Source organism: Nesoenas mayeri (assembly GCF_963082525.1).
Source record: "Nesoenas mayeri genome assembly, chromosome: 5".
Classification (NCBI taxonomy): Eukaryota; Metazoa; Chordata; class Aves; order Columbiformes; family Columbidae; genus Nesoenas; species Nesoenas mayeri.
In genome coordinates this window covers 27353649-27425737 of record NC_137548.1, presented here as the reverse complement: position 1 = coordinate 27425737, position 72089 = coordinate 27353649, and the positions used below count along the sequence as shown (strand labels likewise).

Sequence of the window (72089 nt, the reverse complement as noted above, 5' to 3'; positions counted from 1 at the left end):
AATAAGGACTGTGTTGAAGACAAATTCAGGTCAGCCATGCCTATGCTGGAGAGTGGGGATGGAGGACAGATTAATCTAGAAAAGGCTAGAACATGGCTGGGGCTGAATCATGGTTACAGCAAGCTACCGTGCTTGTCCTGGCACCCTGTTGCTCTTGAATTTGTCCTCTTCTCTTACACCCGGCCTGTTGTTGCTGTACCTGGCTTTCTCCTGCTAGTCTAATGAGTGCTGAACATTAGAAGACCTGGGGTTTTTCTTTTTTTTTTTTTTTTTCTTTTCACAGAAGACCATGCCCCTTTGCTCTATTCAGGCTAAATGTGAGTAAGAATTTTTTTACAATGAGGGTGGTAAAATACTGAAACAGGTTGGCCAGAGAGGTGGTAGATGCCCCATCCCTGAAAACACTCAAGGCCAGGCTGGATGGGGCTCTGAGCAACCTGATCTAGTTGAAGATGTCCTTCTCATTGCAGAGGGGTTGGACTAGATGACCTTTGAAGGTCCTTTCCAATGCAAACTATACTATGATTCTATGATTTTATGATTTTATGATTTTTTGATTCTACTTCCAGTTCTCCACCTCTTTAAATACCCTCAGACATCCATGAAGGGAGGCACAGAAAGAAGATACAACACATAGGAAAGCAGGCCTTCTTTCTACTACAAATGGGGTAGCAAAGCCTATGAGTGCCCTGTGGGATACTTTCAACAGGCTCATATATACTTGAGACAATCTATTTTCTTTAAAAATCTATCACTGTAAGAGAACTGCGACAGTAGAAGCAGGTGTCTGCTCAGAAGATGAGGAGACTCTGGAGAAGAAGTCCACAAGGCATGTAGCATTGTTACAATATCTCAGGAGAACAAGACAACATGTGCTGGTACATCAAATCAAAAGAATAAGGCATATCTTGCAAATGTAAGACTTGGAGGCAAACAGAAATACAAAATTACAAGGGAACAAGACCTATAGTCCTCTTACAAATCTCTGAGAAACCACTGAGGAAGGAGACGGTGGGCTGTGCAGTGTGCCGTGCTGCTTTGGTGTGCCACTTATGCCAAAAATTGTCTTTATTAGCTCTGTAGGGCATGACTGACACTTTGGACTTTTCACATGACTAATGGAAAGATTAAATGCAATCATTCAAATTAGAATATTTCTGGAGGGATTCTGTCAAGACCTTGCAGCCAGCCAGCTTTTTGAATAATCCAGTTTCATCTTTCCTCTATCCAGTTCTTTACTCAACTTTCAGTTCTTGGGTTATACCTCAGTTTGTCCTAATAAACTAACAATTTCTTTTGCTTTACCACATCAAAGGCTTTTGTAAAACCTTAGGTCTACCATGTCTATTTTATACAGGAGAAAATTCTTAATTAGGAAAGGCACTACCTATTTTTGAAAAAGTAAGGCAAATGTTGCATTTTCAAATGTTTTTAAACTTCATACATCTAATAATAGTTTTTAACAGGTAGAACACATATATCAGATAACCATCAATCTTTAAAGTTATTGTATTGGAAAGGTAGCTGTCCGGGCAACCCAATCCCATTAAGTAATGTATCAGTTAATATATGTGAAAATACAGTATCAGCTACTTTTGTGAACAAAAGGGAAGAGAGAAGAGAGGAGAGGGCACAGCACTAGAATAAGGTCCTGGGTAGAAGACATCAATATGGCAAGGGGGATTCAGAGCATGGAAAAGACAGGAATAGGAACTGGGAAAGAATATCCCCACAAGGGTCTAAAGACTGTGTTTCCTCCAGAAGCCTCTCTTCTGCATCTGAGCTGCCCGTTTACTTCAAGTAAACAAGCACTTTTATTCCTTGCACATGTACACAACCAACTACATAGAAAAAAAATAGTGTGTATCATTCATACACCTTGAAATGTGGTGTTTGCTTCCCCTAAAGTGCACAAGAAAGCTTTACATGCTACTGAGCTCAGGCTACCACTGGTATGTACTAGCCCAAGCCATTTTTTTTGCTGTTTTAAATACAGATACTGTGTTTGCTCTTTTTCAGTCAGACAATACCAGTCCAACTTGATAGATTTTTACTTTTGCTCCTTTCTATAGGGCTCAAAATTTCATTGTCACTGCTTTCAGTAGTCTGAGATCAAGGTTATCTGGAGTACCTTCCTTGAGCACATTGAACTCTTCGAATTCTTCTTCCACCTAAGAGAGAAAATTCTATTCTTACCATTTCTAGATGTTTTTCCCGTTAGCCAAGCTACTTTTGTTCCCAGCTTCTACTTTGTTATGCTAAATGAAACCTAATGTAAAATGATAATTTAGTCTTGGGTCCATACAGGTGTTATTTTTAACCTCATTCTGTTTTCTTTGTTCTTTCTTCTCTCTTTATTGTTGAGAGCAAAGAACATTTTGATGGCTAATTTCCACTTCCTTTGGAAAAACATTTTGGGTAAAACTCTAACCCTTGTTTTCCTGATACTTCAACATTATAAAAATATTTGTTTTTTCTTTAATATATAGTAAATTAAAGATGGTCAAAATATGTTTCTTGATCATGCCTGATTTTACTAAGCATGAAGCACTTTCTGTGTAAAGGATCCATTAGAAAAAGTCAAATCTTTCTCTATGCTCAGGAGATGTCTTAGTAATACAAATTAAAGTATTATTGCTACAAATATTTTACTGAAGTATCAGCACACACATTTATTCACGGATATCAATGAGAAAAATTGTCATGAATACAAAAGACAAAGGAAAACCTCTATGCCAACGTAGTATACTGTACATAATGTACAATTGTATAGAATTGTATTGTATAGAGCGTGCATTATAGTTTGCAGTATGTGTACATGCTAGGTTAGATGCTGGCTCTAATGAATACGAAAACAAAACTCCAGATAGCATTCTGTTTCAATTAATGGAATAGTTGTGTGGCCAAGTTTTCACATATAATATTGTTTCTATTGAAACCATAGAAATATTTTCCCCTTGCACGTCATTCCAATCTTTTTTTTAAAAAAAGGAACATATTTCTTAGCATAGCATAATCTTTAAATTTCTATGGGTGCTTGTGAGGTTCAAACACCTAATTTATTTTTAATTTTTCTTCCCCTGTTTTTTAAAAATCATGATAACTGACAAAAACCCCCTGAACTCAAGAAGAAACATGATGTTTAAGTTACAAATAGAAGATTGCTTAGTATGTTAGCGGAAATAAATGGTAATGTTTACACAGTATATTTATTCTTTCACTTGAATTTTTCCTTTCTGTTTTTTATATTTATCCTTTCCACATAGCAGCTGTACTCTGATCTGAGTTGCATTTTTGGGCTTCTGATGTTTGGATTTCCCATCCATAATTAATATCACTCTAATAATCTTTAGGAATTACTTGAATTACTAGCCTTCTCCACCGGTTATTCGGGGCTATTTTTGTGGACCAGTGGACTTTTAGCAAGGGAAAGGTTTGCACTCAGAGCCAGTTGGAGTACAGCAAACCCCCCCACTCTGATCCTCACTGTTCCACATTCCCCACTGGCAGCATGATAGCCTGGGGAGGATTTTTCCTCTTTTGTACTGTCCTACTTCATTTCCATCCTTAGGACAAAGTGCAAGGACAACTCACCCAAACTGCGGCTGGCAGGGGTATTCACTGACTTCTGGGGCACAATATGAGTCTCTGTCCACCCATTGATACTTGAATGTTCAGGGTTGGGTTTTTCTTCTTTCTGCCTCTCTTACATATTCTCCCTGTCCTGTCCTGATTACCCATCTTCTCTTCCTTGTCCAAGGCCTCTCACTTTTCTTTCCATTAAGTTTCTTGTAACTAATTTACCCATAAATTAGTTATGCCCCTTGCAGCCTGACACAGATAGTCTAGCTGAAGTAAAATCTAAGCTGCTCTTACCTAAGGAGTTTGTTCTTTTTAAACATCTGAGAGATCTCTGTTATAAAGGAATAGCAGAAAAGCTGTTCGTATTTCTAGATGCCTAATAAAAAGAATGCTAAAAGGGGTGAACAACCACACTTGCAAATAAGGATCCTGTTTCAGTTTTCAAAGATTTTTGGGTCTTTCTATCCAGAAGAAGTGCCCTATATATTCAGTGAGCAAGCTTTCTGGAGGAAAGACAAGCCAGTAGTCTTAAATGACATGAGGAATACTGGTAAGTAAACCACACCTGAGTCTAAGAAGAGGTTGAAACACAACAGTAAGGATAGCAGCCTGGGAACAACTACTTCTTCTCCTTCTTCTTCTCCTTCTTCTACTCCTTTTTTTTTTTTTTTTTTTTTTTTTGGCAAATAAGGGAAAGATGAGTGATGTTCAGCTGAGAGAATATCATCAACAGTCACAGTTACTACTTCTCCAGGGACTGGAGGCAGTAAGTTGCACACTTCTTTGACAAGCCAGATGCAGGAGTGGTTTCCTCTGATACCTGCTCTGATCAGAGAAGTGGGCTCCTAGGAAGAGTCTTGGTGGACATGCAGAGGTGAGCTCTGGGCTGTGGGGAAGTTGGAAGCTAGAGAAGAATGCAGTCCTGCGACTTCCCTTGAGGAAGGGAGAGTCTAGCTCACATCTTCAGGTGAAAAGAGCTATGTCAAATGAGGACTTTGGCCAGGAGTTGTTATTTCTACGTTCTAGATCCAATTCCTATGGACTGTGTCTGTGGTGACCCACAATTTTAAGTTTACCTTCTTTATTGGAGAGAATCATGGATCAAGTGATTCTGGAACAGATCTTGGTTGTTTTAGACACTGTGTTTTACTTGAGTGATAACAGAGCAGAAATTGCTTCTTTCCCCCTTATTTTATCCAAGATCCTTCTGATCTATCTTCCGTCCTCACTACCTCACTAAAAGTTCACATGACTTCTGCTTGACCAAATATTGGAAAACTGCATTATTGCTCATTTTCTGTCATTAGTAATTGTCATTGGAGCTCCTCCAGCTCCAGCAGCTCTCATTTACCTTCTTGGTCTCCAGCAATTCACATGAAGAATTATTCTTAGCCTTTTTTTTTTTTTTCTTGAGGTCTTGTTGAGCTTTGTGTCAGCTCCTTTTGCTTCACTCTTCACATAAGTTTCTCCTGGCAGACACTAAAAGTATTTCCATCACACCTACCTACAAGCTGCTGTGGCTAATAAATGCTAGGAACTGAGTCGCAATGTCACCAGAAATCAGATGACATGCATACTCCTTCTAAGCAGTACATGTTCATTCTCTAACATAAAACAATAAAAGTTTTTGTAGAAAATACCAATTAATTGATGTCTTGACAAAAACAAAACATGAAATTTGGGGCTTTCTCTGTTTTTATTGAACTAAATGACAAAAATGCACTAATATAAATGGTTTTAAATCACACTCTTAGAGAAGATACCTTTAAACTCAGTGCGGAACTGGGAATATTTCTCTCCAAAAGACACACAACCTTAGATAAAATCTAATGCAACAAAACAGCAATTTGAACTCTGAACTGTTTTCCAATATCTGGCTACAGAGACATATAATCACTGCTGCTGCATTCTTAAATTGAAGTTAAAAAAGATAGATAAAGAAATCATAACTAAATGGGTATCAATAGAAAATAAGATTATTTAAGGAGACTCATTTTCTAGGTGGATAAAAATAAGATATTCAGGTAATTTTCAAAATACAAAGCTATCTGATACAATGGAGACAGCTAAAAAGTACCATTTGCTAGCCTGCAGTGAATGATTTGTAGTCATCAGGATCCTGCAGGTAATTGAGGATATCTGCATTGACATATTCTGCACTACTGCAAGAATATTATTGTAATGAACTGGCGTGCATGTACGAGTATAATTGCCCTCTAGTGCACAGCCTTGGAACTGATCCCGGCTGTGCCATAGGACTGCACTGCTCAAGAAAAGAAAAAGATCCTGAAAAAAAGTCTGAAACAAGGGGAGCTACAACCAAACCCCAGCAGCATCAGGAGGCTCTGAGCAGCCACAGATGTGATAAGGGAGGGAAATCAGTTAGTGTGCATCAAAACTGCCCTGTGATCTGAACCAACATACAGTAAGTGGAGATGACTGGGGGATTTGCTTCAAAACCTCAGGGCTCCTCCAAACCCAAAAGCTAACACAGACATAGCCATTAGGAGTCTAGATAACCCTGGGCCTCTTGTACTGCATCACTTCCAGCTGTTTGCCCAGGGTCATGTTTCACGGGAGGCTCGGAGTGGAGTTCCATGACTTCGTAGCAAAATCTGATATTTCTATTAGTGCTGACAAAAAATGAAATGTCCTGAAAGCAGTAATTCTTTCCTCATATGTACAAGAGAATGAGCCTTGTATTCCCTGTGCAAATCACAGGCAAAATCCCCTCTGTGCTAGCCAGCAAACATTGAAGTAGTCTGCAATTAAGTTTGTAGTGCCAGCTTCCAAGTGGGATGTTTTCTTTGTGTTACTTCTCACTACAAAAAATATATGAATTTGCCAGTAAGGGAAGAGAATTTCTAGACAGATCATGGCACAGTGCAATATCTTGTCTCTTTATGTGAAGAAATTATTTGGTGACTTGTGTATCACAGAATCACAGAATGTTAGGGATTGGAAGGTACCTCAAAAAATTATCTAGTCCAATCCCCCCACCGGAGCAGGAACACCTAGATGAGGTTACACAGGAATGTGTCCAGGTGGGTTTTGAATATGTCCAGAGAAGGAGACTCCACAACCTCCCTGGACAGCCTGTTCCAGTGTTCTGTCACCCTCACTGCGAAGAAGTTTCTTCTCAAATTTAACTGGAATCTTCTGTGTTCCAGTTTGTACCCATTGCCCCTTGTCTTATCATTGGTTGTTACTGAGAAGAGCCTGGCTCCATCCTCATGACACTCACCCTTTACATATTTATAAACATTAATGAGGTCACCCCTCAGTCTCCTCCAAGCTAAAGAGACCCAGCTCCCTCAGTCTTTCCTCAACAGGGAGATGTTCCACTCCATTCATCATCTTTGTTGCCCTACACTGGACCCTCTCCAGCAGTTCCCTGTCCTTCTTGAACTGAGTGGCCCAGAACGGGACACAATATTTCAGATGCGGTCTCACCAGGACAGAGTAGAGGGGGAGGAGAACCTCTCTCAACCTACTAACCACCCCCCTTTTAATACACCCCAGGATGCCATTGGCCTTCTTGACCACAAGGGCACAGTGCTGGCTCATGGGCATTCTGCTGTCCACCAGGACCCCCAGGTCCCTTTTCCCTACACTGCTCTCTAACAGGTCATTCCTCAACTTATACTGGAACCTGGGGTTGTGCCTACCCAGATGCAAGACTCTGCACTTGCCCTTGTTATATTTCGTTAAATTTTTCCCCGTCCAACTCTCCAGCCTGTCCAGGTCTCTGGATGGCGACACAGCCTTCTGGCGTGTCAGGCACTCCTCCCAGCTTGGTATCATCAGCAAACTTGCTGATAGTACACTCTATTTCCTCATCCAAGTCATTGATGAATATGTTGAATAGTACTGGTCCCAGTACTGGACCTTGAGGGACTTGGCTAGATACAGGCCTCCAACTAGACTCTGCCCCATCGACCACAACTCTCTGGCTTCTTTCCTTTAGCCAGTTCCCAGCCTACCTCACTACCCGATCGTCCAGACCACACTTCTTCAGTTTAGCAGTGAGGATGCTGTAGGAGACTGTGTCAAATGCTTTACTGAAGTCAAGGCAGATCACATCCACCGCCATCATCTGTCCACCTTGTTATATCCTCATAAAAGGCTATGAGGTTGGTTAAGCATGACTTCCCCTTGGTGAAGTCATGTTGGCTGCCCTAATGACCTTCTTATCCTTGATATGCCTTGAGATGGCACCAAGGATAAGTTTTTCCATCACCTTTCCAGGGATGGAGGTGAGGCTGACCGGTCTATGATTACCCAGATCCTCCTCCTTGTCCTTTTTGAAGACTGGAGTGACATTTGCTTTCCTCCAGTCCTCAGGCACCTCTCCCATTTCCCACGACTTAACAAAGATGATGGAGAGTGGCCCAGCAATGACCTCAGCCAGCTTCCTCAGCATCCGCGGGTGCATCCCATCTGGGCCCATGGATTAATAGATATCCAGATTGCTTAATTGCTCCCTAACCCAGTCCTCATCAACCATACGTAGCTCACATGCATGTCACACTTGCAGTTTGTTCACAGATTTGAGTCCTCTGTTGGTCCTGGTATTGTGTCTGGTGTTCTAGTTAGCGTATGTTATGCACAGTTATCTGCCCTCTCTCTGCTTTACTCAGTGTTACCTGATATTTATCCCATGGCCTATAAGGGATTGATTGTTGGCAGTATTTCAGTTCCTTGATTGTGGTGATAAGTTGCTATAGCTAAGGTAGGAATAAAATTGTAAAGACTTTAATTCTGTCTTTTCTAATTTCTCCCTTGTTTCATTCTCTCTCTCCACTCCTCATGTTTTCATCTCACAGCTTCTGAGGCCATTGGCTAGTTTCAACCACATTTGTCAGAGTTTACCACAAGTATTATAAAAACTGGTGGCTGGCAAAAGGACAGGGAAGCCCAGCTTTTGAGCCCACCAAGGCCGGCTTTGCATAGTCTGGGGGCTCGCAAGTCAGCAGCCACATGGCTTGAAATCCCCCCAGCAGTGCAGCTGGGAGACTGTAGGAGGGTTTACGGCCATGGAAGTGATTTCTTCGCATAAGTGGAAAATTAGAGATGTAGCAGACAGAAGCAAGGTTACAGAGCAGATGGGTGGTGCTGGCATTCCAGCAGCATGAAGATGTGAGGGTGAGAACACAGATATGTCAGTAATCAGCTTCACTCGTTCAATGGTTCATGGAACAGCCTGATGATGGTCAAAGGCAGAGAGGAGCTGAGGCCCTGCCATCCTCCCCAAGCAGGCGGAGCTTCTGTGAAAGCTGCATGAGCACCAACCTTGGGGCAGCATCCCCATCCTGGTTCATCACACAGCCACAGCTCCCATACCCTCCCCTAGCAGAACTGGTAGGAATCAAAGGCAAATACTAAAGGACCCTTAAAAAAAACCAAACAAAAACCAAACCAACAAACACCAGCAAATTCCTAACCTGGTTTTACTGCTCTTGTCTACTCTAACTGCAAAATAACGGTCACTATTGTTTTAATTAATCTACCTTTCCCTGATTGCTTCAGTTCTAATACCATTTTGTAAGGATGAACTGCCCATTCTTTGTCCCTCACTACACTTCACTATAACGAGTTGGGTTCAACTTGTTGAATCTTTTTAAGGTCTTTCCCGTATTGGATGAAGTCGGGATTTCTTTCAAGTCAGTGGCAAAATTCCTAGTGACTTTCACAGAATTTTGTGCATACTGATTTCAGTATACTGCATCTATTCACTATTTGCCTTTATATAAGACCTCATTGAAGTTTTAAATTCACCAAAGCTGTATCTGAGAGTTTGCACTCTTAAGATCTACATGTTTTTCAGCCATCAACTTAGAAGAAAAAGTCAGTTTCTGAAGATAATTTTCCTGGTTTTTGCACCATTATCCTTCCTTTCAGAAAGAATAAATACATTTCCATTCCAGATCCTTTCTACAATAGCACCTAAGAAATGGCCTCTGCCACCAGACATTTGCAGTAAAACTGTGTTATTACATTTACATTTCCAAGACTCAGTAGCCAGCAAGTTACTAGAGTTCTATTATAGTTGTGATACATGAACTGCACATTGTTATGGTAATGACATTTTTTTTTTCTATCTTTTGAAGAAGCAGTGTAAATACAAAGAATATCATATTGGTCTTGGAATGATATTTCCTTTGCCTCAACTCTGTATACTGCACAGTGATCAGAATAGCATAAGAAAAAATTAAAACACAGTATAGCTCATTCAGTGCTCCTGCTAGCTTAAGAAAGGTCAAAACTAAACCAAAGCATCTGTAAGCATTAACTTCAAAATATCTTAAGGGAAATAGAAATGATACTTTACCTGGCCATCAGCCATGATGCTCAGGAAGGTGGTCTTCAGGTTTAAGGATGGCCTTGGGGCAGAATCCAAATCTACGCAACTATGATCTGAAAGCATCATGGTGGTTTACAATGGTGGTAAAAAAACCAACAATGTTTCTTCATATAGTCATCATAAAATATTACAGCTGACCAGATGGTGGAGCAATTACATTTCCATAGTTCTAAATGGCTATTTAGCTTATCCACTTGTGAACTGTTAATTAAAATTGGAAAAGATATAATTCACGTTCAAAGGGCAGACATAACTATATGAGACATACTTAAAGACTCAAAAATTGTATTAAAGCAGACATCCACTTCCTTCACCTTCCCACTCACCCTAGTAAGAAACAAACAAACAAAAAGCCTTTGACAGTCAGACCGTGGTGCAAACAGATGCAAGGCAGGAAACTCAGGGAGCTGAGATGTCCTGAGAGGACATATTGGCAATGCATTGCATTGTTTGCTGCAAATGAGCTGAACCTCTCCAGCTGCATGGGTGAACACTTGCTGCACTGAAGATCACTCACACAGAGGGATGAGTTGCTGTGTGGACATAACCCCCACCCCCCAAACCAAGCATTGACACTAGCAACATCCTGTGCCACCAGGTCACATTTCCATCGGTCCTACTTCAGCTGCAACACAAATAGTTTATGGGTTCAGCTTTATGCAATAGTTAATCAATATTCTATTCAATTCTATTACAAACTAAGGATTAATTTAGCCAAACAGATATACAGTTCAAAATACTTTTCTCTTAGGGCAATGATATATTTCTATATTTTTATAAAGTGATTTTTTGTGCCATTGCCTTGATAGGGGTACACAAAAGCTAATTCATTATCAAACAAAGGAGTCTTAGGGCTGAAGTGAATAAGAAAGGGAAGGTTTTTAGGAAGAAGCAATATCTTTTACTGCACAAACTAATTTACATGGAAAAAGAACAGACAATACTTCTTTACAATTTAAACAGATGAGAGTTTAAACAGATAGGGGTTTAATGCAGTTTAGTGCATTCATTTTAAACTGCTCTGCTTAGTTAATTCAAGTTAACTTTCCCGAGGGCCTCCATGTAGACTAACCCTCAGGCTTCTGAAGATGGAGATAACGTGCTTGCCACAATGTGCAGCAAGTCCTCAGCTCCCAGAGAGGAGGAACAGAGGGCAAGGAGGATGTGCGTGCTGGCGGGCATGGTCTGTGCTACGCCATCTCCCTTTTCCCTGCTCTTGGTGAATCACAATCCTAATCTGTGGAAGGACTGCAGCAGCCTCAAGCCTGTATGGGCTTCTGCCTGCCCATGGAGCCAGAAAGCACAGTCTGCTCTTATTGTCCATAAGGTTAAAAATACCCAAAACAGCTCCAACAAGAAAATGGGAAGGAAAAAAATCAAGAAGGGACACCTCTGTCTCATACTCCATTCAATGACATCAGGCACCACAGAGTTCTGTAGTTAACATGACCTTGGTAACTTGGATTCACCGAGAAAAAAGAGATTTTGATAATTAGAGTTTGATGTTATTTGAAAACAACATACTAAATGATTTCATAGTTTACCTGCTGGGGCGCTCAATGCACATTGCTTGTCATTTCTGCCCATTTGATTTGTCAGTCATTTTTAAGTCCTTCTCCTGTTGAAAGTAAAACATTTAAGGGAACTATAGGAGAAGTGGCCTGGACACCCATACCACAGTAGCTGCACCATTGCTTTTTAGGAGGAATCAGCCAAGTCTGTAATTCACAATTTTTCTTCTTCGAAGGATTTCTGAAGTGCCTCCTGCTAGATTACCCTGAGGCAGTACCTTAAAATACATGGAATTATATGTTAGAAATAATGTTCCTCTCCATTAGGAAAACCTTTAATTTAAAATGCTCTCTTGTAGAGACTACTCTTTAAGACTTGTCCCCTCTTTCCGAGGGGAAGCTCACACCTTTGTTGCTGCCCTTGCATCAGACCCCAGGCTCTGCTGCACCATCCCTCTTGTGGAGCAGCCCTGGGCAGGGAGGAGATCACAGCAAGGCTCTTCTCAGTCCACTGAGGAAGAACACTGCTCTTTTAGAGGATAGACATGATATTTGACTTCTCAGGCAATCTCTAGGGCAGTAGTTGGAGGTTAATAAAAATGGTAAGCAACCAGCTAAAGCAACCTATTTTTTTCCTTGCCATGGCAATTTCTGAATGCAGACTCAGAGCAAGAGCTTCTTCTCATGGTTCCTGGCTCTTTGGCTAGAATATCATTAAGGTTATTTCCTGATGATTCCTTAAGCTTTCTTTGGCATTTGATGGCTCCTGTATCCTTCTTTTTAATGCTGCAGCTGTCTTGTAAAAGTATGTCAGGTAGCTTAAACTCTGCCTTGAATGGCATTACCAGCATGTAGTGACCCAGCACCTGAGTTCATATCCAACTTGCCCTCAAGCCGGTTTTTACCTCTGTGACTTCACTCCCACAGCAAAAGCCACATCAGTGAAAGTGAGCACATGATGCAAATATGAAGAACTGGATTTCTTAAAAGTGTTAGAAGGCATGAGCATTCAATGAAAAACAAGGGACAAAAGTAGAACTAGCTGCTGCCTCTTTTTTGAGTCATGCCTGTCATACTCCATTAAAGGAAAAGAGAGTCTGAGTTCTGAGAGCAGAGCTGGCTTGAGCCTTCACACCAGGGAAGGCCAAGTGCTTTGGTTTCTATTTTTAACACTTTGTTTATAGTTAAAAGCAAGTGAGTTGGTTCTAGTTGTGTTTTACAGAAAATGCATCTGTAAGTGGGAACTATACAAAACATACGAGTACTCAAATGTCAAAGATTTAAAAGAGCTATAGTTAGCATTGGATGGAAACACTTAAGTGATGTGAATTGCAGGTACCATCCTTGCTTTTCTTCACCCGGAGAATCCCAAGTTACTTCACAGTGAATTATTGTACAAAAATTTTGGTCGCCATTTTTTTTTTGTTCAGCAGTGTTTGCACTCCTTCTGCATTTAGTGAAATGGGGCAGCCACATGACTGCATGTGCTTTGAAGAGAACAACTGGAACCACCGTACCAAGCGAGTCTATGGGTATGACCTTTAGCAATATGTTAACACTCCCACTTGCAGACTGTTTGCAGGAACCAGTTTTCCTTCCCTTCACTTCAAAGTTGGATGCTGAATTATATGACTCTCCAATTCTTTTGGCTGGTCTTTCTGTTCTCTGAAGATTGACTCATTTCCTGTGTTTGAATAAGATAGTAAAAGTGGATATAAAATATTATTTTGCGTTTGTAATCAGAATAGCTCTCAGTGCAGATATTAATAGTGAATTCTAAGACTCTGCCCAATAACAGCTGAGTTTATGGTTTCATGGGCTAGATTTCGCTCTCATTTATTTCATTGTAAACCCGGAGTAATTCCCAGAAGTCAACAGACTTGCTCCAGATTTCTGCAAAGATAGCAAAGGTCTGCCTCTTGCTCTGTGTTTCTTCTGCAGTGATGGGGGTGGCATCATCAGTCTGGATATATGAATCAGAGTATAGATGAATCAGTTCTGGCCAAATTAAAAGCAGCTCATTCTCTAAACTGAAACTTCTGTTTCTTGGATTCATTTGTATAAAGGATCCATTACCTCACTGCTCCCCTGACCCAGGTAGATCATATTTAAACTGTATCACTTATATCAACTTTTGCCTGTAATTTTTCACTGCAGTTCATATGGTGTTCTCCAAAACACTGAAGCATGAAAACCTGCAAAATTCAAAAGAGAGATACAGAAACAACAGGCAGAAATGAGATACCTTTTATCAGTGAGGCATGTGGCTCTTAGTACTTTTAAGGAGAGGCTGTTGAGCAAGAGCTCTTTTGGAATGCAGTTTGGCTGTTAATTCTTGATTTTGCCAGCTGCTATGTTGCTTCAGACTTTGCAGAAGTGTGTGCATATCCACGTGTTCATGTTTGAAACAGTGTGGGAGGATCTCGCGTTGAATCTTGTTTTGCTAGTTAGAGTTCAGAGGCTGAAATGCAGAGTGTAATGCTGAAATTTCCCTCTCATTAATTCAGATCAAAAGTGTTCCTTTGGTATACCTGCCCTAAGCATAGAGAGGAAAAAAATCAAAACCTGATACCACATTGGAATTTCATGATCATCCCATGCCAGTTGTTTCCTCTTTTGACGCAAATACCTGCTGTGGCTTCGTTATTCAGCCTGAAGAAGGAATAGAATTCACAATTCGGTCTTTGCTCAGACCAAGGCAAGTAGAGGAGAGTCTACTCCACCTGCAGGCCAGGGCAACCACTGCAATGCACATTTTGATTACTCCTTGGTCTCAGAGAAATTAGATGTTAAATACAGAGCATTGTATTTCTACATCACCCCCTCTGTTCTGCAGTAACTGAAAGATTCCTTTGGTGTCTCTTTCGTGAGCTACAGTGTATGAAGTATATTGGTGATCTGCTTGTTTCCTGGTGTGTATGTTCTCCACATTTCAAAGATTGCCACTTCGCATTATAAACTGACCTCCTAGGAGAGCTAGGGGTGAAACAAACCACAGGAAACCGATTGTTCTCTTATGACTAGATACATTAAATCCAGCCCTTTAGCAACTTTTCTGAGCTCAGTATCTTACCTAGAAGGGTACTCATAGTAGAACAATGACATGCCACAGTCCACTGACACCTTCGGAAGGAATAGAGAGGAAAGGCAGTCTGGTGTTGAGGTACTGTTAGAGGGTTTGCAAAGGTCAGGAAAGTTTGAGATTATCTCTTGATACACATCAGTCTGTGTGGATGACATTCAATATTCAGGTCACCTCAGCTTCTCAGATAGAAGTCTGTCTCCTGGGCTTTCTAGATGATCCTGGGAGCATTATTGGCATCACCAATGTCAGTGCGACTGTCTCAAATCCTTAGTCCAGTGCTAATCCCATTGCCTGCCCTTGCAGCCCCTACAGATACTATTAATCTGGCTGAAGGCCCTGGTCCTCTTTGGGAGGAATTCTCCCTGGAATAATGTGTATGCTTGACAAATGCCAAATAATAATGAACTACTTGATTACCTAAATGGGACTGTAGGAGGTAGGGCTGATGGAGCTACTTGAATGCCAGATCATTATTAAGGCTAGGTTTAAAAATGACACCATTTTGGTGTGTCATCTCTTAGCAGACTCCGCCTGTTCAAAGGACCCTTGCAAGGCATTTTGTAGCAGGCTACTGTACAGTGGAGAGCTGTCAATTCATGTGAGGAGGTCTACAGGAAGGAATATTTTATTAGTGGAGTGTTTGGCTCTTTTGGATGCTGAGGGAGCGCAAAGAGGCTTCACCAGTGCTCTTCTCGCCTTGTGTGAGACAGGGCAACTGGAAATGGTCCAGTGCCTGCAGGAGAACAGTTAACAGTGATGCTTTGCAATGCAGCTTTGAGGAGCGGGGAACCTTTCTTGTCCAAAAAGAAAATATGATTATGGATTTGTTAGATGTCATATGTGTATATCAAATAAAGCTTAACTGTTAAAAAATAAATGCATGTTGAGATATGTTTGGCACATACAACAAAATACACCGATGGATGTAATCTGACATAGAATAAGTCAGGTGCAGCTCTTTCTTAATATTTGTCTCCTTTGGTTTTGACCGCGAATGCAGTTATATTTCCAAATATGTACTTGCTGATGTTTTCATTTCTTTGGCACTGATGACATAAAAGATCTTTGCACTGGGTATGCTGTTTGCTGAGGAAAATTCCACTTGAACTCCAGAGCAATCTGAAGAATTCTGACAGAAAGTTTGAGGGGGCAGGATTTTACTTTGCACTCTCTCTTGACTTAACTCTGCACCCTTTGAAGACAGCCGTAAAGCTAACATTGATTTAAATGGAAGCATAAGTAAATCGATCCTGATTGCTTTTGAAAGCCCTGCCCTGAAAATTCTGAGTTCACAAAACTTCTGATTTTATTTGTACTGCTACTTTGTGCCTTACTAAAACAGAGGACCTGCCTACTTAGATTTACATTAGTGAAAGTTAAACTCATGTATTACAATCTTTTTTAATGAGCAGTATTGTTTCCTTTAGATTTGTGAAGTCTGGAAAAAGTAATGCTTTCAAGAGATTGCACCTAGGAAAAAAAGAAAACACTGCTAGTGTTGAAGCACTTTGTTTTAACCTTGGAACAGGTTTTGACAATTTTTATGTGTATTTTATGATGCAATATGTAAATAGAATCAATATTAGTTTAAAAACTAAAAATTGAATTAAATGTTTAATAATTTAAATAAATAATTTTACCCAGGAAAAGTGTTCTGCCTAAAGATTCATTTGCTGGCTAACTTAAAAAATATTTGCCATCTGTTTGAATTCCATTTTGGAATTTCCTGGAAAATAAAAAATGCAGTTTCTGACAGTTGTAATAGGTTGGAGTTGTTTTGCTTATCATTGCAGAATGAAAAAAAAATATATTTGCAGAGGCTTTCTAATAAGATTTATTATAACAGGGTCAAATATTAGGTATTTTCATCTTCTGGAAGAAGGAATGCTGCTCTTATTTTTGAGGATGGGAGATGCGTTTGGGAAAATAGGGTTGAAATAATTTGGGCTGAAAATAATTGAGCTCTTAGTGTGAGAGTTGGCAGCTAAGAAGTTTTTGGACGGGATCAATGGGGAAAAAGTAAGTAGAAGCCAGATCCCTAATGTTAAGTATTAGTGAGATTGCTACTGGAAGAAGAGCTACTGGAAGAAGACCATTTGTTTATCTGCCTTCATAAATGACCCCGGCATAGTGAAATAGATTCAGAAAAGAGTCACAAGAAAATATCTGGGAAATCTGTCTACAGAAAGAAAGTCTGTCTATGGTAAGAAAGTAAAGAGGTACCATCTTTTTCAGTTTATCTGGAAGATGATGAAGAGCAGGCTTTACCACGGTCTGTAATTTCTACAGAGAGATGATTTCTGATAGCCCAGGGCTCTTGAACTTTGCAGACCAAGACACAAGTAGGTAAAAAAAATTCAGACTAAAAATAAGGCAGCTTTATGGTGGTGTTAATTAACTTTCAGAATAACTTGCCAAGAGATGGAGTGGATTTTCTGTCATTTGAACTCTCTAAATCAGGACTTTTTTTTTTTTTATTATGTGTCTTCCAGCTCATCCCTGGGATATAGACAATGCACAGGAATTACCAGGTGGAAACCTCTGTCCCATGTCATGCAAGGGATTAGGATAGTCCTTCCTGGCTGTAAATCTGTGCATATACATTTTAGATAGATGCGATAAATCAAAGGCTAGAGAGAACAGGATAGAAAGGTGCAGAGGTTGATGGTAGAATTGTCTGGTTACTGAGATACTGTGCTTTAATATTCAGTCTTTGATTCATTTCTTTTAGACTCGATCTCGAAAGGCCTGGGTCTTAATTAAACTAAATAAGAAGATAATGTAACTGGAGGGATCTGCCGTGGGATGGGTTTTGTACATTAGGCACAGCCAGAGGGGCTGGGAATGGGGAGGGAAGCTGGAGAATTTATGAATGAAGAGCAGGCAGCCAGCCTGCTTATCTTTGCTGTTGTTTTTAAATCTATAGGTCCAAAGGCAGTAGATCATATTTATATAGAAGTATAGAAAGAGTTTTTTTCTCTAAACAGCTCTTAATGCAGGTGAAAACCATGTATTGATTACTTAAAGAAAGTTAAAATAAAATAAATTTTCTCCCATTTCCACACATTGCAGCTTTTGGCCTATCCACTCATAGCTAAAAAAGCATTCTTTCCTGATAATCAAGCTTCAGCTGTCTGAATTTCAGGCCGAGCCTCTCATCTTGAGCTCTGCTGAAGAGCTTCTTTAATTAACCATTATACCACAGATGTTATTGATTTTTTTTTTTTTCAAAATCTGGTTGAAACATCATTGTGCTGGATCATCGCCAAGACGAAGGCCTGAATTTTTTGTGCACTGCTTTTACTCCTTCTGCATACCTTATTAGTCTCCATGTCTGTTAAGTGCAACCCTTAGTATTAACTCAGAAAATATAGCATTGATTTTTAGCCTTGCAGCCGTGATCTAAGGGCTCCTAATTTGGAATGTGGAAACCAGAGTTCTGCGAGAAGCTATATTACTGTACACTTCCTACAAGTAAGGCCTTTCACTTTCTTTACCTTTTTGCCAAACTTTTGATGTGGTTTAAAGTTCTTGGAATTATTTTGTTGCAAGAGGAACAGAGCAACATGTCCAAAACCTCTTCTTGCACACGTGTAAATAAACATAGGTTTATATACATTAAAAAACTACACAAGTAAATAAAAAGTCTGATTTGCAAATGTGCTGTTCACCATAGTTTCTAATTATTTCAGCCAGGTTGTGGCAGCTTGGTTTCTCTGCAAACCTGTTTGCTTACCTTTAGCCACATAAGTTGGAGAGTTAAATTTTGTTCCCCTGTCTTTAATGTTTTGGCAGCTTTGTTTTAAATTTTACTGTGTTTTTCCTCTTTTAGCCTGTCGTTGGGATACTAAGATCAGTTATTAGCATGGTGTAACATCTCTGGTAGAATTAATTATTGAATTTAAAGACTCAGTTAAACTAAGTCTGCATTGTTGGGGTGGGGGGGTTGTGCTTTAGCCTGGGGGAGAAGCCGAGTCCAAGCCTTGAGTGAATCTCAGCCTTCCTAACAACAGCGCATTCCTTTCAAAATACGTCTTCCTCTGATGATGAATTCAAGAACTAAAACAACGACAATAGGTACTTAAATTCTGATAAGATTTCTCAGTTTAGTGATACGTTATTTAAACATAATTTGAAGCTTCTAAAATACTGTAATGGCACCTCTTGACCTTTCCAAAATCACATGGAGCAAGAGATGGTGAAAAATGTTTATTTACTCTGCATTAGAAGCTAAATCCCTGTTCCTTCTTAGAACCGGTAGTTCTTTTATACTGAGGAACTCATGCATGGCACTTCCATTCTTCAAACAAGAACTCGACAGTCCTACTTGAACTGCAGAAACAATGACCTGCAGTCTATCCTATGCCTGAGTGATAAACAACAATGCAGACCTCTTGACAAGCTCTGGCATCAAGCGTGGAGTCTTGCAGCTCAACATGTCTGCTGAACAGAAGTTAGAAAAAGAAAAGATCATCTTGTAAACAATTAATTAATGTTTGTCATGAATTATCATTTTTACTTCCTTCTCAAGAGGCTCAAAGGGAATAAAAAGGCATTTTTGCAGGTGGTGGCATTCAAAGTAAGGGCAATCAAATGTTTGAGAGCAGTGGCACAGCACTTTGAGTCTCTAAGGGTGAATGGTGCTAGGATTAGAGCACAGCAGGGGGTTGAGGGTTTCAGGTGTGAAGCTTAATGTTTGTGATCAGCAGAAAAAAGTCTTGAATTTATCTAAACTGCTCTTCTGCTAACAGTACTTCTAGCACATAAATGTTCTGAAAGTGACAAGTGTTCTCATTGCTCTTCTAATGCAAACATGATCTGCATTTGAAAGATGCATCCCTTTTGCCTAAATTAGAATGTGCATCACAAAGAGCGTAAGATGATGACCCAAAACCAGTTCTTTACACACACACACACACACACTCACACACTCTCTCACGCACACACATACAAACACACTTCAATTCAAGATACAGCCACAAAAATGGGAACTTGCACTCCTTTTTACACAGCTACCAGAGCTGCTACTCTGTCCATTATTCTGCCTGCACGGCAGGTTTGTAATTAGGATGCTTTACCACTGGTGCTTCAGTTCTTATCTAGCATCATTCACACAGAGTTTCGTGTCTTCGCAGCGCTGTGCAGGGGTAGTTCAATCTTCTTTCGGCCAAGCAGTTTTGAGGGATTTTATGCTGTGCCATCCTAATGCATGCGCCTTCCTTACCTCCTCTCCCTGCTTATATTGCTGAGCACCACAGAGAAGATAGCGTGATAGGAGTCCCAACAATAAATTTAAGCTATTCTGAGGCAATTAATGGGTTTAAGGTTTGTGTAGAATGTTAGCTATTCCTGGGAAAGAAAAAATAGGTTTTAGTAAATAAGACTAATAAATGGATTGTACAAATTAATTTCTGTCTCTCCTGAGACCATCTATTTTGCCTTTTTGGAAAATATTTTTAATCTATTTAATATTAAATAAAATCTTAGTTAGCAGCAGGGAGAATCTGTTCCTAAGAGAAAAAGCATTGTGCAACTCAGGTTAGAAATTAAAGCAGCAAGGAAAAAAACTCTGAGATGTATGTAGAAATGTAGGAAAACTCTATGCATCCTCTGGTTTTGCTTCAAATGTTTTAATGATGCAATATGCTGTTACAATTTGGCATCTGAAGGGAGTGTGCTGCGTTCTAGAATTTGAGAGCTATTGAGGCAGACAGGCTGCAGACAGTAACCGTAATCCACATATATATATACATACCTACATCTTGAATCAGAAGAGGGAGTGTTCTATAATGATTTACTTTGTGGGCCTGAGCTGGCCTTATAACATTGGCTGAATAACTTCAGCTTTCATTTCATAAGCTTGTCTATTTGTAAAATAAGATTTTTAATTAGTATAGAAGACAATTGTCTAGGACCTTTGACATTCATCATTGTTGTAAATTAATATATTAATTTCATAAGATACTATGAGATAGAAGAGTAAGATTGGCAAAGTAAAATAAACTAATTTTTTCCATTCTCTCAGATAAACCGATATGAACTGACAATAACTGATTAATATACTTTTTCATCAGTTTACATCTGAAGTTCAAGGACTAGATTTTTATTCAGCCTAAGGTCCTTTCACCTCTCTTCGGCAGAGTGTCAGCGACTCCATGACGTAGCACTTTCTCATCAGAAAAATCTCTATTTGTCAAAGCAAATTAGTTTTAATATGTGCTGTGGAAATATCTGCTTCTAGGCAGTGATGGCAGGAGAAAGTGTCTCAGCCCACAGGGATGCTCTGCAGAAGGAACCAATATCCAGCTCAGAGATCTCACTCCACTTGATTTAGGCAAGGGTCTTTCCTACTTCAATGAGTCTCTAAGCCCCTTGTTCACATGCCCATCAGCTGGGCTGGAGGGAGTCTCAGTCTATCTGTCTTGGAGTTGTTCCTTTTGGGTCATCCCTGACCCTCTCTCAAGCAGAGGGCTGATCCCCAGGAACCGCCCATGGATTCTCACCCTTCCTTGCTGATACTTTCTTGTTTGCTTGCTTTTTGCAAAAATGACTACATAAGAAAGAAAGGTCTTCCTGAATTCCAGCAAGTAACAGGGAAAGGTTTGCAAACCAGGAAAAGTTTTCTGCCCAGTTTAGTGCAATTCCCACACAAAGACAGTTTTGAATAGAGAACCCATTACTTGTGTCTCCATTTTAAGGACCCTTTTACCCTGTCAACATGGCTCAAGCAGGCTCAGAAAAGTCAGGTATCTTTTTCTGCCTGAATTCCTGTTGCTGGCCACTTCTTAATAATAAAAGAAAAAGAAAAAAAAAAAAGTGCTGTTTGTAATAAAAAAAATGGACTGTTTGTTTGTTTGTTTTCCCCCTCTCTCTCACTGCCTCTCCTCATCTGATTTCAGACATTTCTGAAGTAACTCACCCCCTTCACTCAGAGGGACTGATGTTTGGGGGGGATTGAGCCAGGACCTTTTCTCTCTGTCAGTCAGGCCCCGTGTCAAAACACTCCTGACTCCTGGGAAGTCGGCTCTGCTGAATCCCCAGGCTTACCAGTGCCAGTCAGCTGCTGTTTGAACTAAGTCCTGACCGCAAAATCAAAAGTGGGTCCAAAGAAAGCTGTAAACAGTGTGCAATGAGCCATTTGAAGGCAGCTGATGCCTCATTTGGGGTGACATGTTGTGGCTGATGAGTGTGGATGATGTGGGGTTTTCGATAAGTGCCTCATCAGTATCCTCATCATGATCGTGTTGCTCAGCCACGGCGTGTGCCCTGACTTGATTGTAATTGCCTGAATCTGCTCCTGCTGCTCAGGAGCGCACAGTAATATGCAATAAAACAGCAAGAAGTGAATGTTAACCATCTGAGTTCTGACATGGCTGCTTGCAGTTCAAGTTTTCCATTAAGCACAAAAAAAAAAAAAAATCTATATAGACAAACAAATATGGATATATAATTGCATGTTTAGAATAATTATTGTTTGTATATGTAATAAACTCATTTATAAACTCATTTTATAAATAATGCATGATGGTCACATACAGATACATAGATAGATGTATCTATATGCATCTTCATCCTGACACCTGTATATACAGTATACAAACGAACATCACATGCGCGTGGTGTGTAGGTAAATAGTAGTGGGATGAAGAGCACCAGAACCATACTTTGATTCAAATTTTTAGGAATGTAAGCAGAACCTGTAGTTAAATCTATGCACAGTCTTCACAAATCTTAATAACACGTGTGCATACAGATAAGTAATTGATTTTTAGATGCAGTTAATCTACTCATGTAAATGTGTGCGTGTGTGTACTTGTGCAGGTGTGTGGGGGGGTAAGGTACACATGCATATGTGCTTCATACCTCTAAATTAGTCTTTGGAGAGAACAAAATTTATTTTCACAAGTTAGCTGGTTTGGATTAATTCCATAGCATGACCGGCTAAAAAAAAAAACACCAAAAAACAGAAAAAAACAAACCAAAACACAAACAAAAACCACCACCACCACCAAACAACACCACACAACCAACCCCTCCCCTCCTCCAAACAAATAAAAACCCCCAAACTTTCTGAGCCCTGTGTCTGATAGGTAATAAACCAAACATATTACAGTTGTATAATCATAATCTATGATGTCTCAAAGCCTAGTACTACACCCCTGCAGCCAACAGCTTTGGAGTTTCTGTATGCAGCCAATTTTTGGGCTTAGTTTGGGGGCATTTAAATATTGAAATTTATATTGGCAAACTGTTTGCATTTAGTTAATGTTTGATGGAATGAACACGCAGGTTTTCCTCATCTCCATGGTCTTATTTAAGCATTTCAGTAAAAGTGCACAAAAATGTTTCAAAAACGTTATTTGCAGCTGCTGTTCCTACTGTGCATCGTCCTGTGTGCCTGCGCACGGAGGTTACTGCTGTAAGGTACAGGTCCTGCTACACCCAGACAGAAGGATCAGTGTTAAAGTGAAGGCGGAGGAGAGATTGTTATTTGCAGATCAAAATTGCCAGGGCATAAGATTTTTGAAATCCTTTAAAAATAATTATCTTTCCCCAATTCAAGCTGAATTTTGCACTACCTTGGAAATGTCCTTAATATCTTCGTTACAGAAAACAAATCCGTACAGATTAAACACTCTAAGTCTGACCATTTGAGAGGTAAGATAATCATTATAATTATAAATACTTCTGTTGTCATGTGTGACCAAGTGGATTTGCTGTTGTAGCTTAAATATACTAACTTTAACCCTTTTTAATTACGGATTTAGCACAATGCTGACGGACTCCCTCCTAGAATCCAGCATTCAGCCTGGGCCTCTCTTTATGCTCAAAATATGTAGACAAATAGAGAGGAATTCCAAGGAGGATAGAAAACATGACTAAGAACTTGGAAGGATTTGTTTATGAGGATAGATCAGAAGAATGAAATGGGGAGCTTTAGTTAAATGGGATTAAAAGCAACTAATCTGCCTAGCATTTATAGTTTCAGCAGACGAAAATCATAATTCGTATTAAATTAACTACGCTTCATTCTCAAAACTTGTATATCAGATAGCTGATTATTGCTTTACTTATTAAAAATAACTTATACTATCAACAATTCCAATCTTTCATTATCTTAAGAACAGGACCTACATTTGTTCAGCACAGCAAAGTGATAACAAAGGGATGGGTTATAGCTGGGGACAAGCATACAGAGTGTTCAGACAAGGAATGGCATTTCTTGACTTGGTAAATATTGATTCCGACTATTAGCAGAGAGAATTTTTTAAAAGGAATGATAGCTGGGCAAAAGCCCAGATTTTCTCTCAGTAGCACCTACAGGTATTAAACCAGTTTTTTGCAAGGGGTGCTAGGAACTCCACTGCAATAAACACAGACTACCAGTCTGCATTAAAAACTGGGACAAGAATTAGCATTGAGAGCAACCTTGCAGTCCTGACTTACACAGTTTTGCTCTTGAATTAAACCATTCTTGCACTTGATATTTTTTTTGTTTTAATTAAGTTTGGATGCAATTTATTTCCATTGTTAAAAATTATCTTGAGATAATTTTTGAGTTTTTTTGAATTTCTGAGTTTTGCCAGGGACTTTCTAGACATTTAGAAAGAGGTAGCATGCATCTTGAAAAGTTTTTGTACTAATTTAAATTAACACAAAAGCAACAGCTTTATACAAGCATAAACCAAAATTAATGTAGTGATGAATCAGGCTCCATATCTTGGACTATTCTGAGATCTAAATAGCAAACCACAGAATCTTAAATACAAAGAAGAAGCTGTCTGGTGTAAACTGGCTGATTTGTTAACTTTGCAAGATTAACATATCTTCACAAGAAGAGTTTTCTTAAGAAATGGAGGATAAACAATTCTTTCAGATTGCAGTTCCTACATAAAACCCATGACAATAAAAATGTTTTTTTCTCCTTGAAGGTTTACGTAGCATCAGGATTCCTTTCCATAAAAGAAACACTCCCTAATAATAAGGTATAAAGGAAAGTACAAAAAACCCCAAAACAAAACAAATGAACAAACGAACAGACAAACAAAAAAAACCACTACCAGGATGGAATCCTGAGATGCAGCATGAATGAATTGTAAAAATGATTTTTCTAGCCCTTATGTTTGTAAAAAATTGCATTGACCCAGATTTTTTGATCTGTATTGTTTAAAACTCCTATCATGACCTGTCTGTGCCAGCTGGGATCACCGAATTAGTTATGTTTGGACACCACTTCTAATTCCAACCTGGCGCTCTGAGTTGGTTCAGTATAGTAATGTTAATGCAGCATTTCTTGATCAAATGATTAAAGAAATCCTGCCAGATCCAAGCTGGGCTGCAAATTCCTCCTTCCCTCCCCCAAGCAACTCCCCATTCCTGTGGCACATATGATATTCCCCTAATTTTGCTTTGCCCTGTCCAAGCAGTATTCCCAGGAGGGTGGAAGAAATTGTCCCATGGGTGAGATATGCTGGCCATGTTGCAGTCCCTGAAACAAAAGAAATTTTCTTATATCTTGATCTTGCTTGACCAAGTAAGGAGTTAATTGTCAGTAATGGCGGATTTAAGGCTGGGTAGGGCGAATGACATCAGATAAAAATACAGTTGTCCAGTAGTAATGTTAGGAGTCACTCTCATCTCCTGGCAAGTGGAAAAGAGTATTTGACTCATAAGATCTTTTTCTTTCTTTAAAAAAGGTGTAAATCTAGAATTAAACATAAAATGTTAGTCATGAAGAAATTGTTCACAGCACATGTGCTGGTTGCGAGGAAGAAACGAGCTTATGCTGCATCTCAGGACACCACCATTTGCACAGCTTTACATCTTTTGGGGAACAGGAGGATGATTTGTGACTCATCTCCTCCAAAGGAGTTCCAAGTTTTCCATTTTCCCAGCTCTTGTTTTTCTGTTCCTGCCTACCTGAATCTGACTCCTTGCCACCATGATGCAAAGCATCGCTCAGAGCACCAGTGGGGCTGGGTGGAGTCTTTCCATCCTTCGCACATTTTCTATTCAAAGACCCAAAACTTATACCCATGTTATATCCACTGCCACCATCCAGCTCCATCTGTGGGTGCTGCTGGCTGCTCCCTGGGCAGGGAGATGCTGCAGAGGGTGGCTGCAGCTACACTCTGGGTGAATTTTTCCCTTGTTGAATGACAGCGAGGGAAGGAACTGTTCTTGCCTTACCATGGCAAATGTTCTGGCTTCATCCTGAACACATGTCCCAAATATTTCCATGTTCTCAAGATAACTTCAGTGATAAAGGGTTATTTAACTCTTCTAAATCATGGCGTTTGTTCTACACGACGTATAACTGCCAAATATTTACGTGATTAACATCTGAATTCAAGCATACTTTAGTAGTACAAAGATGTGATTAGTCTCACCAGAATATGATTTTTTTAATGGACGTGGCTCCCACTTTCCAGCAAAGATTTAATAGCTGAGTCCTGCAGGGAAGTCTCCATTTACTGAACTTTTATAGCTTTAAAAATATCCTAGGGTACATTTCCTAGCATGCAGCGTGGCACAACACAGAATTTAAATGAAATGCCATGCTCAAAATGAATGAACAAGGTGTATAGTGTCAATCACTGCTCTCCTTCTTTCCTTTTTTTAGCCAAACTCATAGAAAAGACTGGGCATGATTCTGGTGCTTGGAAGCAGCATTTTTCCTTTTCAGCCTGAAGATTTGGAATGGGGAGCTAAGAGATTCCCAGAATGCCTTGAAGTAGCTCCTCAGCCTTTTCCACTCCCCTGGAGATCTGTTGGCATCTTCAGTGTGCAGGGGAGAGGCACGGAGGCAAACTGGCTCCCACAGCTGGTTTTGAACCTCCTCAATCCCAAGTCACATAGGGAGACAGGGGACAGTGGCAATGATGTGAGCCCTTCCCTTTCACCCCACCACATGCATCTGCAGTGCCTGTTGAGGTCCAGCTCAATGTAGGCAGCTCTGACCCTTACCAGGTGTCCCAAGAGACGTGGGCTCCCAGTACACAAGCTCTGGTGAAAGCTAGACTGCAGGAGGCAGCCATTAGGACTTCTCATGAACTTATGCTGGTTTGACTTTTAGCCAAATGTACTTTCTCACCGTAGGGACCATTGCCCTCAAGATCAGAAAGTGGCTGCTGAGCCACCTTCCGGATGGCAGAGGCCAATTTGCAGATGAAGAAATGTAAATAAAACAGCAGAATCTCCAAACTCTGCCACCTTCTGCTATTTCTTCACATGGTTGCGTAAACTACAAAAAATAAACAAGTTGGCTGTTCTTACGGAAAGAAAATTCAAACAAACCAGAACATACCTAACATGTTTCATCCCTAATGATAGTGAGGACAGTCGGTGGTCAGCTGAATTGCCTTCAACGTGCAACCGAGGGCTCAGACTATGAACCTGACACAAGTGGCTTGATGTGCAATAACTGCAGAATCAGCATCTTGTTTTGAAAGGACTCCTGCAAATCCTGCAGGGACATTTCAGTACTAGATAGTGTTGCTATGGGCACCAGAAGGAAGCTTAATAGAAGAGAAACTGTCTTAGGAATTCATGGGGGATGGGTGTAAACAGAATACACAGGAACCGGAATGTCCCTGGCACTAAAAAGCAAATGGCATTTTGGAGCTTTTAATGTTCTGCTAGTAACATTTTAGCCTGGGTATTTCCAGAGGGAAAATGTAATTGTTTTTCAAGTTGCGCAAAGTGAAAGATAGGTAAAGAGGTAATCACGTTCTGCAAGGTATATCTGCATCCATGTAGCAGAAGCATAATGAAATCTGGATGCTCCAGATAGAGATAATTTCTCTGTAAAAACAGATGTTAAAAACAGGAATGTAAAATGAGGGAAATAGAAGAACTGCAGTTCCCTCTAGTATCTGGGAAGAAAGGATCCTGCTCTTCCTTTGAGGACAGTTCAAACTTCAGGCAAAAATCACATTGGCAAGGGGCAGTTGGATTATTTAATTCATGGCTAGATTTCTCCCATTCTGACTGTCTCTCCACCAGAGTAGACTAACTACTTAAGTGTATGGAAAGAAAGAAAAAGTAACCAGTGCAGAATAACTGCAAGTATATCTCAAGACAGACAAAGAGAATGCAAAATTAAATTCTTGATGTGAAAAGGATGGGACAATGAGCCCCTCTCCCCAAGATACCTTCAGAGAAGGTCCCATTTCAGCATTTTCTTTCTTGCTTACTTGCATTATTTTTCATTAACGTGTCCCAAAGGAAGCCTGAAAGCCTTTTATTATTTCTTATTTTCTTTTCCTTTTTAGTATATAGCATAAGTTCTTTTTTAATATTATTTTCCTGCCAATGTTCAAGCAGTTCCCATTTTTCTAGTTTGTTTCTGACACCTAGCTGTGATCAACAATGCTTCCCACTGAATCACTTCTTTCATCTATTCACCTTCTGTTATTTCCCTTATCTCCTCTTCCCCCTTCAGCAGCTTACCTCTCATTAACCCTCAGGTTTCCAAACATATTGTATCTCTCCCAAAGATACACATTTTTATTCAGATATAAGTCATTTTCACTCACTAGCCTCACTTTCCATAATTCCCTAATAGAATAGCTGTGTATAGTACATGTTCTTTATGGCACAGTGAACAATAAACCCAAGCATTAATTTATACTTGTGCATTGTACACTGTTCCACTTCACCTTTTTCCCCCTCTGAACTGATAGTCACATAAAAACTCGTTCTTCTCTAATGTACGAAACATAGTTCAATTCACATGCAAAAATCTGCTTCGCTAGCAATTTTGTTTGATCAACAAAACCATTATTTTCTAAGAGTCACTTTAACCCATCGTGATATATTTAAAATCACGTTTTAACTTTTAAAAGTAGTGGTAGTGATATATTAAGCTACATTTCTGCTAGTATGAAATATACAGGGATTTGCTAGGAAATAAACTCTCTCTTTTGTATACCAATATATTTATGCAACTGCCTTTACTTCTCTGAGGATAAAAAATACACAAAACCCAAGAGATTTAACTCCTGAGTTTTAGCTGTAACTTTTGTGATTGAAACTGGTGAAAGCAGCTGGAAATATATCCAGCTATTCATGTAGAGTTCCCTTTCCGCTATCCCTCCAATTAATTGTGTAACCCGGCTCCAATGGTGAAGTCCTTTCCCAGCTGAAATTCATACAAAGTTTTTGGAAATGTGTGTTGTGTAGCATGGGGTGAGAGTGTAAGTTCAGATGCACATAGAGAGGGCTCTTTGCTCATCCTGGTAAATAACAAACCTGTGTCAATAAGCTTACACGGACATCTATATTTAAGAAAAAAATAAGGTAATATATGGAATATTCTGTAAATAACTTCATAACTAATATTGTGTGTTAAAAGAAAACCTACTTTGGAAAACATATTTCCAGCATTAATTTCAAGTATTATTAACGTTGGCTGTAAACAAAGGTTATTTAACACTCAGGGAAAGTATTTGTTTTGCTAATATGAGTATGTTTATTGGAATCAGGTGGAAGGTTTTATGTATTATATCAAAAGATATTAAACTGTGCAAATGGATTCATCTATCTCAACTTCTAACAGCTGGCTGATTTGGTGTATATAAAACACAAATCAGTTTGTCTTTTTTAATATGGGCAACATTTCTGCTGATTTTATTATATAAATAATCATTATCACTTGACTGTATATAGCATCTTTCAAAAAAGAAAACAAAACAAAACAACAAACTTTAAAAAATTAATACAGCTTTCATATTTTTAAATTAAATATTCATGCTGGTTTACAGTAAAGTTTCTCAAAACTCAGTAAAATCAACCCACAATTCAATGCAGTCTTTTGAGGAAAAGCACATTATGTCCAAGGACATTCTTATAGACATTAAAAATAATTTACATTACTAAAAATTTCAAGTTTGTTACAGAAGTAAAATAAAGATATAAGTTACATTGTGGGTAATTAGTCCTTGCTAATTTAATCCTCAGAGATACTGAGTCCTGTATAAATTAATTTCCCCTTCATCTTATATATATTACTTCAAATAGCTGGCTCTCTGTTACAGAGGAACTTATTGCTGCATCAAAGGTTTAATTGAGCTCGTTTTAAAGTATCATGATTGCCACTATAAAATCATGCATCCCAGTAAGCACGTTTATAGAGAACTTACAGCTTTAAATTTCACTTTGGAAAAAAAAAAAAAAAAGCCTTATACTTTCCTGCAGGTTTTGAATGCAGATTTACTATAAAATAAGTGAATAATAATACTAGGTTATTTTGGAAAGTGTTCTTTCATGCAATCACTGCATTTAACACAATCTCAAAATGGCAGCCCAACAGGTGGTCCTTTCACAGCCTTCAGCCCAAACAATCGGAACAAAAAGGACACCAAGAATCGAATGTTCTTCAGGATTTAAAAAGCTGTTCACTTCCCTTTGTTCATTTTCAGATTTAGCCATGTTCATTATTGTTGAGCCACAAATGCAGGACATTCTTTTTTGACATTTTGCCATAAATAGACACTGACTGAGGCTGACTAGCCAGCTAGCTGCTTTGTCACATGCAAGCGGAAACTACTTCTTCACAAAGCAAATGCATTCCTGGTGCCCCAATGGCCCCCGCAAGCACCGGTTGTGACATGCTGCAAATCTGGCAAAGTCTAGGTTAACAAAAGTATGGGTGACAAAGGCTGAAGTTTCTCTTCCTATATTTTCCTCCACAGTAAGTGTTTAATTCTGGCCTAATGAATTTGCCTGGAAGACTGGGTGTCAGGTTGACAGGCTCTTGAATGTCTGAAAATATACTTCTGTATTGTGGGCTCTCTTGGGAGGGAACCGTTAGTTAACCGGTAATGATGGACGTCAAGGGCAAAATCTAAGATGAAATACTTGTTTCTGGGTGTTTTAAAAGTTGTGAAAGATCCTCGTTACAGTGATCTCAGTCTCAACATACACAACAAAAGATGGGCCCTGTCCTATGACTCTTTAATGATGCAAGGAGCCTTTACAGCCGCCTGCACTGCACTGCAAGGAATTACTCGCATAAGTAATGGGCACAGAGGCACAGACCAAGCTTTTTTCCCTCATGCGTAAAACATATGTTTTGTAGAAAAAACAGAGCTAAAATGGTACCTAACTGTTCAAGTGTAGTAACTGAATTTATTTTTCAAATATTTAATTCTCCAAGTCAAACCCTCTTCTGCTATTATATATTTTGAATGTACTACACAAAGCTCTTTTTCCCCCCATTTTTTGACATCTCCAGCCAAATTCAAAACTTTCAGGCTTTCCCACTGATATTTTCTTGGAGATTTTTCAACACCCATGAGAGTTGAGGGTTTCTGATGCCTGCCAGGGTGTGGATGAATTCTGTGTTCATAGGCAGTCCTGGTGTGTGGTATGGAGGTTTGAAACTAGAGCCTTGTTAACTTGTTAGAGTAAAATTAGACTCTGTTAACCTCTTACGTTCAGCATTCAATATTTGGTGCAAAACATTACTTCCTTCAAATTGTCTTATGGAAAGTTATGTTGCAGATATAAACAGAAGATTGATGTATTTTTATTTTTAAACATCATATTCAGAATTACTTACAACAGTAAAAAAGATATTTTGGTCACTGCTGGTAACAATTTCAGCACTTGCACAGGGAGATGTGTGTCCTTCAAGTCCTGTTGCCGCCAGAGGCAACTCTGTGGTACAGGAGAAAACAACCTTCAGGTATAAGCACGGTCTTGCCTCTTAGGAAGGTGGCAGCTCTGCTAGGCGGTGATATTTTCCTCTTCATTTCAAAAACTTGAAATCAGTAATGAAAAAACAGAGTGCTGAATACATTATTGAATGAAGTCAATGTTCGGTGTTTGCCATCCGGATGTTTGCTTCGTGGTTTACCTGAGCCCATTGTATGGGGAGGAACCAATTTATAAATGAACAAAAGGCTGAAAGCCAAGACCTGCTGCTCAGACCCCAAAGACACTTGGGCAAACTCCTTCACTGTGGGTCTCCCCTTCCAGGCTCTTGAACCCACTGGTGTGCTTTCCTTGCAAACCTTCACGGAGGGCTGCGAGTCCTTATGTTGTTCCTCCAAAGGAGGAGACTCCCGCCTTTTTTTTGTTTTGTTTTGTAGCAGGAAAAGCAAAATCATTTGACTTTTTAATATATGATGCCAAATCCATGACCCTCATAGGCAGAATCAGTTAGTAAAATGTTTAGGCAGACAGCAACCAAATGATTATTGGGTGCTAAATGATGATTATGTGTTGTAAGAGGATTTTGGCTTATTTAAAACACAAAGTACACACAGGCCAGAAAAGTCAGCTTGTAAAAAAAAATAGTAAAATGACACAAAAGTGGGACTTGATGATCTTTCTAATCTTATCCTTACTTCCATTTGTTTTTTCTGGCCTTACTATCATTCCAGATTTCCCTAAGAACTGTTTTAAATCAAGATATCTTTCATAAAGAAAAGTACTTATACAAAACATCTGCATGTATTTTTGCAAACCCAAGTCCAAGTTTCAAGTTAAAACTCTGGGGAAAAAGAGAAGTTTGTGTGGCAGTGCTGATTTAAGGGAAGAAAATCAGGAGTCACAGGACACAGAGAAACTTCACTAGAATAAATCAAACAGCACTGAAAATCAATTAATGCAGAGGTAGAAGCAGGGAAGCATCCAGCTTTACCTCTCTCCAGACAGCAATAAGTCTCTTGCAAATTTAGCTGTCAGAAATGATTGCTTTGTTTTCAACAAGTGGCATTACTTCCTCTTATACTGGAATTAAAATTGATTGAAATTGATTCATGACTTTTCAATACTTCCCGCACCCCTTCATTCCTTTCAATTTGAAAACATTATTGCAGTGAAATAAACACAGACAGAAACAGCATACATATGATTTTTGGTTTTGGTTTTGTTTTGTTTTGGTTCTTTTGAGACATCTAAGTATTAAGATGAGAGGATGGTATAACTAGTGTTTTTTTGACTGGGCAGTAATTCATTTTCCATTAAAGAAATGCTTTCAGAAATGATGTCTTCCTAAAGGAATGAGGGTTTTAATTTTTTTTTTTTTACTGATTCTCCTAGGGCAGGGAAAAAAAAAAAAAAAGAATAAAATAACTATAAATTCTTAAACAGCCACATAGACAGGTTCAAATTAGAAGAAAAGTTTTGCTGTGCTGCGTGGAATGGTTTCCCACTTGAAGTCTTGCTGCCGCATGTGGGCTCACCTGGATGACGGGCAGCACTGCCTAGCAAGCAGCATCTGCCATGGGCCAAGGGCGCCCAGGAGCCCGTGACAAGCAGAGTACAGCTTCCCCTTGGCAGGGACCCCCGGGGTGAGCAGAGCCTGGCGAAAGTGTGATGAGGGTTCAAGGAGCTCATGATGATATTTCACGGTCAAACTGCCTGTGGCATTAGCTCTGCCTGAACTTCTTTGGTGGTAAAACTGTGTGTGTTTGGATTTGGCTGCAGAATCGGTTTATCTGAAGTCTTGCAGCAGAACACAGTATAAATCTGGCATCTCTATTTTGTAGCATTATTAAAACAAAATCCTATTAGAAAAATCTGCTTCTTCTTGCTCCGGATACATGTGGTAGCACCTTTTTAAGTGCAGACGGAGCCAAACACATATTGAACAGTTCATGATGTATCACAACAGCAACCTTGTGAGACCGCCAGTCTTTATCATCCATATTTACCTACCAGGACCTGAGGGTTAAGCATGGAAAGACTGAACAATTTGCATAGAACTTCATCAGAAAATGGTGGATGTGCCAGGCACTGCACCAATCTCTGCAAAATCTCAACAGAGATCTGTAACCATGAGAACATCCTTTCTCACAGAGCATAGAAATTTGTATTTAGTCTGAGTTCTTTATTTTTCAGTGTTTCTACCCCTTTTGTGTTTCAAGGCTTTGCTGACTTCTGGTCAACTACAGAACCCCACATGAAGCTAAGGTGCCGTGCTGTGAAACGGAGACCCACATGTCATCCCTATAGATAGTCCAACTGGCAGCAGTCCAAGACCTTCGCTTATCCCAGGGGGCTTTTTCACATGTTCCAATCACTGAATAATGAGATCACCAAAAGCATGGCAGAAAAAGGGAGGATGAGTGCAGTAATCTGAGCAAGGGAGAGCAGGTGGGGAAGGCAGCAGTCATTGCATAGCTAAATTGTCCAGAATGGAAGTGACTAAAATAAATCAAAGCAGCTGCAGTCATAGAGAATATGTTGGGATATGATAAGGACTGTTGGACTGTGGAAGAATGGCAGCATTTCCTTCTTGCCATTAAGGTATGCTATATTCTTGGTGATTAGTACCTGGCAAACCTATTTTTCTAACTCTTGCTGTAGTAAATCTGTTCCCTCAGAAGGAGGCAAGCAGGCAAAACTCACTGTTGTCACACAGCAGTCTCTGGGTGACTGACAAATTGGAAATATGTAACAAATATTTTGAAATTAATCAAATTTGTGGAATTACAAGAATGAGTACAACAATCTCCTTAAAGACTAGATTGTGAAGCCAATTCCTTTCTCAGGTAGCTTTCCAAGAGCCCTAAACCCTGGTTGTAAGATGCAGCATTGATACTGAGAGAAAATAAGCCCGTAACCATTGCAGGCAGAATCCCAGGGCTCTGCGTCGCTAGGAGTCAGAAATACCTTTTGCACTGAGATGTTCTGAAGGACTAATAACCTGTTTTTCTTCTGCACAAAACCAGCTTTCCTCTATGCAGTTAATGACCTGATACCCTTTAGACTTCTTGGTGTCTGTGTAACCCTCAGCAGCAGCAGCCTGCCGGAGTCTTGTAACCAGAATTGGTTCCTTCCTCTCCTGTCAAACTGCTTTTTCTTTATTTTCATCTCCTCTGTGCTAACAACCCTTCTGTGTAGCATCCCGCAAGGTCAGTCTCTGACGCTCTCCTTTGGCCCATCTTGTATCACCCTGGTCTCTTCTCTACCCTCACAGCTATCCGTGCTGGGTAAGTGTCTTCTCTTCTGCAGCTCCACCACCTCGACCAACCTTATTTTGTCTGTTGTTGACTCTCTGTCTTGTTTCAAATTGCATTTGGAATAGCTTTTCACCTTTGCTATGCCTATTTTTCTCATTCTCTGCTGCTTGCTTGCCTTGTAATTGCATTAGGGGCACTCAGTGAAACACTCTGGCACAGCTAGAAGACAAGTCCATATACACAAATGCTATTGTGCTGTATAAAAGTGGAATTCACGGGCCAGAACAGTTTGTTGTTTGAGATGTGTTATTGTTGTGAAACCAAAGCAGAGATGAAACATTCCCTGTAAGTGTGGGGTTTGAACCAATGCTTCCTTCAGCCTATGCTGGAGGGTTTATCAGTACTGTTTCTCTATGGGTAAGAAGCAATTAACCTCAGCAGCTTTTAACATATTGATTTTTAAATACTCCAAAACACCTCCATTTGGCAGTGTTTTTCCTCCTTTGCTCTTTGGGACATGTAATAATGAAGAATTCACTCTAAATGAGAATCTCTCTCATCTCAGCTATGGAAGAAATGTTTTTGGTGTGAGGTATTGCAGTGGGCCAGCAGAGATTTCCTGCTCCTGGCTCTCTTCAGTGACAGATAACTCAAACAAGTGTGAGGCTCCTTGCTGCACCCTGCAACTGAAGTTACAAACAGTAGAATCTGCTTAGCTGCGTCATTTGTTACCTTCCCACAACAGTAGTTTAGTCTGTATTTAACAGAAGGCTCTTTTTGCTCTCCTCTCACATTGTTTGATACTACATAACCTCTTAGCCAGAGAAGCATCTGGTTAGTAAAACTCCCTGCTGGTTTCCTTCGGAGTTATTTGTGGCAGGGGCTGTGACTGAACACAAAATGACAAAGCAGCTGTAGCTTAATCTACAGTGTGATGTGTACATTATTGTTGGCATGAAAGTGTACCTCTCATTACTGCACCGACTCTGCATACATCTCGCTTTCCTGCTGTTATGCACATAGGTTACATGCATGCAGCTCCAAACATATATCTCAGAGGTGGGACTACTGGGTAATTAAAGGTACCTTCTTCATTCTTTGAATGATTCCAGTGATCCAACATCTGGGTTGATAACAGTCCTTCTGTCTAAAGACAACTACAGTGTAGCTTATTCAAACTACTTCCCTTATACCCAAAAGACTCAGAAACAAGACAGAGCAAGAGCTAGCTTTACAGGCCAGTGCTTGGTGAAGACTTGCTCATGCTATGTGTTTTCACAGCAAGAGAAGAGATGCCTTGGCATAAAACATCTAGCCAGCTTCTGTTCATTTTTACAGCTCAAAGGGAAGTGGGACAGTCCCCACAGATGCAAATATCTGTAGGTATAAACTGTGTATAAGATAATGTAGCATATGCATGTACAGCTGTATGAGGAAAACTACATATAGACTTACTAGAATTATCGTAGAACAGGCTACAGAGGCATAGCTTTTATTCTCTCACAAGTGTTAGTAGGGGTATAATTCTAGTTTTGAGCCAAATGAGTTTGTGACAATTGATTTAGCCTGGCTGTTGCTACAAAACTTCATAATAACAGAGTACATTGTAGAACCAGTAAAATAGGTCATAATTAAGTAAGAACTCTTATTATATTTATGTATAAACAACTTATTTGTATTCATAGTGGATTGTCTCCACAAATCTATTCTTGTCTCAGAGCCAAATAGAAATTTAATGTCATTGTTATGTTTAGGTGAACATCACACTCTTATATTCCCCTCTGTTTGGCCTTGAATAAAAATCAGAGCAACAGTAATATAAATGGTATGAAAGTAGTCATGAACAGTAGCCCATCTGTACTGGACAGAATTCTACAAATCAATTAGATGGCCATAAAAAGCTAAACAGATGTGGATGAATCAACAGTGGAAATAAAATTGATTGAACTCTTACGCTTATTGTTCATGTATAACCCTTTTTAATAACCAAGATGGGTAAATTACACTAATTAACCTTTAAAAATTTAGACGATTTCTAAATAATAGCTTCAAACAATGCCTATTCTTTTCATTGTTACTTCTAAGTGTTTTGTTCATGACAAAGCAGTTTCATTAGAAGATCTGCAGGGATTGTTGCTTAAATGTGCTTTTTCTTTTTTCTTATTTCTCTATCATTAGACTTTCTACAGTACACATACTCTTACCTCTCCTCCCGTCCAGTAGCCCTTGAAGTCAGAACTCCAATCCCTATATCCTAGGAAGCAATGACAAGACAACTCATCTCCTGGAGACCACTTGAGTTTGGTCCCACTACTCATGGGTGAGATAGATTATCCACCAGGAGAGCAAATCCTATCCCTAGCCATAAGGATGCCAGCAATGCTGGCAGCAAAGGCAATGTGTTCCCCAACATTTCTGGACAGGTCACCTAGAACCTCGGCAACCCGAGGTAGTTTTCAGCCAATTTATGCCATGCTTTGAGATAAAAGCAATTGTGAGCGGATTGTTCAGGTTCATGTTATAACACAGGTGAAATCAAGGTAGAGAGATTCTGACAGCTACGGGAAGCTGAAATAGTCAGCAGGTCTTAAGCGAGTTAGGGGAAACACTTGTTTTTATGGGGAAAGGGAAAAGTTGTCGGGAAGGAAAAGTTTCTAGAGACTTTTTTCCTCTTCAAAGCCCTCTCCCCATGTCTTCATTCAGGAGAGGATGGTTCAGCATGTGTTGCTGAAGAACATGTTTTGTTTGTTCTCATTGTAAACTCATCAATCAAAAATATTTTTTTATTCAGTATTTTGACTATTTCTCCTTCAAATAATCAATCTTTGGCATTCTGGGGTTAAAATTTCTCAGTGGTGTTTTTAGGCCTAATTAAAACAAAAGAGACAACTTATGGTGTATTAAAAAAAATCCAGCACTGATCACAATACATTGGGTGGAATGGTGAATGGTTAGAGTTTCCTAAATTACTGATATTACCTGCTGATACGAGGGCTGTTCAAAAGGGCACTTCACTTTTGGGTTTATTTATTAAAAACGTGCACTCAGCTGTAAGAAATTAGCCTCCTAGAGATGAATCACTCCCTACTTAGGGGAGCTTGAAGCAAAGAAACCGATCATGCATATGTTGCAGAACTGCACAGTAACACAAGCTCCAGTGTTTTACTACATCTCTCATGCAAGGTGCTAATCAGCAACGTGAAGCATTCCTAAGGGACACAAATATTCTTGGCTTAAAAGTTATGCTCTTAGGCATCTTCCTCAGATAATTAATGCCAAATTTACAGTGCTGTAGGATATTTTTTTCCTCTTGTAACTGGAAGCCCTTAATAACTGAGGTGAAGTGTGAGGCACAGGCTATTGGACTTGAGCAAAACCTTGAAAGATCTCTACATCAGCTCTCAGGTAAGCATAGATAAGGAGACATAATATCTCATTTTATCTGTGACATTTTATGGATTGCATCTGGGGTATGAGTCTGTCTTGACTTCTTGCAGTGGAAGCCAAGCTATCCTTTTAATGCTTGGTTGGCTACAGAGATTTTAAGCATTCCCTTCAAAATATGCACCTTGAAAACATTAGGGCAGAATAGATGCAGCTCAGGTAAGAGCCCTGGCAGACTGGTATGCTTTGCAATCTCTCCCCAGCAGGTCATAATGTGGTCATTCTCTCTTTTCCTGCCAGTTTACAACATAATAAGCTTGTTAGTGCTGATAACATGGAATTAATTAATACATTAGAACAATGGTAAAACCATTCTAGGTAAGTTAATTAAGGAATGCCATCCTAATAACCTGCAATTTTAATATATATAGACTGGACATATGTGGAAAAGGTTCACAGAATTTCACCTGAACCTTGTAATGTATCATTCTGCAATGAGTTGCAGTTATGTTCAGTGCAAGAGTTCCTCAACAGGGAAACCTTCTATACAAAATTGCTGCTGTGTAACCCAAATCCAGGTGATTTTTATCTACTAGCAAGTTAGGGGTTCACACTGTCCTAAGATAATTGCTTTTCTTACTCCTGTGTGACTACAGTAACAAATCCCAGAATCCAGCTATGGCACTATGGTGAGATGTATGTCAATGGGATTTCCCCTACTGACTAGGGGGGAGTGGGTATTGATGCTGGGACTTCCTCTCAAATGTTCACATGCTGAAGGTGAGTTAGACTTTTAATAAACAGCACACTTGCTTGTGAGCCTAAATTAATGAAGAATCTGCCCTGTTTATCACTTTTATAACAGTGTGCTTGCTCGTGGACTGATACAGCATCTTACAAGAAAACCAGAAGCAAGTTTTCTTGAATTGCTTCCAACTGGAATAGCTCTGGCCTGACAGCCAGACAGAATGCTTGTTGCTGCACAACAGCTGTTCTCGCCACGCTGCAGACAAGCTGCAGGCAGTGGAGGTGTTTCCACAAACGTGCTAACGTCCTTCCACAGGCAAACCTTTAACATCACTGGGATTATGTATGCTGGAGCACGGTGAACTGGATCACACAAGTGACCTACAAAAATGCTTCTGTATAGTTTTATCTGTTAAGTAAATTCATCTTTGGAGTGAACTTGCACATCTAAACCACTCCTTTGTCCAGTTCACATTCAAATGTGAGCTTTTACCAAGTGAGAAACGTTGCTGCAGCGAGCAGCAGCCACAGCAGTGCTTCCCGTTACACAGGCTTCTGGATGCCAGGAGTGGCCTGAGGGGAAAACATTCTGAGGGAAGGTATCCTCAGCATTACCTTGTACTGCTAGCTCTAGCCGCTACTGGAAAAGGAAATGATGATGTTTAACGAAGACATAAAGTTCTCCAGAATGCTTTGGTGTGTCCTTTTAGAGGAAAGGGAGTGTAGATAAGCACAGCAGTAAACAGCTCTTGGTCAAGGTATTGAGACATGCCAACAGGATAATAAACACTTTCTCTGCTTGTGCTTCATTTGTGGTTGTCTTTCAGCTTTCTTCAGCTACTGCAGCCCCACCTATCCACAAGCACTGTAGTGTTTCAGGTGCAGAAAAAACCCAGCATAATAGGTAGTTTCAATTAATGGATACTGTACAAGGTCTATTCTGCATTCCCTTTATTAGGGGGTTGTGGTGGATTGGATAGCTCATTTTTTTCTGCAGAAAGTCCTTACAGTGAAAGTTAGATGTATAATAGAAGGTAAAGCCCAAAGAGACAACAGGCAAGTTAGGATAAACTGGTAATGTCCTGCAGTGTCCTGTTCCCCCACCCTCACCTTGCATAACAGTCATATAGTAGAGGAAGAGAAACAGATTCCAACAGCTTGGCAGTCCTCTGAAATCTGCAACTACTTTTAACATGCAACTCACAGCAGAGAGTATCTTTCCCATGAATTTTTATAGGACAGGCACATTGGCAGTAAGCATACAAGGAATTAGCAACTTGAAATGAAAGAATGGCAAAGGTCTAATAACAAAGCAAGTTGAATACCTTGACATTTTTCAAGTGTATCTGTAGCATTTATTTGATAAAGTATATAGGGCTAATAAATTATCATCCAGAGTACTTCTGCTGTTGTCTCCTTAGCTATTGTCTTGCTACAATGGATCTCCATTACGTTTTCAACCCTTAACTGCTGTGTTGCTGCCATCTTGATAAAGAGGAGAATCCCATGGCAAGAGATCTTTCAAGTAGCAGGCAATTCACTACAGAAAAAGCCACTTTGAAACTGCTAAAGCAGCCTTTTTGTTAAAAGTCTCCCTTGAGGAAATCAGCAGTCTTTGCAATTTATTCCAAGAACTGACCCCAGATAAGGGCTGAAGCACTACTTTTTTCTGTACATATACATATGCATGTGTTTTAAAGTAAACTAACAACAAATAACTTAATATTAGACAAATCCTTTAGACTAGGTATTTGCCACTGATAAATCTCTTCTAGGGCTTCACTCTAGAATTTTCTAGAGAAAACTGCATAGTGCAAATGTAGTAAACTTAACCAGCATGTCCCACCAGTACTGGAATTACAATGCACGAGTACAGGCTGCTGCTTTATAAAACCTAAATCCCTGTGGTCATGTTCCTTTCTGCTCCCAGTTGTAACAGTCACCTCCCACCACTCTTCCAAGTACTAATGTGTGAAGCGTGTGATGCCAGGCTCAGTTATATCCGCACTGAACAAGTAAATATCACACTGTCTTCTTTCTTGGAGCTGGGACCAGAGCTCAAGCAGCTTTGTCTCCCACCTCCACTGGTTCGCCTGTAGAGAAGCATCAGGTACAGCTGCTACAACAAATGTTAGTCTACGTAAGAACATGGAACCACAGAAAACTCCTCATATTCTTCACAGTGCAACGCTGTGTCCAGTCAGTACTGTTCATAATGCCTGCCACAGGGACATTGATATCACGACTGCTCTAAGCAGAGCAGTTGACATAAAAGACTCCCTCTGTAACAGCTGCTTTTCTTCTAAACTGGAATAAAGACAGAGACAATAAATAAAGAACTGGAATAAATAGAAAACGGTTTATTTAAAAAAAACAAAAACAAAAAAACCCACACTTCAGTATGTGGCTAAAGGTCTCACTTTAATTTAAACTACGTACCCAGCATCCATGCTTCAGAAGTCAGGTAAGCATGCGTATGGAAGGAAGAGAAGCAGGTGCCTGCTGTCATCTTCCTCAAAACCACCCCCAGAGTGATCTTTAGAATATAATAAGTTTTGTTAGCAGGGTATGAAGTCTGAATTCCTACAGGACACCAAGAAAGGAAAGAACAGGTTTTCTACACATACAGAAGTTAGTTCTATAACCATCGTTCAAACAGAAATGCAATTTGCTGCATTTTTAACAGCTGTGAAAACAGTGACAAATATGGAAAAAAATGCAGGTAAACATGCATAGTGCAAGATTTTTTGTATTTTTTTTTTCCAAAGAAAATTTCCTTATGAGGAAGTAATTAAATTTGTTTCACAAGTCTATGTAAACTACCTACATTAAAGTATTCAAAAGATGACCCTTTTGTATACTCAGTCATCAAGAATTACATGTGAAATGTAGCTTTTGTATGAAGGTTAAGACTTTCCAGATACGAACAATGCTGCAATCCTCCTTTACAACAGAAGGGAATGGATTATTAGAATGCTATTCCTAAAACATTCTTCATTTTTAAGTAACTATTTAATTAATAAGACTGTTTCTAAACAAGTTCTTCTGAAAGCAAGCTTCCAAGATCATCCAAAAGGAGCTTATATTCATGCTTTGTTTTCACTGCTAAATTCACCCCTGACAAACGCTACTCAGGCCTATGGTTTAGGTATGTGTAAAGCGCGATGAGGATCTGAAGAGCCTTTTTTTTATCGAAGAAGTCGCTCAGCCTCCTTGGACTTGCTTTCTTTTGTTTTCCTCAGTAATGCCTGTTTTATAGCATTGATCTTTTCATCAAGTTCAGCCAATGAATAGTTCTGCTAAAAGAACAAAATAAAAACCACAATCATTTACATCTTGTAATTGCCAGAGAAGTGGCCTAGCACTTGATACTTGAGGTCACTGTATATTGCACCAAATGACAGAAATACTCTTGCAGAATTGTCTGAAACTAGTCTATGGCTATTTAAACTTAAAAGAAAAATAATGTAAACTTAGAGGAAACGGACAGTCCTAATCATGGATCAATATATCCATACTATTTCCATTAGATGCTTGTTTAACCTGTTCATTAAAATAAATAATAATAAAAAAATAAAAATCCTTCAGTGTTAAAACACTAGATGAGACTATCTAGATCTTGAATAACCCAGCTTTACAACTTAAGGGGTTTTTCCCTGTTACACAACATCAATCTCCTCTGTGCCCACTTAACCTGACAATTTTTTTCATCACTTCTTACACAAGGAACTAGTCATCATCCTTTTTATAAAAAATGTTTCACCCTATGAAGGATTTTTTTCTGATTTAAACAAGCCTACTTCCTTGAGTCTCAGATGGCCCACATCCCGTTCTCAGCATTCTCCCCAGTCCATGTGTCTCCCAGTGTGACAGCTGGTAGCAAACAGTGTTCCGGCTACAGTCTCAATTGCACTGAGGAGAGTCTAAGGTACACTGTTAATGCATTCCCTTAGGTGACGGTGGTGTGAAAACAGTGAGTCTTGCTGACTTTAGTTAATATGTGCTATATTGTCAGGCCTTTATGCAACGCTTTTGCCAAGTCACCCATTTCTACTTTTCTTGTCTCTTCATAAACTGATTAAGCAAACAAAACAACAACTACAACAAAAACCACAACAAACCACAAAAGAAAATGAGAAGTCATTACTAGGAGGCTGATCAGAATTCACAAATTGCTTGCTACCCCTAGCTTGATTTACATCATTACAGATTCATTTACAGACTCTTAGAGACTCATTTCATTGCGATATCCATTAACTTTCTTTCTCTTTCCCACCCTTTCTTCACCAGCAAGTTATCCAGCTATTTCTGAGAAGGTACATATTTGCTTTGTAGAACGTCTGAATACTTTTCACTCAAAGCATCCCAAACTTAAGGTAAGCAAAAGTTAACAGCACTTACATGGCGAGGCTGAACTTTTCTCCTCTTGCCAGAACAGCTCTAAAGAAAAGACAAAACCAAAACAGATTTAATGTTGCATGGACAGAGGACCACAAGTAACTCTGTAACGCAGACAAGCGTTTAACAGACAGAAGAACAGGAACTGCCATTCTATAGACTAGCAAAATCTAAGTGTACTTTCGATCACAAGAAATACTTACTATTGGAGAGCAGTCAGAAGCTGTTGAAGCTTCTCCATATTTGGCAGCAAACAACTGTCAACTTAACTGAAGCTTCTTTTGGGCAAAACCAAGATCAACATCCAGCATTTGAAACTGTCAATATTTTTCTCGCTAAAATTTTCCTGTATCCACACCAATATTTATGCAAAACTTTGCGCAAAAAGTTGCTAATAGCTGCACAATGTTACCAATAATACTACTGCCACCATAAAAAGTTTTTTTTTTTCCCCAGATCCCCATTGTAGAGGAGATCCTAAAGTGCTTTCTGTGGAAATTTCAGATTATGAAAGCATATGTTTTAACTTCTAGTTTCCAACAATTTGAATAAATAGCCTCACAAATAAAGGACTTAATTGGTCTCTGACACAAACAAAAAAAATAAAGCAAAAATGTATAATACCACTACAGATTTTTAAATGCTGATCCTTCTTTGGCTGGTCTCAAGGGAGAAGATACAAATTAAAATATGATCAACAGTAAAAGAGGCATTCTCACCATTATGTGGGGAAAGAAGGAAGAGCAAGACAACAGACAAGAAGTTTCTATAGTTAAGCAGAGCCTGATGTAGTAACAACTAATGTTCTCCTTGTCCTAATTTCTGGTGAATGAAGTATAAGGTTTACTACTCAGAATGAGAGATAACTCTGTCTGAAGATTAGCAACAAATAAATCTAAGTCACAGAATCACAATAAACAATTTTTAAAGGGTTTATTCTCTCTCATCCTATTGGAACAGTTATTTCACATAACTGATCTTTAGTAATCAGATCATGTACAAAAGCCGAAAGGATTTAAGCTGATTTAAGCCATTAATGATTTGTATCGAGATCAAAACTTCAGTCAATCTTCTTGTCTTTAGAAACACTTCAGATTTTAAGGCAAGGTCGAGGTGGGAGAAATCCAACCGCTATAGTACATTTCTTACAAATTAATTAAGCTTGGGTGCCTGAAATTCCACCTCCCGCCCCAACAAACACTATTTTTTTTCAACAGAGAAATTAGGTAGAATTTATGAACTTACAGGTTGTTTTAAAAAGATGGACCCAATTTCAAAGCAGTAGTGATTTCAAATTGGGTCAATCTTTTTCAAACACCCTGTATACAGATGGTCCACATTAAATGTAACTGTTACACCAAGCCAGAGTTGTCTACCAAAAGTGTCTGCCATCTAACTCCTTAGGTTTTTTCCTCTACAAAGATTTAAGCACGAAAGTCCCGAACGCATTTAGGTATGCGAAAAGAAGTTGAGATAATTTCTTACTACGGATTGAAAATATTCAGGAGACAGTCCTTCCAGCTCAAGGATTTTATCTTCAAGCTTCTTAATTCTCTGATAAATGTCTCTTGGTACAGGACCACCTATATACACCAGTACAAATAAGAAATCAGGAAAAGTGCTTGAATAACTTTTTATACTAAAGATTGCTAAATTTACAGATTAATTGTTTGAGTCCAGCAATTAACCAGAAGCTGAAACAAAATGAGTGGACATGATAACAAAAAGGAAGGGTAATTAATATGATTCAGGGTAAAATCTGATTGATAAGCCAGTGTCATCAGTGAAGGCAATAGACAACTTTCTGCAGGTGGTTGAAATATGTCTGACAAGGTCCCTGGTCACACACCATTTGCCATTTGCAGCTATACTACAGCAGCTGGGCCTTGTTTTCCCTGTGTAAGATCTGAACTGATCAAAAGATCAGCCTTAGAGAGCATCTGATTTATGCTACATAGTATTCTATAAACAGAAATCACTGTTTATCACAACTAACTACTGATAGTCTGGTTCTGAACAGTAGTGATAAGCAAGGCCTTCGCAAGATTTTACTTCTTCTCTTGCCAGCCATTTCCATTTATTTCTAGGTCTGTTACGTAAGACAATTCTATTCCACAAACTACTGAAATAAGCACTAATAGCTTTTTTGCCATTCATCTATTTCCTCACCTCAGATAAACAATTTTGCAGGTAGCTTCTCTCCCTCAGTTCCGCTCTCTACTCGTCACTCAGCAGCTACTAATTAAATTGGCTAAGCTCTCACTCTTCATATTGCTGTCTCCTAATGTAAAGGGGAAAGAGCTGTACTAGCACCAGAAGAAGCTGTTCTGAAAAACAGCAGGTGAGTCAAGAACAACTCTCACAGTCACCATAAATAAAAACTGGTGAGCAGGTAACTGAGGCTGGTTACCTACTCAGATGAAAACCTCTTGCACAGCTGTTGGGGTAAGCAACAGGAATGCTAACTTGGACAGGAGCTGATCTGGAATGCACACTTTCATCCTCTTCCCCTATGCTGTAGTTTAGCTGACTTTCAAACAAAATTATGCCACCTATTATAGGAACAACCTGGAAGCACATAAACTCCAAAGTTACTGCGTTGTAACCTTAATGCTAGCCAGTCACTTGTAAATTCTATTTCCATGCAAAACTCCTTACTTTTGAGAAAGCTACACAGCTGTCAAGCCCTGACTGCTGCCTCTACAGTATCCAGGAGTATTCTACTCTCCTTGCTGTCAGAGGATTTCAATCCAGTATGCATTCACAGGAATCTCGTAGACTAGTGAATGTTCACCATATTCCTAGAGAATGGATTAGCATCTATTCAGTATTCAGAAGACAAAAAATGTCAGCGTGTGTCTGCAGTGTGATGTGTAGAACGTTCACTTTATTAGGTGAAGATCTGGGCTTCTGTTCTGAAAACATTGTTCAGGAAAAACAGAGATCCCTCCTTGACAAGTGCCTCATTTATTTATATTCTAGAAAACTGGGCCCGGGGTGAGAAAAACAACTTTTTAAAAAGTCAGTAGCCTAGTGGCTGTGGCATTTATTTTAGTTAAATGTGTGGACTCATGTTTGCATGGCTAAAGGCAAATATTGGTAACGACTTTGCGCATGCTGAGAAATAAGCTTCTTACCTAACTGCATTTCAAGAATCATCCACTTTTAGGAAAGGGTTTCAGGTTGTCTTTTAGGTTCATCCTATCCCCCACCCACAAGGTTTCCATGAAGCAGGACTGAATCCTAACCTCAGCTTTTCCTGTTCAGTGGGTCAAGGTAGAAGGACTCCACTGCTACAGAAAATCACTACCTCCAAATATTACAGATGGTTTTAAATCCCATTTTTAAGTGCCTCTCTGTCATTTGCTACCACATCAAGCGTAAATTTACTAACTCAACACCCTAATTTGGGCATAAATCTGGACTCTATGTTGGCCTTAGAACCTAAGCATTAGATTGTAGTACCTCAGGTGACTAAACCCTTCAGTGGATCTATCCACTGCTTTAACAGTCACAGATTTTAAAGACTTGCCCAGTTTTACTAAAGCAGTGATAACTGTAGTACAAACTGGCATACCAATGTGAAAATTAAAGCATGATACAAACCTGTTTGTAACCGTAAGTGTGCTTCAATGTTTTGCAATCTCTCCTCAACAGCTTGATTTCCACAGTCATGAATGGGTACGTTGGCTTTGTGACTGGACCCATGTGCTCCTTCAGATCTAGTCTGAGGACCATATGTATTTACCACCCTGGAAACTACGTAAAGAGAATACAAATGTAACATGTATGCACACGAAACACAAAAGTACATCTAACTAAAACCATCAATATATTAACATATGAAAACCTGTATTAAATAAATGTCATACCAGTCTCTCATGTGAAGGACCCCACACACACGAAAATCAAAGTTTCAAGTAAAAGAATTTTCCTAAAGTGAACAAAAACGTAGGACTTCACATATGCAAAGTAAAAGAATTACTCATACATTCACGTAGAATGACAATACCAAGATTTGTCATCAGCTGCTGATATACAGCAGAAAACCCAGTAGCTGTGTCAGCAGTTGCACGTGAGCTGTTGTGGAATGCAAAGAAGAGGCCAGACCTAACATTACAGGAAGCATCATAAATACATGAAGACGAAGGGAGACAAACAACTAGAAGAATACTACAAACCTCAGCAAGGAAGTTCTCTTCTAATTTTTGTTGTTTGGGTAACAGCTTTTATGACTCTTCAGCTGCTTCTAGGTCTATGTTTCCCCCTTGCTGAACTGTGTCTTCATGAGAAGATTTTGGTCGCTCCTCTTTAAACTACAGTAATTTCTCATGTCCTACCTGACAGGACTGCTGCAGACTTGCAGACTTACAGACTATGTTGGCAACTCCAGACACACCTTCTTACTTCATGAAGGCCACATGTTACATTCTTGATTCAGTTTATGATGGTTTTACTTCCAATTCCTAAGTGTTATTCACGTTCCAGTTATGCACTGTTAGGGTTTTAGTTACTTGAAATACAGACTTTTCTGCTGTAATATGCTACCATCCAAGTTACAAACTAGCACTCAGTTTATAAAAGGGACTACTGAAAGGGGTTCTTAGTGAAAGATTCTAAACTCAAAATCACTTCCCTATCTCTCTCTTAGCTCACCAGACATTTTAATGCTTATAATCATTCTTCGCAGTATTTATTCTGAATTCTAGAATTCAGAATAATGAACTGGTTTCTAGAATCGGTATCAAATGGATAACTGAATACAAGCATTCTCAAAAATGGAAGAGAGAGTTACTTTCATTCTCATTATGGAGATTTTGTTGGTTTTTAATCACAGAGTGACTTATGTACACCTAGAAAGCAGTAGATGGACAACCAATCTTTTATACATAACTTCTGATGGGTAATAATTTCTACACTATTTACTCCTCTCCAAAATGTAGTGCAGTGGTAAGGTTTCTACCCAGCTTGTCACTTCCCATAAATGTATGTGCAAGAATTTCCACCATGTGCCAAAACTATTTTCTAATTCAATACACTTACACCAACTAAAGAAAAATAGAAGCTAATTTTATATAATCTCAATTCCTTAACTGGATGCCTGGCTTCACCTTAGAAGAAAAGCTAAGAATTGTTCAGCTTCTCTGCTCTGCTTTATCTTTTGCATCTTTCTTTTTAGACAATGAAAATAGGCTACTTTGTTTTGGTCTTTAGTGCATAACCATCAGCTTAATGAAGCAGTTATGGGATTGAAAACCTTGAGGAAGTAAGCAAAGATGTAAAAATATTTACTGAAGTAAAAACCCCATATGTTAAGTTTGCATCTTTGAGCATTCTATAAAAAGTTTTTAAGTCAAAAATTCATCAGTGCTGTTCTATCTAGACACTCTTAATAAATGGGTATTAAAATAGTTGCTTACCCTTTATATGGCTTTTAAATCCAGGATAGGGTGTGAAAATTGCATCTGTTCTGGCACAGCTGTTTTCTAAATAAATAATAATATAAAAAGTGAGGTCCTAATTATGTATTTATGATTAAAAATATTCTACTCATCATCAGCTTTGAGGCTTTTAACAACTCTAATTTAATTTTTTGTAAAATAAAAACATTAAAAAGACTTCATTCTATAAACACTTGGTCATTAATAGTTCCACACACTTCCTTGGACCTACTGGTTTTAATTGGATAAGCCACTTATATAAATGTATGCACACATGTACATAAATGTTTATTGAATCAGGACCAAATTTCTTCCCATTCACATTTTATTTGGTTCTTACTTTTCACTGTGTTTCTGTGTAACTTATTTATTTCTTCTTTTACAGAAGACTTTTCCCTGCTTATCACTGTTACTCTGGTTTTATGTCCTTTTTCAAAATCGTTCTCCTGTTTTTAGACTGGTCTAGTTTACTCATCAGCACTCTTTCCTCAACTTCCTGCATTTATTCTGATGCCTGTGTGTTCTTTAACTAGGTTAACCATAAAAACCTACAGTACAGACCATCTTCATTTATTCTAATGTTTGTATTTTAATCTCTGTTCATATACACCAAATCTTTACACGTATTTTATTACTCCCAAACATACAAAGGAAGGTCTTATCATAATTTCTTCTGTATATAATTAAAAATTTTAGGAATCAATATTTTACTATGTAGCATATTATACTAGACTTCAAATATCATTTTCATTCCAACTAATATTCAGGGAGTTAAACTTCTTATAAAGCTTTTGGAACAATAAGCTTTGATCTCTAAAAGCTTAAGTACATCACAGAGACCATGCACATCTGGGTTCACAGGTACTTAGAAAATATCTCTGACTACTTTGTCATATAAAAGTGTCTTCACTTTTAAGACACATTTGGTTACACAGTTACTGACTGTGCTAATGGGATCCAGCCTATCAGATGGATTTAAGATTGTTTGGTTATAGATGCTGCCAATTGTGCCAGTTGGGTGTATTAAAAACATCAATAGCGCAAGTAACGTTGAAAGGAAAAAGTTATGCTAAGTAGCTAATAATTCAAATTGATTGCAAAAAATACTTATTTGCAATTTAACTAGCATTAAAATAACTCCAATTTGAATATGCAATTCACAAGACATTTCTGAATTGCAATTCTGTTCCTTCTGTTCTGGAAGGAACATCTAGCTAAAACATTGAGAACAATAGCTACAAAAATGCATTATTTAATATCACAGTTCTTAAAATGAACACAGTAATAGCTATAAACTTTCTGTATGGGATGTATTAAACGTTGTCATCCAGTGACTACTTTCTTTTTCTGTCTGACAACATCTGCAGTGCACATGCAAGTTCCTAACGAAAACAAAGTTACTGTAAAATAAAGTTCTGCTTTAAATACAGAAAAGTGCTTTTGAAAAATAAAATAATAAAATAAAAAAACTTAAATTGCTATGAAGATTAAAGTCTGGCTAGCCAGTTACCTTGATTACAATCAATAACATTGCAAAATTCCCTGACATTATTTTCATTGATCTCAGCTTGTTTCCTCTCGATGAAGGCTGATATCCGCCTGTCAATCTGCAGGTAATAAACATGATGGCATATATCTATTTAATTCTTTAAATTTAAAATTTAGAAAGGTATTTTTATTTTTTGTTTAATTAGAGTAAATCACTTACTTCTGCTTTTCCAGCTTTTATTTGGACCACCTCTGGATCAAAATTAATACGAGCATCCTTCAGATCTCCCAAGTCATAACTTGCATACTTTTCTTCAGTCTGACAGTTACCATCATAAACATTTAAACTTGTTTCACAAGTTTGTCCTTCTGTTTTACCTGCAGGTTCAACATGGCCTATATTTTCCACTTTAATCAGTGACTGGAGTTTTTCTAAAAGAGGCTGAACAAAGAAAGCAGTATGCTAGGGTTAAAAATAAGGGTTTTTTTAAATCTCCAAAATAAAAAGCAAAAAAACAAGTACTATTGCAATTTCTAAACCAGACCAACCGAAATAGTTTACGGAATTACAACATCTGCCTCTCATGCAATGCAGCAATAAAATTAAACAAACAAACTATCACTCCAAATACTGTGCACACCATGGTTCTGGCCTTTTTGACCTGTGCCTTTTAGAGGTTTGTATAGGAAAACTTTTAAATTTCAGTGAAAATCTGCCTGCTACTCATCTGTTACTAGCTAAACCAAAGCTTCAATCGTTGGCATCAATGCCACTTAATTAACATGTCATTCAAATGCCTACTCAGAACAGTAAGGCTTAGTATTTTTCCTCCTTAACATGAAAGCCAATGCTTTCACACTGTAAAGCCTTTACTTTATCACCACAGCACTACATTCTCCACTTGAAATTGCAGTTGCCCTAGTGAATGAGAGAACACAGACATGAAATACATAGGGTTATCCTGAACACATGCTTTTCTTGACATGGTTGATTATCTACTTAGGTCATGAAATTAAATGAGAATGCACTAACATTTGTAGCAGCAAAAATAAATGCTTATTATTCTACCACAATAACTCTTAGACAAGATGGAATAACAAAAGCTTAATACATATATATGTCACACCCCCTTTAAAAATTTTTACCAGTTTCATCCAGTCTGAATTTCACTGCTATTTTTCCCTCGAGGAATTTTTGTTTGTTTTACAGACAATATGATTTTAACCAGCCACACTTTCTGAAATGGAATAAAATTCCTATTCGCAGTGTTCTTACAGTTGTATGTAATTTTAACTTGCTTTTATCTTGCATATTTTCTCTTTTTGTTTATCACACCAAAGATTTGGTGGATGTCTGGAAAACATAAAGGGTCTTTCTTTTACCTAAAGACAAGCAAATACAGGAACTTCCTTTTTCACCCTCTCAGTGCTAAACACTTGAAATAATTCATTGACTGACTAGCTGAAGCAAAAAACTGGCATTCAAAACACTGCCTTCTAGAGATGAACTACCAAGGTCAAAACACTGTTCAGTTACCAGCTGACTGAGTGTTCACCCTCCCTGACATGCAACTAAATTACATGTACTTCTGGCAGGGTTGGAAAGTTTCAAATAGTTAAAAGAAATGACAGCAATGGTGACTGGCTACTTGGCAAGATGAGACATTAATGTCAAAGAAATTACTCTTAAAAAAAAAAAAAACAACACAACAACAACAACAACAAAAAAAAAAACCTACGCTGAAAATATATTTAATTGCAGTAAGACACTCCAGGATGTGTCATGCTGGGATAATGCCACTTCTTGAACCACTGAAAGCACTCCATAAGCCTCCCAACTCACCCAACGCATGGAATCATTATCATAGCATGACACACACCTGCCGTGTCTTATTGCTTAATTATAACCCACCATAGATGGAAATGTATCACATTTACAATGCGAGTCTAGAAATCAATGAGGCTGCATTTATTCAGCCTGCTTGCCTACAGTGGCTATTCCCACCACTAATCTGAAAAATCCATAAGCATGGGTATCTATGAAGCACAGCGGCATCCCAAGTGTATCATACCTTTGCATTGTTTTTTGTTGGACATATTAACATAAAATCAAAATGACTAAAACTTTACAGTTTAGATAATATAACTATATTTGGTTGTTGATCACTTTTGTCAAGTTGAATGTGTCCAATTAAATATTTACCTGCAAACATAAAATATGCTGCTGAAGTGCACTAAGGAGCAATGTTGGCTGAAGTGCTGATGTGCTTTGAAGCTTGCTCCAATCGATTACAACTTTCACGATATCATCTCCAAGGTTAAACTTCAAGAGGGCAAAACAAACACAACAAAAAATTATGTTGTTATGTTGTACTAACATCACAAAAGCATACAAGACTTCTATAGGCCGACAACTATGCTCAGTCACATGCAGACCTCATTTTTATATGAGAACATTGGAGAGGTTTGACATTAATTATAGTTCAAGCAGCTGTCATTTTCAAAGTAAGCTAGTATTTATATATTCAAAAATTAAAAATTCCTTACTACTACATCACACTTTCATTGTATTAATCTGATCTTTAGTCAATTCTCAATTCAATAAACTATTGGATGAAAATATACTGTTCACATAAATGTCTCAAATATTTTCTTTTAACAGATGATGGAGCCATCAGTAGTACAAAACATGTACCCAGGATGGCAGTCTCTTGTTGGTTCATGCATTTTATTCTGAGATTTGCAAATCTATGTCTGTATGACCAAGGTCTTGATACTGTACCATACCACATTCTTGAAATTTTTACTTGCCACTAATCCAAAAGAGACCTTATATTAGAAAATAAGTGTTTCAAAAAATAAACATTGAAAAAAACTTGAGGTTAAACAAACTCTAGACTTCACAGCACCACTATTAAACCCATTTATAAATTACACTATTTCCCTTTATAAGCATTCACATAAAAATAACAATTACCATAGTCTATTCTGTTTGCCAAGGAATGAAAATATTTAACTCCCAAGGCAATACAGAGTAACATACATAGTGAATCTGAAGTTTTAATTAAAGGAACTATGTGTATTCTATAAGCTAAAAATAAAACTTCCACTTTCTAGTACAAATATGATTGTTAATAATCACTAATAAAATATACACTTTCACACCACCTTTGCCATTTTTGTTTGCTCTTCTCAGGATCTGGAAGTAATGAGCACTTTCATTTCCAAAGCCAAGTAGGTTGTTCTCCAATCAAACAACCCATAAGTGACCCCCACCAAGTTCTAAATACAGATAAAACCCTTGTTTAAAATCAAGAGGACCTACAGGTACTCTGTTTGAGACACAGAATTCCCAAGTCATATGCATACTTGTAGGTCTACATCTCACTCCTTTTTTTTTAAGAAGGGAAAAAGAAAAAGAGACCTCAAGCAGATTACAAAAATGACCTTTAACATACAGTCTAAAGATATCTAAGTTCTAATGGCATCAAAGATGGACAAGAACACAGAATGGTCATGTGCTTGTTTCCTGAATCCACCACACAGTGTATAAGGAAACAATGAGAACTAAACACAAGAATGTCTCCATCACTCTGAAGACAAAATAGTGAATACTAAGTTGTTCTACATTAGTTTTACACGCCAGCATTATCACAATTTTTTTTTAAAGAACTGTAAGCCTGAGCCTTCTGTCTTTGGTCAAATAACAGCTTTGTTAAATACAGTGTTAGATTCCAAATCACATAGCAAGGGAGATGGTCTGACCAAATATATAATGTATTTTAGGTAACTTGCACACAAATGGTTATTCCTGTTTAGTACTTAAATTACATAGGATGTAGGAAAAATAATGTTTTAGGAAATACTAATTTTGAACACCTTACAAACTCAAGAATGTATCTAGAATTATAGTAAGAATAAAACTTTCAGAACTAAGCCACTGTGCACACGTGAAGCATGTATTTCTTCCCAAAGTTTCTAGATTTACATCTGCTACATTACAGTCCACTGACAGAGTAAAAAAGGTGTAGATGTAAGTCATCATAATGAAACAAAATATGAGTAAAGAATAAACCCCTCCTGCATTGGAACATGTTTCTAGTAAAATAGAATTAGTTTTCTCAGTATTTTGCATCTTTCTGCCCATAAAAACTGTGACAATCAGGTTTACAAATTCTGTGATTGGGTAACTTCAAAGCCTTTGTATATTTGCAAGTCCACAGCCTAATCTGTAGCAACTTACAGAATCATAAATCATTTCAGCCCTTTGAAATTGTTTTATGAAAAACACTGACGTCACTTGGGGTTTAAAGAACTTTTCACCAACAGTCATATTGGTTTTAAGAGTTGTTCTCCCCAGATGTCCTCCTAGTCACTGTGCTGTAACTGCTCTAGTGAAAAAAGCCTGTGCCAGAAATATTCCTGTTTACAGGCCAACCTGCCAGCATAAATCCAACCTAAACTATTATGGCGGATCAAACAGTGACAGCTAACGATCTGGCACATGTTCAGTCACCTCTATAAAGGGAAATGGGGAATCAGTAGTTTCAGTCAAAAATGCAAGATGGATTGATAGTCAGTAAGCTGGTAAAGCAACCCACTTAAACCTACCAGAAATCAAGTGCTTGCAGACAAGAGTGTAAATCAACAACTGGAAACAATAATGACCGAGCAATTAAAAGGGCCTTCTCAGCTAAGATGAAGCAATGAGACCCATACCTATAGTTCAGTGCACAGTAAAATGGCTTTATTGTCATGGGAAGAATACACTCCAAATGCGAATGAAGACTTTTTACTCTGCACCATAACTACTGTAACTCTATGGAGGGGATGTAGCAACTCTTAACCAGTCTCTTGTAATTGTCCATGCAGACCCAAATATTGTTAAAGTCACTAAGCTCTTGCCAGTGACATAGTAGACATAGAGCAAGGTTTAGAGAACAAGAAGAAACTACAGTGTTTAATGTAGTTTTGAAAACAACTAAACTTGTGATGGGTAGCCTAGTAAAGAGCTTATGAAAGTTTTCCTTTATTCTTTGTGTTTTTCACAAATACAAGAGTTCAACTTTTCACTAATGTTAACTTTGTAAGAACAACAGTATCACACCTGGATAAAATTACAGTCACTAGTTCTTTATTGATTACACTTAGAATTTTCACCAGGAAGAATTATGGCATATTTAATCCTCAATACATAGACAGTTATCCTGTCTTCATAATCCTACGAATCAGAGATGTATGACCACCAAGATGTTTAGTGCTGCATTCCTGTTCAAAAGCTAGGGTAGTTCTTGATCACTTTAGAAATAAGAAAACTGAGACTCTTACTAGGCATTGCCTGAATTTTCAGGCCCTTAATTTTGGACGACTTTTGCTTGAAAATGGAAACAATTACTAGCAGACTTTGAGATAAGATTCAAATATAATACACAATTCTGTTAAGATGAGAGGTGAAATGCTCTAAAAATAATTTAACATCAGTCAGCAGCTACTACTTAAATGCCTCTGTATCAGAGTACATTTCTGAGTATTTTTGTAACACAACCATATAGTAAGTTATGTTATTTTCCACACACATCACTCGTCACCTGGTCCCAAACCTTCAAACAGCTAATTTCAGAATCAAAACTGTATTTCTACTGCCTTCACAAAATGGCGTGTATTTCCACAGTGGAAAAGGAATCAATCTGTAAAGGATTTATGGTAATAACTAAGCTGTTATTTAAACCTTCTCCTTATAAGGGCCCCTCACCACTACCGTAACACCAATTAAATAATTCACAGCCATTAATCTAAAGTTGGTGTTTCAACTAAAGTACCAGAGAGCAAAGCTGCTTTAAAAAGTCTGACCCACTGAGATGCATCTTGTGTTTCACAGTATGCTGTTACCAAGGCAAGGCTAACTTCAAGCTCCTGATCATTTATTTTGATGTACGACAGTCTTCTAGTAGCTTTAAAATTCAGAATCATTGTTAAGATACCGCAATTAGTCAGACTGCAGTTTCTCATGGGAGAGGTCGCCCGTCAAACTACAAAGTGACATGAAACGTCCCGTCACCAAGACGCAAAGGCACGGCCAGGACACGCGGCAGCAGAACACGCCCGCGGGGCCTGCCCACATCCCGGGGCCTGCCCCCGTCCGGAGGGACGCGGCCGGCCCCGCCAGCCCGCAGCCCCGGCAGGCGATCCGCCGCTCCCGCAGGCAGGCCGAACAGCCTCCGAGAGCGAGGCCGCTCCCTTGTCTGTGGCAGGCTTCTTTTCTTTCCGGCGCCGCACTTTATCCCTGGAGTTCGGAAGGGCCCCACAGGCCGGGGCGAAGCAGGAGCACGTCCTGCTCGGGCCCCAAGGCGAGGGGGGCCGGGCGCGGGGCCCGCGGCGCCTAGGTCAGCCCTGCCCAGGCCTCCTCCTCCGGCCGCCCCGCACTCACCTGCCCTGCCAGCCCAGCCAGGGAGCGCAGGGCGCTGCTCGCCACCTCCGAGGCCGCAGGGTCGGCGCCGACGTCCGTTGCGTGGCCGTCGGGCTGCAGCGGGCTGGGCGCGGCCGCCATGACACCGGCCGAGCCGCGACCGGAGCAGCATTCCCGCCGTCGCTCAGTGATGACGACGCCCTCGGGTGGCCGTGGCCGCTGTCCCCGCCCCCAGGGCTGATCGACAGTCGCGACAGCCAATCGCGACTGCGCTCTCGAGGCCGGCGCTACGCGATGGGAGCGGCTTGGGCTGGGGGTGCTGGGTGACACGGACGGGCCGGGGCCGAGGTGCCGCTCGTTGGGCTGCTGAGTGCGGCTGCCCGACCCCTACGCCCAGGAGTCGGGGCTCGGGGCCCGGGCTGAGCAGGCAGCCTGAGGCCTGGCTGGCCCTGCCAGGTCCTGCCCGTCTCCCCCGGCCCCTGGGTTTCCCCGCTGTGGTGCTGTGTAGGACCCTCTCCCGCAGTACTTGTCTCTCCAGCCTGGCCAGCAGCTCCGTTTCCCAAGCCCGAGGAAGCACCTTAGCTTTTGCTCCCTTCTCAGATCTCTCTTGGCACCCTGGAGCTTTTCTCAACTCAGGTGCGTTGCAGCCCTCAGGCAAAACAGCACCTCAGTGGTCACAGTCACAGTGCATGTTGGTCCAGGGATGTAGGCTCAGCTCTGTGTGCTGCTTTGGCACCTGTGGTCCCACCAGGCTGGGACCCTAAACTGCAGCAGCCCCTGTGGGGCATCCTCACCCTGTGAGGTCACTTATTGCCTCACCCTTTTCTTTGCCTCCAGGCTCCTTGTCCTTCAGCAGCCTCCATGGACCTGTCAGCATGGACACATGGCAGGCATATCTATAGGAGTGCCTCCACTGAGGGCTCGTTTGTGGAGGAAACGACACCACACATTTATTTAAATATATTAGCCACACATTTATTTAAATATATTAGATTACTGTGCTTGTTTCAGCTGTGCTTTTCTGGTTATACCTTCAATTTTTTACATTCCTATGTGCTTCTCCTCAACACCTTGCCTCTTCTGGTTACAGCAAGGTTGGTTTTTCATCAAGGAGCATGTTTATCAGAGTACTCTAATTATGGAGCTTGCAGGACTGTATTCCCTCTAAGACAGTCTACTTGATCTGTTTCCTAGGACAGTATGAATTCTGACAAAGATTTTTCACGTGATGTTTCCTTTGATACCCTAATTTTGATCCCTTAATCTTCATACATCTTCCTGTTCCCTCCCCAACAGTTTTTATTCCATTGCAAAATGGTGAGTGATGTTGTATATACAAATGTTAAAGCACTCCTAAATAAAACTGTTAGAAAGGCAGATTAATTTATTTGACTGATATTTGGGGGGTGTGGGAGAGGGATACTTTAAAGGCATTCCTCTCTAAAGTATCCAGATAAAACTTTCCTTAATGTAGTGGAAATAAATCCTACTAACCTGAAGACATGGTATTCTGTGTCTTCATTCAGCAATCAACTTAAAACTTGAGAAGACTCAGAAGAGAAGTAGACTAAGTCCTGCTCAGTTTGAGAGGAAAATTCGTTCCAAAGAGCACTTTGATGCTAATGGCTAGAAATCAATTTCATAGAGAACTGTGTTTTTCAAGAATATCTTATCTAAGGTGAGCTGGATGGCATTTGGCCGGATTCAGATGATGAAAACCATTCATTGGATTCAGAAATGCTTACTGCAGAATGTGTTCCTGATTTGGAAGCTCTGAAATGTAGATAAAATTACTTAATTCCTGCAAAGGTTCTGTTTTTGTCAAATGACAATATATTGAACACATACACAGGACATGGTAGTCAATTAAGAAAGACTGTGAAATCTTATTTTGCCATTCTGTCCAACAATGCTAATTCCATGGTCAAGGACTGGCTGCTTCAGCCTGCCTTGCCTCTTGCAGTTTTTTCTCTGGACAGGCAGCTGAAGCAAGTCTGCAAAATGTAATCATCTCATTTGGATTAAACCATGAAGTTTTCAAGAATAAAGGAAAACACAATCTCCTTTCCTCTTCCTCCACCAGCACTATAACACTGAATAAACGTGTAAGTAATTTACTGTCCAGAACAGAATATGGAGCACAGATGTAACACCCTGCCATTGATGTTGCTTCTCAGTGTCAGAGGAGGCAATTTGCCCTGACTGAATCTCCAATAACCTATAAAGGCAGATCAAGTCCAGACATTTGAACGAAGTTTTAACTTCAAGCAGTGACTGCTCAGATACCTGATAAGTTCCACTTCCACAAAATGTGGCTTTCCTGAAACGATGGAGCAGGTCTATGCCTACTTTAGCAGTGAATAGATGTAGCTTTATTAGTTGAGAGACCTGAGACCTTTCCTTTGCTTTTCAGCATCTTATCCTTACCTCTTGCAAGAGGTTGTTTTGAGGTATAAAATTATTCAAATGAAAAATAAAGAGATGAGCACATAACTGTCAGAAAGATGCTGGAGGGTTACACTGCCATATACACGGAAATATAAGGGAGGATGAATGAATGTGGAGGATATCAAGAGATGGTGGAAATGATGTACTGTTATTTGTTCAGTGATCATTACAAGAAAAGTAGACAAAAGACCATTAACTAGTTTGTAGAGTTGCTGATGACCACCTATTATTTACTAAGAAGAAGCTGGATCTTGACCTTCTTCCAGTTGATGGCAAATGTCTGCTCTTAGAGAAACAGTAGTGATTCCTATGGGTAAAGAGGGCACAGGTTTTCTTCCTACTTTCGCTGTCTCAGAAGGTGTCGATCTGTGTTGCAGCTGCTAGCTGAATAAATTTGGTGTCATCTGAAATTGCACAAATTAAATTACATAATGCTTTATGAGCAGAACAGAAATAATCCAAAGTGATTTAAGAGTTTAGAAAAATTAGAGCATATAAGAAAATGAGAATAGGGAAAAAACATGCAAATACAGCTAAAACAAAATATGTTAAATGTTCATATCTAATGGAAGACCCAGACTGGAGCAGAATGTTTCCAAAAGATGATTATATGCTCACACCATGTAGTGCATGGTATTATAAAATGGAATACACTTGCATTCACCTCTGGCAGAAAACTGGCCACAGTAAATCCAGACCTCCCATAACAACAGAGGAAACTGCATGGCGTGGTCACTAAAGATAGTTAAACAATGAAATATTGGAAACTTTCTGTCGTGGTTGAGACGGACAAACGACACGGACCAAGTTCTTTCAAGATGAAAGTAATAGATGCCATTTATTGCTACAAGTGCATTTTTATACAATTCTACCAGTTCATGTGTCTTTTCACTATTGGTTACAAGTTACAGCACTAACATCTCATTGGTTAATTTTGCTATCATCAGTGTTACTCTTCTACTCCCTTCTCTCTCACGGGTACATCCTTAACATCTCCGGATACTCCTTTACTCCCGTCTTTCTCAAGGGTAAATCTTAATATCTTCAAGGCTGATCTCTGTTCCCATGCCCTCCGTCAGGGAATCCACGGACCCACCGTAGTCCCGCACAGCTTTCATTGTTGTAAAGATACTGGTAATTTGGAGGGAATTTGCAGAAAACTGGCAAGAAATGGATTGCAAGAGATAGAGATACTGGTTTAGAAAGAGGGATCAGAAGATGTAAATATGTGTAACTTGTCTGTAATGTCTGCTTTCAAATATTTTAATAATGTGACTACCAAGGGAGGGATTAATCTGGAATTGCTTTCAACATTCAGAGATAGAGTTATCATTATAAGATTCTGCAGCTTTGATCCCTCAAATGGATCTCTGAGACATAAAAAAGCCTCTCCCACCAAAACTACCTTAAAAAATACAAACACAAACCACTAAATTCTTCTATAGCAAACATGGTTGTTTGAAAATTATTTCAAAATGGAAAATAATTTTATTTTGGTTTTGGACTATTGCTCCTTTTTATTTGGTTCACAGAATGGTATACACCTCTTTCCAACTCTAGGTGCCTTTAAGCACTTTACAATCACAGTAAAGTTTACTAAATCGACACGTTCTGTTTGCTGGTCACCACTGCCATAATTACTAACATGATTTCCTCTGCTGAATACTACGTTAACGTAATGTCTGAATTCACACTTTAATTTAGTCCCTATCTAACATTCAGAGAAAAGTGGGTGCTTTGCAGGATGTACCACTGTTTGAGGTTCGTTGTGCTAGACAGTGAAGTGCTGAGCTAAGAAGCCTGTGTAACGTATAAGCAGATTTTTCTCCTGAATTGAAAAGCTCATGCTGTGTGCTTCTGCTTATGTCAGCTGTAGTGCATGGAAAGGCAAAAGAGACAACACTTGAGAAAAAAATTAAAGTGAAATAATTTGAAGCTTCAAAGATAAAAACAATACCCTGAATTCTGCCCAGAGCCCCACGCAAGTGGTGAAGCTTGGCACTCACTGCTGTAAATGTAGTTTTCCTCAATATTCAGATTATCAGTGCTGCTCTAAATTATCTCAGGTTATAAGTAGAAAATTGATAGTATCCCACCCATTGGATTAAAATAGAATAGGACATAACAAACTCTCCTCCAGAATAAAAGTGTTTATTTATTTTTCCAAGCATTAATTTCAGAAGAAGAGTACTTCATTTCTGTTGCTACCTGGGTGCCCAGTAAAAGGCATCGCTCCAGCAAAGGTTATGGATTCAACAAGTTGCTTAAGCTGGTGTCTAATTTTAAGCACCACCCCAGCTGAAAAAATTAATCCTGCTTCCCTAAAATGTAGCCATGTGCTTATTAACTTCGTCAAATAAAGGCTGTAAATTGCAAATCTAATTCTCCAATAGGAGCTGCATTCCTTCAAAGCAAATGTCTTTGCTGACCTTTTGGTGTTTCTCTCACTCTATCAAATTTTTGAAAGCCCCATTCAGACAGGATTGGAATGGGATTTGTATGAAATGCCCTGTGGAAAACACAGCTGTTATGTATTTGCATTTAAAGAAAAAAAAAGTCCATCAATATCTTGCGCTAATTTTATCATTCCTACAATAATAAAATGCAAAATCTACATGAGGCTGTTACCCGCTTTCTGTTTAGTGTCCTTACCCCGACATGCATATAGACCCATGGGACCCTTATTGTCTGAATCCAACAATTTTTTAACCTTGAGATTTCCTAATACTGGTCTATGCTTTGCTTTACTTTGGTCATTATTGTTAATGACTTTGTTTAGTAATTTTACACCGTAGTTTTCTCTTCCAGCCTGCCCTCTCTTTATTGCAGCTGTCTGCAAATAAGATTAGTATCCTCTGCACAAAATTCTTCAGTTCAGTTATATAATTTGGGATCAAGAACTGACCTCTGCAAGGCCCAGCTCAACAGCTCGCTTGTAAGTCAGTGGGCTATTATTATAATTATTCTGTGTTCACAAATTTTAGACTTCTATAGCTACTTTGAAAGTTTGGATTATAAACCTTTCTATAATTTCCTTTTGAGACTATCCCATGAAGGTGTCTTGCAGAGTAGGTGTCTGCTAACAGTGTTTCCCTTGTCTGTAAACTCTCAGTAAATTGACACAAGCATTGTGAAATTAAGCACTCATACCTGAAAATAGTCTAAAAATTAATAATTTTCCACTGCATTAATATGTACATGTTGCACATATTAGATATTTATCTCAGGTTTAATGGGATACTTGAAAATCTATATTTAACAGGGAAGAAGGAATATAGCACATTCATTTCAGAGAAACTTTAACTTTTGGGATTCCTTGATTGCTGAGTGTTTGATTTTAAAAGTTGTAGCTTGCATCTTTATTAGTATAATTTAGTATTAGACTATTATTTTTAAAGAAATAAAAGTGATGGATGCTTAGGAATATTTAAAATAGGGTTCTTCAGTTGTGCTATATACAAGCTTTTCACACAGCTTAGCCGGGAGCCAAGTCCTTTACTAAACATAAAGTCTTCTTAGCCTTTTCTATGGTACTGTTAAGTTGCTCAAATTTAAATTTACCTCCTGCTTCAACAGTTTAGCTTATACATGTATATAATCCAGTATCTGGACAGTTTTAATCTAACAGGCCACCTCTGTCATTGTTGGTCCAGTCAATCATTCAGTATCCTATCAGGCTCCTCCATTGACTTTCAGGAGCCAGATCTAGATCTGCTTTAGCTAGGAGGTTCATGGACTGCAAGTTGAAATTACAGACCTATATTATGTTGCTGAATCAAGCCTCTCAAAATAGCCTTAAGGGCTACAATCTAAGATAGGCACCTAAATCCTTTAAATCCTTTGGATATATCACTCTATGTTCATACCACTAGCAGTATTCTTCAACTTCTACATCTGTACAAGTAAATACATAATGCATTTTTTGGAAATAAAGTAGCTATAAAGTTATTTGAATGATCTCCATTGTATTAGAGTAAACAGACAAAACAAAAGATCACTCTCATCTTTACACTGTCAGAAGAGGCATTTGTTAATAGGGAATATGGAGTCTGACATTTTAGGTCCCAATCCTTCAGTGAAGCTGGTCATGCACCTGCTTACTTTGTGCTCAAATCATTCTAATGAATTCTAAAGGACTATTCATGTGCATAAAGCTAAGCCTGCGTGTAAAAGCCTTTGCAAGACCGGGCCTAGGTTGTAAGTTTGATAATGACCTGAGGCTGATTCAACAGAGAACAAGCAGTCCTTTTTAAAGGTTGAAAAGTATAACTCCAGTTCAACTACACAGGTATGGGCAGTGCTAAGAAACATCATAGCACATGGAACTCTCAAAACTGACCAAGAAAACATGACAATGGGTATAGTAGATAGTTTTCATTTTATATTACTGCATTTTACCTTGATCTTTTTAATTCTTGGCTTCAGCTTAATTTCATTATGGCTATGAATTCCATTTGCATAACTTTATTGCAGGATCTCAGAAATGTTCCTGGTTTAAATTCTAATAGTTATAAATGTGTAGCCTGTATGAAAGAGTAGGTGTGTTTAGAGAATGATAATTGTGAGATATCATAACTGTGTTCTTTGGAACATTTTTGTGTGAGGAGAAGGCATGATGTCAACACTGTTTCATAAAGAAGTGCACAGATGATCTTTCCACACTTACTTGTTCTTACTGTGCCATATTCTGCTGCAACTGCTTTGTGTTGCACTGCAGCAGTTTATGATCTCAGAGACAGTGCATCACCTGCAAGAGCCTCCCAAAAACATCAGGGCAATTCCAGTGGTTGTGATACATCTTCTAAAACCTTTTTCTCAATAGTGATTCCATGAGGTGCTTCTATCAGGAACCTCCATAGAATTTCTTTTTTTTTTTTCCACATATTTAGCATTGAACACACAGACAGTGCTACTAAAATCACCATTTTGTGTTTTCAGCTGGCCCTGAAAAATCAATGAGATTACCTAAATGTAAACTGAGTTCCTGCTTGGGGTTACAGATTTTGACATTTAATATGCTGAGTGTATTAAATAGGTGTGTTTATGCACCATCACAAAAAAAGAAATGTTTTCTTTTGCATAAAACTAGCTCTTGCCTCATCATGATAAAATGATCACTCTACTTTGTGGCCTTTAGGTAACATTGACTATGAAATGTCACTTGCTTGTTAAGCTCACTAATATAAAGTTGGAAAAAAAGAAGGAAATAGTTTTTGTCCTGCAGCTTAGTCAACTTTTAGTCATACTAGACTGGTCCATCAGAAAATTCCAGTTTCCTCAGTTAAAAGGTTAATTTAATAATCTCAGCTGGGTGAAGAAGTGGGCAGATTAGACATGGAAAAAACCATACCAAAGATGCAGTAGGTGAAGGTAACAGTTCTGGGACCACCACTGCTGGCTTTGTTCTAGTTGTTGGCCTTGGAGACATGACAGATCTTTTGCTCAGCTTCATTCAGGAAAAAGAATTAAGAAGGTGCCTCTTATAAAGCACAGTGCTCCCTTGCCACGCTGTTTAATTATTCTTGTTATTTACACAAATATTAAAGTTATGGAGTTGGAGAGTATTTTGCTGTTTTATAATTTAGCAGCTCAGGCTGAAGTTTCCTTTATGTTCTTTCTGTTTTTATGCAGGCAGCCTGGAAGATGGACATTTGACAGGCCACAATAGACTGCTCCTTTCCCAGGTATCTCCTGCTTGTTTCCTTTATCTGTGAATAGGAAATGGCTTAAAGGCACCTGTGTTATGAAGGTCCCAGGGGCAGCTGCCTGTGACTAGTGAATGCCTGATTATGTGTTAACATGCTTTGTCAGATATTGGCAGAATCTGTTCTCTTCTTTTGCCTTTTCAGCAAGGGTACCATTGACAGACTGGCTACCCATTTATAGAAATGTTGTCCATCAAACTGTGAGGAAGGACAATGGTGTTTTTCTGTGGCCAGTGACTGTGGGAAACTTTTCTTTGGCTATTCAGGCAATTTTTGTAGCTTGCTCTGAAGAGGAGAGACTGATGAGTGCAAAAAGTACAATTAAGCAAAGCCAGACTTCAATTGAAGGCTGTAGTGTAGTCTGCTGTTCTCATTTTTTTATTTGGAAAAAAAATCTATGGGTTTTCACGTTGCTGTGTGGCATTCAGCGGGGGGCTATTACAATCCTAAATTTTTTTTTTCTAGACCACCTAATTCTAAGTAAAAATTAAATGTAATGAGAGCCACTTGGAGTTCTGAATATTTTAAAGCATAATTCCCACAGAAGGGATTCGACCTAAACTGCAGAGAGCATCAGTTGGCTAATTATAGCTGCATTTTATATTACAGCAGGTGTCAGATGCAGTCATCTCAATAAAGTCCACATAATACTCTGGAAAATAACAAAAGCTTTTCTTTGAATGTGGGTACTAATTTCTGCTAGGTGTCATATGAGCTCTGATACTTCATATTGGCGTTAATAAGAGCACTGCAGCACTCAAACATGCTTTTTGCTTAGGATGAATTGATACTGTAAAGCACTTACTAGTCAGCCTTGGCAGATGTTAGTAGTAAATACTAGTGTTGCAGAAGTTGGTATATAATGCAAAGAGTCTTATGTAAATACTTTTAGATGATGGGCTGTTTTCGAGAAGGAGTGTGAGCCGTGCACCAACTTACTTAATGAAAGTTAAATAGACAACAGCAGGATAATGGCATTCCCCTCAGCTTCTACGTTATTTTAAGTCCTCTGTTAGTAAAGGGCAGATGGGAAGGCAGTAAACTGGGTGAACAAAAACATTGAACTTACTTTCATACCATTTTCCCCATTCAATTGAAGCAGCAAGTTTGACTTACTGAAGTGACGGGTAAGAAAGGTCTTTCCTAAGCCTTGAAACTGAGGTTCACTAAAGATTGTGTATTAAAACAGCCTGCATCTGACGAAACTACAGTCTACAGGCATTTGATGGTCACCTGACTTTTTAATTAAAAGATGGGATTCTATGATTCCAAGAGGAATGTGTTTTAAAATATTCATGAATCAGTAAAATACATACTGAAGTGGGTGGCTTGCACAGAAACTCTTGAATACAAGGAATTGTGATGACATTGAAGTGGAATTGTAGACACAATGGGCAGGGTGAAAAGCACAGGCAGCAAAGCCTGCCCAGCTGATTGCGCTTGGCGTAACATGCAACAGAGGCACTTCCCAAGCTTGCCAGGTACTCCAATGAGCAGTAAGAGAGGAAAAGCCCCAGTAGAGAACATCATGGTCAGGTCATGGCAGGCTTGCTGCTCCTCCTGAAGGTGATAGGACATCCAAGCATGGATGAAAAGGGCTTCAACAAAGAATAATGCCAAATGTTAGGCTAATCATGCAAGAAGAACAAGCATCTACCATGTACTGACAAAAGAAAGGAAATTTGAGAGATTATAAAAATCCCTTGATATCTGAGTCTTCCATAAGAGCAATAAGCCACTTAAAGATCTACTGTCTAATCCTATATACCTCTCACCCACATCATCTCCCCTGAGAAAAGATACTCCCAAACATTAGGCTGCCTTTGTCTCTGGCATAGAGGCCCATGGAGAATTGCAGAGGTTATAGAAATGATAAACACAACTTAATATAATAAATCTTTTATTTTTAAAATGTAATAAACAGTCAGCTGCACAGAACTGAACCATGTTACTTTAGCAACTCTGTAAGAAAAAGACAGTTATAGGTATGAAATATCATTTAATATTTTGTAGAACTGCAGAATAGTTTAAATTAGAATCTTATCACATTACATACTGAATATACTGAATATACTAACATGTAGGAAGAGCCTGGTTTCAGCCTGAAGACTGGATGCAGTAACTAATGTGTAAAAAACAAGTGAAGGTAAATTGGAGAAATATATTAAGAATATATATATATTGTTCATGTAACAATCACATATTGTTCAAAAAAGTTTCTAAATACAACAATGAACATGTGTGATCCATATAGCCTCTAAATCTGGCCAAAGCCAGATACAGAAACCAAGCATAGAGGTACAGAGAAGAAAATGAAGGGAGGAATAATTCGTTGGCTAATTTGTGCCTGGCGTCTGGGGAGTAGAGGGCTATCTATGAGAGAACTGCTTTATCTCTCACATATGAGGTTACCTCTAAGGAAAGGACATATGAAAAGGCTGAGAACAAAAGCCCAATTATATAAGCTGAAGGCATGATTGCCATTGTACGAATGAATTTAGTAATTTACCACATTTATTCCACATAGCCCCTTTCTGAAACCTTTTAATATTGAGAGCAACCCAGCTTAACTTGGAAAGCTCTGAGGAGTTCTGTGAAAGGTTGGGAAGGTAAGCAAGAGGTAACGTTAACTGTAGGAACCGTCAACCTTTGGTTATCTACCTTTTAGCCCAAACGGCATGAGGAGACCACCACTGTACTACATTGCTTTTGCATTATTGCTTTCCCCTGTCTCAAATTTCTGGTGTTGGGATGTGGTCCTGTGCATGTGAGACAGAACTGGGTATTAAATAATAAAACCTCTTACATAAGGTAGACATCCTAATTTTTTTTTCATTCTGGGGGAGAAGGTAAGGGGTAGTTATAGGCAAGCAGAGATGCTGTTGTAAAAAGTAACTACCAATAGTGTCACTCAGAATTTATTACACTTTGCAGATTACAAAAACCTAATGGCTTCTCCTTGTGATGTCTCTGAAGGATTCTTTGGAAGCCAGCACATGACAGACTGTTCCTATGGTAATGGCTGTTACTGCCCTATATAGAACATGAGTCTTCTGTGTGTGTAATTCTCCTCAATTATTCTAAAAAACTGAATGAGTCTAGGATAATTTTGTATATCACCTACTGTGACAATTGCTTTGGTGGCAAGCAAAATCAACTACTCTGTGACCTACACTTCTTGATATTAGAGGTTGTATGAAACTTACTGCACTCTCCTTTCTCCACAGTTATTGCTACTTCTTCCCCTCCATTTTCACTCTAAGATTACAGAGACATGATTGCACAATACAGGCAGCGCAGATGGCAGCTGAAGGTCTGTATCTGCCAGGTGTCTGTGTAACAGCTGAGTCAGTGCATGCAGCTGAGCACAGCTCACTTTCTGACATAGATGTTCAGTGCCATTTCTCTGAATCATGGCCTTGCATAACCTTTGGAAGTACCTCTGGCCAATTTTAGGCTACACTCAATTACACAGTACTTTGAGAGGCAGAAGTCAGAGGAAGTATTGCTCTGAATTAATTGTAAATGCTCAGAAGAATTCCTGCATTTGCTGCTGTGGATGCAAAGGTTGGACTTAATGATGTAAAATACTGGGAAAGTGTAGGCCCTATATAAATATACCACCTCTAAGTATAAACAGTATTAAAATAATCACCTATACTTAAAGCAAATTTGCAGAAGATCTACTCAGGTTTGTTGACAGACTCCAGTAGAGAAAGACAAATCTTTAAAGCCAAGGGAAAAGTCACGTGGTCCTATGACAGCTAGGAGACTAGAACTGGTTCTTGCAGTTTGGGAGGGCAGGATGATGTCATTCTAAGTTCTGTGGAATTGACATTCTCTTAACAGGGCTCAGATGCATCCAACAGCTCCTTTCTGATAGTGGAGGTTAATGCATCAGGTGTCATGGGGAGAAAAGTGGTGTGATACATTAGATGCACCGTCCTGTGATGGTGCCACAGTGAGTTATACTTTTCTGTAGGTACTGCATTTATACACCAGTAGACAGCACAGGTGTAAGCTCTTCCAGACTAATGCTGCTGATCCCCATGTGCAAAGAGGTGCAAGAGGAGGGAGATGGAGAAGCTTCACTGAAGGGGGGAAAGAAATCTGAAGAAGAAAGAAACCAGGCATTGGCTTACATGAGAAGCAGTTTGGGAAAGAAGAGGAAGTTTGCACCTTATAGGTCCAAGAACTTCAAATAGCTTAGGGAACAAAGGAACGTAGGAAACGTAAGAGGGAGTTCTGGGCATGGTGCCTACTGTGACTGACACACTAAGGGACCAGAAGTCAAGCCAAAGCCTAGTGTCTGAGAAGGCTTTGTGCTTCTCCAGTAGGCAACATTATTTAGTTGTCTGCATCAAACATTAGAGCTGGTTACAGTGCTGTAGAGGAGATTTGGGGAGGAATGTCGTTCCCTTGAGTAGCTTCATGAGATCAGCTTATAGAAGGGGGTGGATGGCAGGGAGTGGAAGTAAAAAAACACATAAGAAAGAACTTCAAATTCCCAAAGAGTTCCACCAGCCATCATAGCTGTCAAGAAGGTACTTTGTGCATAAAAGAGTAGCAATGTCCTAAGGGTGCCAGCAGTGTTGTACACTGTTTTTAATTATTTTATAGTGAGATACAGGGACGAGTCAAGAAGGACAAGGAACTGCTGGAGAGGGTCCAGCGTAGGGCAACCAAGATGATTAAGGGAGTGGAGCACCTCCCTTATGAGGAAAGGCTGAGGGAGCTTGGTCTCTTTAGTTTGGAGAAGAGGAGACTGAGGGGTGACCTTATTAATATTCATAAATATATAAAGGGTGAGTGCCATGAGGATGGAGCCAGGCTCTTCTCGTTGGCAAACAATGATAGGACAAGGGGCAATGGGATCAAGCTGGAACACAAGAGGTTCCACTTAAATTTGAGAAAAAACTTCTTCTCAGTAAGGGTGACAGAGCACTGGAACAGGCTGCCCAGGGGGTTTGTGGAGTCTCCTTCTCTGGAGACATTCAAGACCCACCTGGACAAGTTCCTGTGCAACCTCACTTAGGCGTTCCTGCTCCAGCAGGGGGATTGGACTAGATGATCTTTTGAGGTCCCTTCCAATCCAGAACATACTGTGATACTGTGATACTGTGATTACCAGTGCTGTGAAGAACTGAGCTATGAAGTCTAGTGGAGAACAATTTAATTCCTAGGTCCAAGCCTATGGGAGTGAAACAATGGTGCTTGCTGGTCCATGTGAAAGTTGTATCTTCTTTGGAAGCTCACTTCTTTTCTTTCCTTAAAAGGGAAAAGAAAAATGTTTTTGTAAAAATGAAGAGTAAAATAAACACTTGATAATATGTCTGTGAACGTAATTTCATTTTACTTCAGCTGTGGTATGAAACACCGTGAAATATCTGCATCTGGCCTTTCATTAAACCACACTATCTTTAACCATATTTCAAGAAAAGTAAAGAGTTTGGAGTACTAAAAAAGTATGCAAACATTTTGCAGGTAATGTTCATGTGAAGATTCAAGCAATCATCCAAGGCCAGAGTACCTGAAGAAGTGAATGACTGTTCAATTATGATGATCCTAAAAAGAATTACTGTCATACTTCGGAGAATACATCTGCAATATTAAATATAGAACATATTTTTTAATTTCTATTATGATTATCAAGGCCATTCTGTGACAGAATGCAAAATCTTTTATTATTCAGATTTTGTCAGGTGCATAAATTCTATAGCTAATGTAGAAAGGCATTTAAAAATTGGAATTCATTAATGAAGAAATTATGTCTTTGCCCAATACTACACAATAATTTTTATCTTGTGAACAGAGTTTAGCAATATGTGGGCTCAGGCTGGCTTTATTCACTAACACATGCCATTTCCAAAAGTATGTTGCCTATATATTAAACACAGCACACACAAGTACCCTAGCATTCCTTGAAAATGAATTTCAAATCCACATTTTTGTAAGTGCTTTGGGGCAAGAACCATCTTTTGTTATTAAACAATGCAAATAGGATCTTGGCCCATAATCGGGGCTGCTAAGCACTGTGAATTCTTTCACCAGTGTCTCACATTCTCCTTCTCCCTCTCTTTGTCTCTCTGCAGATTATGCCAGTGTTTAAAAAGGTTGGGATACCTTGCATCCTGATCAATTTTTACATTTGCCCAAGAATGAGATTCAGTTAGCCTAGCATTCTTCACAAAGAGTAGAGTGACAGATCCTGACACATTTGTGCTTTTGAAAAGTAAAAAAGCTGATCTCATGCATAAACCCTATCCTAAAGCTGTCTCCAAGGTGAAATTGTACCAGTCTTGGTATAAAAAGTGGAAGGAGCCAGATATTTAAAATACATACAGTGATGTGCTTGAGAACTTTCTTACAGCGTAACCAGGAAATGCTGTAATAGCCTGATTTTTGAGTCTATATTTACTGAAACTTTGCTTTAAATCTAATTTCTTTGTGATCACCTAAGACACAAATTAGGTGTCTTAGGTGATTGCCAGTCTTCTTCACATCAGTATTATTTAAAACTATAATACTGGGCAAGAAGATATATTATTGAATGCTTATTTCACAGTTGCATTACCTGGGTAGACATATACATGTGAGTCATGCATTAATCACTGAATTACTATACTTTAAGGGCAAATTTATGCATGACAGATTAGTATTTTCTATCATAAATGAGTGAATTTACTAAACTAGTAATAATTCTTTGTGAGTTTATTCAGTGACAGTGATTTAGTAAAACCAGAAAGAAACGTGAAATTACTAAAGGCATACAAAGAGCCAGAATGGGTGATACTGCCAAATTAGAAGTCTTTTTCTTGGGTCCGATACTTTAGCCTGTAGTTAAAATGAGCTTTGCCACTGAAAGAGCATTGTGACCGTAATGCTTATTCGTCAAACAGGAGTGGTGTAGCAACAACTATTCAGTCACAGGTTCTTAGGTTGTTTGTATAGTATAAAGCCAGTAGAAGCCATTGCAATTCTCTAGCTGGACCTCCCACATAACATAGATCTAAGAATTTAGTGGAATTGATTCCTTCTGGAATTAGAGTGTATGTCTGAGAAAACAAGCCATTCTTCATTATAACATTTCCAGAGGTAAAAAAAATCTACCAAATCTCTGAGTATGATGTTTCAGTGATTATCATAACAATGAAAAATATGCGACCTTTAGTCTAAATTTATGTAGCCTTTAATTTCAGCCACTGAGTATTGTTACACATTGATTTACCCAGATTGAAGATATTGATCAAACTTCATCTCTCTTTAGTAAAACCTTTTAGAACTTGAACAAATCACTCTTTAACTTTCTTTCTGTGCTTCTCTACAGACAGAACTTAGTGTGCAGAAAGCATATGAATTCACACTGCTTGAGCTAGTCAGCTCTAGTTTGCCAGGCACACCCATCTGACAAATGCTAAGTAGCTAAGATACAAATTACCTTACCTTAAAGACAACTTTAATGTACTATACATGAGATGAAACAAACTGCTTCTAAAGAAGGTTTAACCAGCAGCAAGGAAAAAAAAAAATAAAGTGATGTACACCCTCTCCCTTTACTCAATACCCTTATACTTGTGCAGGTCACATGAGATCACAGTTATCATTGGTATATAC

At 39.0% G+C, this 72089-nt stretch overlaps 1 protein-coding gene across 6 annotated transcripts; it reads right to left on the bottom strand.

Moving 5' to 3' along the window:
* Nucleotides 1–40933: 40933 nt before the first annotated feature.
* Nucleotides 40934–56490, bottom strand: MBIP (MAP3K12 binding inhibitory protein 1). 6 transcript variants are annotated; one of them, XM_080344915.1, is made up of 9 exons: nt 56344–56490; nt 52120–52239; nt 50137–50358; nt 49939–50035; nt 48408–48473; nt 46594–46746; nt 44473–44570; nt 42991–43029; nt 40934–41888 (listed from the first exon to the last, which is right to left on the bottom strand). In XM_080344915.1, exons 1-9 carry the CDS (start codon nt 56461–56463, stop codon nt 41778–41780), a joined length of 1026 nt encoding a protein of 341 aa, XP_080201041.1. In that variant the 5' UTR covers nt 56464–56490; the 3' UTR covers nt 40934–41777. The 6 variants fall into 6 exon arrangements, with proteins under 6 accessions (XP_080201041.1, XP_080201042.1, XP_080201045.1 ...); XM_080344916.1 differs by having other exon boundaries at nt 40934–41885; XM_080344919.1 differs by having other exon boundaries at nt 40934–41532.
* Nucleotides 56491–72089: the final 15599 nt, after the last annotated feature.

Excerpts from the sequence above, each read along its gene's own strand:
- MBIP (XM_080344915.1), bottom strand. The coding sequence starts at position 56,463 with ATGGCGGCCGCGCCCAGCCCGCTGCAGCCCGACGGCCACGCAACGGAC. Across the intron at positions 50,359-52,119 it reads AGCATATTTTATGTTTGCAG|CCTCTTTTAGAAAAACTCCA; the intron begins GTAAATATTTAA and ends TTCTTTGTTCAG. Across the intron at positions 44,571-46,593 it reads ACACTTACGGTTACAAACAG|GTGGTCCTGTACCAAGAGAC; the intron begins GTTTGTATCATG and ends TGGTGTATATAG.